General features: G+C 44.8%; 2 protein-coding genes and 1 pseudogene across 3 annotated transcripts in view; all 3 read right to left on the bottom strand.

The window, feature by feature from the left end:
• rbp2 (retinol binding protein 2) overlaps window positions 1-23,528 on the bottom strand; it is a 31,633-nt gene extending 8,105 nt beyond the window's left edge. The window contains exon 1 of the mRNA XM_033031095.1: window positions 23,327-23,528. Within this exon, the coding sequence (XP_032886986.1) occupies window positions 23,327-23,399 (73 nt within the window). The 5' untranslated portion in view covers window positions 23,400-23,528. The remainder of the gene's footprint in view (window positions 1-23,326) is intronic.
• Window positions 23,529-33,591: 10,063 nt separating this feature from the next.
• Window positions 33,592-53,510, bottom strand: rbp1 (retinol binding protein 1). Of its 2 annotated transcripts, XM_033031092.1 has the most exons (4): window positions 53,384-53,510; window positions 51,746-51,924; window positions 43,034-43,135; window positions 33,592-34,261 (listed from the first exon to the last, which is right to left on the bottom strand). In XM_033031092.1, exons 1-4 carry the CDS (start codon window positions 53,454-53,456, stop codon window positions 34,208-34,210), a joined length of 408 nt encoding a protein of 135 aa, XP_032886983.1. In that variant the 5' UTR covers window positions 53,457-53,510; the 3' UTR covers window positions 33,592-34,207. The 2 variants fall into 2 exon arrangements, with proteins under 2 accessions (XP_032886983.1, XP_032886984.1); XM_033031093.1 differs by lacking the exon at window positions 43,034-43,135.
• Window positions 53,511-59,052: 5,542 nt separating this feature from the next.
• On the bottom strand, window positions 59,053-59,217 carry LOC116980217 (annotated as a pseudogene).
• Between the last annotated feature and the right edge of the window lie 12,872 nt (window positions 59,218-72,089).

Raw genomic sequence — 72,089 nt, 5'->3', positions numbered from 1 at the left:
CTCGCGGGGCCGGTCCCACTTCGATCGCCGGAGCCGTATGGAGTTGTGCGGAGCTGGTCCCGACATCGCGCGGGGCTCCGAAAAACTGACAGTTCAAAAATTCCGCGCGGCAACGGCCTGCCGGCCCGCAGCCGCATTGAGGTCGTACGCAGCGTCTCGATGCCGTACGCACCATCTCGACGCCGAACGTCACGCGCGAACTTCCTGCGGACTTCGCTCGAACTTCACGTCACTCACTCGACCTCCGCGCAGCCCCCGCTTCTGGTTTGGTCTCGCTTGCTGCATGCATTCGCATGTTGGTGGGACCGGCCCTGTACGGGGATCACTCGACCCCCCGCGCGGCCCCTACTTCCGGTTCGGTCGCGCTTGCCGCATGCAGTCGCATGTTCATGGGACAGGCCCTTAAGGCAGCAACTCTAATGCTGCACCACCATGGGAGTGGGAGAGCCATGAAACAATGAATATCGTGCAATTCAAACCCAGATCAAAGTTCCTTCTCACTGTTACTCCTTCCCCCTCAGTCAGTATCTTGATGCCCAAATCTATCCCTGTGTAGCTGTGTTTGGAGCATGGAACATAGAACAGTACAGCACAGGAACAGGCCCTTCAGCCCACAATGTTTGTGCTGAACATGATGCCAAGCTTAACTAAACTCGTCAGTTTGCACATGATACATATCGCTCTATTCCCTGCACTTCTACCTATCAAAAAGCCTCTTAAATGCCATTGCCGTATCAGCCCCCACCAACACACCAACCCCGTTATGGCATTCCAGGCCCCCACTACTCTCTGTGTAACAAAAAAAAAACTTGCCTCACACTTCTCCATTGAACTTTCCCCCTTTCACCTCCTAGCTGTGCCCTCTAGCATTGGACAATTCTATCCTGGGGGACAGGACCTCGTCAGATCCCCCGGGACCTTGCTTGTGGCGAGAGAAGGCACTGTGGCGCAGCGGTAGAGTTGCTGCCTTACAGCACCAGAGACCCAGCTTCAATCCTGACTAGGGGTGCTGTCTGTACGCAGTTTGTATGTTCCCCCCGTAACCGCAAAGTTGTTCCACCGGCGTACAAATTTGTAGGTTAATTTGGCATCGTTAAAATGGTAAATTGACCCTCGTGTGTGGGATAGAGCAGGTGTACGAGGATTGTTGTTCGGCGTGGACTGGGCAGGACAAGGATCCTGTTTCTGCGCTGGATCTCTAAACCAAACTAAAGTAAAAGAAGGCACTGATGGACCCCGGTTGTCGGGTTCTGTAGATATAAAGTCCCCCAACCCCACCCCTCCTAAATCTCTCCCAAAAATAGCCATCCAGAGCCATTAAAATTACCACTCCAACTGAGAGAGTTCTTTCCAACCAGATATGCCAGAGTAATCTTCAGCCACACTGCAGTGATAATATATCTCTGCTTCACAACATATTCATTTTAAAGCTTGTTCTCTATCTTCCATTTGTCACCACTAGTGATCAGTTCTGTAAACCAATACATTTACTTCTGACCATGAGATGTTGGGACAATTCCTTAAATTGGTGAAAGAGTGGTGATGATTCAGCACAGTGATGTTCTAATACATCTTGTCACAATGTTGACTGAGGGTTTTAAAAACACAGAAAGAAAATGGGAGCAAAGGCATTGGATAGAAAGATAGAAGCATAGAAACATAGACAATAGGTGCAGGAGTAGGCCATTTGGCCCTTCGAACCAGCGCTGATCATCCTAAATCAGTACCCCGTTCCTGCTTTCTCCCCATCTCTCCTTGATTCCCTTAGCCCTAAGAGCTATATCTAACTCTCTCTTGAAAACATCCCGTAAATTAGCCTCCACTGCCTTCTGTGGCAGAGAATTCCACAGATTCACAACTCTCTGGGTGGAAATGGTTTTCCTCATTTCAGTCCTAAATGGCCGACCCCTTATTCTTAAAGTGTGACCCCTGGTTCTGGACTCCGCCAACATCTGGAATATTGTTCCTCCATCTAGCCTGTCCAATCCATTATGGATTTTATATGTGTCTATAAGATTCCCTCTCATCTGGATTCTGGACTCTGGTCCTGACCACGTGGGGGAAATGGAGGAGGACTGGCCAAATTTTGTGCCTTCCACCACAGTGATGAATGCTGTGGTGGATGTTTGTGTTACAGTTTTATTGTGGTTGTGTGTTCTTTATTATTGTATCGCTGCAGACAACCCAAATTTCCACCAGCCTGGCTGTGTGGCAATAAATTATATCTATCTATCTATCTATCTATCTTAAATTCCAGTGAATATAAGCCCAGTCGATCAAGTTTTAATCTTTCTTCTCCCTACTCCCATAAGGTCACGGTATCCTTGTTGGTGAATGGTTCCACACAGATAGTAAAGGCTTCCTTTATTTTGTCTGTGTAAATACTTTTCAATAATATTTCATAAAAACATAAGAAAAACTCTAAGGCAGTACTGCCTTAAGGGCCTGTCCCACTTGATGATTTTTTCGGCAACTGCCGGCGTCATATCAGGGTCGGCAAAAGATTTTGAACATTTCAAAATCCAGCGGCGACAAAATAAATGTTGCGGCACTTGAGGAAACACCGCGCATCAATACGCCATCACGCCACATCGTGCCGCGTCACGCTGCATCACGCCGCAACTTTTTCAGTGACCTGATACATCAGGCAATTATGCCGGCAGTCGCCGAAAAAATAGCCAAGTGGGACAGGCCCCTATATGGAGCCAGAGACACGGGTTCAATCCTGACCACGGGTGCTGTCTGTATAGAGTTTGCACGTTCTCTCTGTGACCTGCGTGGGTTTTCTCCGGGTGCTCCAACTTCCTTCCACACTCCAAAAATGTACAGGTTTGACGGTTAATTGGCTTTGGTAAAACTGTAATTTGTCCCTAGTGAACAGGATAGTGCCTGTGTATGGGGTGATTGCTGGCCGATAGGCAATAGACAATAGGTGCAGGAGTAGGCCATTTGGCCCTTTGAGCCAGCACCGCCATTCAATGTGATCATGGCTGATCATCCCCAATCAGTACCGCGTTCCTGCCTTCTCCCCATATCCCCTGACTCTGCTATTTTTAAGAGCCCTATCAAGCTCTCACTTGAAAGCATCCAGAGAACCTGCCTCCTCTGAGGCAGAGAATTCCACACTCAACACTCTCTGTGAGAAAAAGTGTTTCCTCGTCTCTGTTCTAAATGGCTTACTCCTTATTCTTAAACTGTGGCCCCTGGTTCTGGACTCCCCCAACATCGGGAACATGTTTCCTGCCTCCAAGCCATTAACAATCTTATATGTTTCAATGAAATCCCGTCTCATCCTTCTAAACTCCAGAGTGTACAAGCCCAGCCGCTCCATTCTCTCAGTATATGACAGTCCCGCCATCCCGGGAATTAACCTTGTAAACCTACGCTGCACTCCCTCAATAGCAAGAATGTCCTTCCTCAAATTAATTGTCTTCCATGATCCAGTCTGGAGAGACAGAAAAGAACCAAAGTTTCCAGTTCAGGGGCTCATGCATAAAAAAATATGATTAATGATGTCTCATGATCAAATCACTCACATTGTCAATGATGTAGAGGCATAGAAAATGGCTGGTACCTATGGAATCACACTCCAGGGAGATTGGTTCTAGCTAACCTGGAGGTCGTAAATTTGCTAGATGGGAATTTAAATCACTATCTTTGAAGTGGATCCAGATTACAATTTTTAAAATCAGATTTATTTAAGCTTTCTCAAACAAGGGTAAATCATTCATAATCCAGTGAATAATATGCTGAAAGACTTGATAGTAGCAGTTCATAAGTTCATAAGTTCATAAGTTATACTCCGCCATTCAATCATAGCTGAACTGGAATGGAATCATTTATTGCCACATGTGTCTAGGCGCAGTGAGATTCTTTGCTTGCATTCCTAATGTATACAAACAGCAGCCATGTACAGCACTGACAAAGTTACAAAGCACGCTGGCTCCTCCTTTTGTTCTCTCCCGCCCCCCCCCTCCCTCCCCAATTGTCCATTGTTCTCCCCCCACCTCGCACATGGTTGTTCCCCCACGCTGGGTCCTCCATTGTTCTTCCCCTCCCCCCTCACAGTGGTCCTCCACGCTCTCATCGGCTGTCGACCCTCGAGGCATTGCGGCCGCTGCCACCACTTCACCACCGCCAAGGCCTCACCGCTGTCGACGCCCCACTTCATGCCCCTTAGGTGCCGACCCGGACCACAGCCGTTGGCCGCTCTGCCGGCCCGGACTCTGACCTGTGAGGCCCCAGCTCCGCGGTCCAACCCGCGAGGCCCCGTCTGGGCCCCGACCTGGGCTTCCACGTGGCGATCCGGAAGGCATCGAGACCGCGGAGCCTCTATAAAGACCTCCAACCGCGATCTCAGTCCACAGCCGTGGCCCATCGGGAAGCCTTCTTGCCCAGCAGTTACTTGATAAAGATGGGACCAGCCATAATGATCTGAATTGTTGAGCTCGAGTGTTGAGACCAGAAGAGTAATACAGGCTAATCTTCTTGGATCACTTAAGGAGAACTCTAAAGCCCCTGTCCCACTTAGGAGAACTAAACAGCAACCGCTGGTGACCTTGCCCGCCACCCATGAGGTCACCGGAGGTTTTGGTCACTCTCCCTAATGGTCGAAAGTGGTTTCCGCGTGGTCTAGGTTGCTGCTATTTTTTCATCATGTTTAAAACCGGCCTCGACTAAAAGTATGTTGCCGCTTTAAAAATCGATTATTTTTTAGTGGCGGGTCTAGTCGAAGTCGGGTTTCTTCATAGTCGAGGAAGGTTTTCAACATGTGCGTGGGAGGTGGTAGGAGGTTGCAGGTCTCCTCGACCTTGATTTTTTTTTGGGTGGCGGGCAAGGTCACTAGAGGTTGCTGTTTAGGTCTCTTAAGTGGGACAGGGGCTCCGAACCCCATTCTCCTGTCTTCTCCACATAACGTGACACCCGTACTAATCAAAAATCCATCTATCTCTGCCTTCAAAATATCCATTGACTTGGCCTCCACTGCTTCTGTAGTACTATTCCTCTGATTTTCAATCTAACTTGATCGAGCATGAGGTGCACCTGAACCTCCTAGATGAAAGACAATACTTTCAAACGACACTGTTGCCCATTCCAACCACACATGCCTTGTGGGATTAGTTTGTACAGCATCAATTCAGCCATGTTGTTCAAGAAGGAACTGCAGATGCTGGAAAATCGAAGGTAGACAAAAGTGCTGGAGAAACTCAGCGGGTGCAGCAGCATCTATGGAACGAAGGAAATAGGCAACGTTTCGGGCCGAAACCCTTCTTCAGATTCAATTCAGTCATGTTTTACTCTCACTTGGCAGTAAGGGATGCCAAATCCTTTCCCTAAGTCATGTCCATGTTTCTTCATCTTCCCATGGGTTTAATTATAAAAGTTTAGTTGGAACATTTCAATTAAACGCAAATCAAGGAAACACAAATACCCCAGCTTCTCTGCAGCTGAAACCTTGATCAAAGATATTACTACCTTTAAGTATTGACTACTCTGGTCAATCTCCCACCTAACACCTTACATGAGGTCAAATCCAAATCCCTGCCAAACCTGCACAGGATTTGTATTCACCATTTATCTCTGCATTCACAGACACACATAGGCCCCAGTCAAGGGATGTCTCCATTTTAAAATTCACATCCTTGTTTGCAAATCTCTTTGTGGCCTCATCTCTTCCCAATTCTGTAATCTTTAACAGACCCTTAAGTCTGCCTGATCTCAGTACTCCGACAGTTCTTACATGTCATTGATATTATTTATCCCATCATTGGCAGTTTCCAAAGCTCTGAGCTCTATAATCCACTTCCCGGAACGTTCATTGTCTACCTTCGATCTCCGCCTGTAAAGGCACTCCTCAAAACCTACCTATTTGCCCACCTTTCATCCTGTGTTCTAATATCTTCCTACAGGGATCAATATCACATTTAACCGACAACACTTCTGTGAAGCAACTTTGGCTGGCTTACTGCGTTAAAAGTAAAAAGTTAAATTCAAGTTGCAATAGTTTTGTTATAAATATAGTGTTTTAGAAATCCAGCATGGAAACAGGACCTTCGGCCCACCGAGTCCACGCTGATTTGCAATCCCCGTACACTAACACTACCCAACACACACCAAGGAAAGGCTACAATTTTACCAAGCCAATTAACCTACAAACCTGTACATGCTTGGAGTGTGGGAGGAAACCGGAGCACCCGGAGAAAACCCATGCAGGTTACGGAGAGAATGTGTAAATTCCGTACAGACAACACCTGTAGTCGGGATAGAACCCGGATCTCTGGCACTGTAAGGCAGCAACTCTACAGCTGTGTCACCATGCCACCTAATATATAAATATATAAATGGTAAATGTCTTTTTCAGCAGAAAATCAGCAGTAGTTGGTAACAAGAGAGAACAAACAGATCAAATTATTCTTGGAACAGCAATGACTCTCGAATTTCAATTGTTAAGACCTACATTGATGTAAACAGCATAATCTATTGAGGGCTAAACAAAATAATACTGTGTCAGCAGTGGGAAGCTAACATTTCCCAATCGACCCAAACTTGTGATTTTGAGAATTTTGATAAGTCTATGTAATATTTTAATCTTGTTGATTCCACTGTGGATTGTACATAAAATATCATATTCAATCTCCCAAGAATTTTAACTTCAAAGGAATGAATGGCTTAAATGTAGATGCTGTAAATTGTCACACAATTGATAAGATATTCTTGGGCGGCACAGTGGCATAGCGAGCAGCCTCACAGCGCCTCACAGCGCCAGAACCCACGCTTTGATCCTGACCTCGGATGCTGTCTGTGTGGAGTTTGCATGTTCTCCCACTCACTGCATGAGCTTCCACCTGGTGCTCTGGTTTCCTTCCACATCCCAAAGACATGCAGGTTTGCAGGTTAAGCGGCCTCTGTAAATTGTCTTGAGTTTGAAGGAAATGGATACAAAAGTGGGATAATATAGAACTGGTGTGAATGGGTGACTGACTGATGGTCAGCATAGACCTGGTCGGCCGAAGGGCCTGTTTCCATGCTGTATCTTTCAATCAATATTCATTAACTCTGCAAAAATACAGTTTACTTTTGACTCCATATCTTGTGAATCATTTTTCAGTTTGCACAACACCAATATTGCAACTGATCCAATTGTGTGAATTTTCAATAATCCACTGACAATGTACAATAATCTTTTGATCCCGAGAATCTTTGGCGGTAACTGAAAATCCGGGAACCGCAGTGGCGCAGCGGTAGAGTTGCTGCCTTACAGCGCCAGAGACTCACGTTCAATCCTGACTATGAGCGCTGTCTGTGTGGAGTTGTACATTCTCCCTGTGACCATGTGGGTTTACTCTGGGTGCTTCACTTTCCTCCCACACTCCAAAGACGTACGGGTTTGTGGGTTAATTGGCTTCTGTAAATTGCAAGTTGCAAGTTGCAAGTAGAAGGATGAGAGGGCATCTCATTGAAACATATAAGATTGTTAAGGGTTTGGACACGCTAGAGGCAGGAAACACATTGAATGGTGGTGCTGGCTCGAAGGGCCAAATGGTCTACTCCTGCACCTATTGTCTATTGTCTATTGCATATTGTCCCTGGTGTGTAGGATAGTGTTAGTGTACGGGGTGATCACTGGTCGGAACGGACTAGGTGGGCCAAAGGGCTGGTTTCCACGCTGTATCTCTAAAGTCTAAAGTGAAAACGGTGTAGTTATGTTCTGCATTTTCTCTCAGTTATTAATACTAGCACAACCACTTCCAAAAGATTTGCTTACATGAATTTCTTTGATTGTAGGCAAATAATGTATGGGTGAAGATTACACTGAAAAGGCATTTCTCTCGGTAGATAGTTTTTATTTTGTATGGCAGTGATGACAGGGATGAAAAGTACCCTCAAGGTTTACACTTAACCTTTTTACACATCACCAAATCTAAGATCTGTCAGGAAACAGCATAATTAGACAATGCTTTAGAATGGCCTTTTTAAAAACTTTTGCTTTTAAATACTCCTTAAGATATTTGAAACAGCTTCATAGTGTTTCATTCATGTGGCTGAAAATGGATGTTGTGCAATAACAATTGTCTTGACATTCATCGAATATTATCCCATGTACAGTAGATGTTTGATACATCTGTGTATGTGTGTGTGTGTATACACACACTTAACTTTTTTTCTCATTTTTTAAATATTGTTTACAGTGTACTATGTTTACATATTCTGTTGTGTTGCTGCAAGTAAAATAATTATTGTTCTATGAATGAATGAATGAATGAATAATGAACGAATAAGTTTATTGGCCAAGTATTCACATACAAGGAATTTACCTTGGTGCTCCGACCAAAATTGACAACATGACATACAGTGACAGTTAGGAATGATACATAAAACATTAAACATTAATAATAAAACATTATTGATTAAACATGTGAATTAAATAAAATACTAGAGGCTACAGATTTTTGGCTGTTGAGTAGAGCTGCTACTCGTGGAAAAAAGCTGTTTTTATGTCTGGCTGTGGCAGCTTTGACAGTCCGGTGTCGCCTTCCAGAGGGAAGTGATTCAAAGAGTTTGTGGCCAGGGTGAGAGGGGTCAGAGATGATCTTGCCCGCTCGCTTCCTGGCCCTTGCAGTGTACAGTTCGTCAATGGAGGGAAGGTTGCAGCCAATAACCTTCTCAGCTGATCGGACGATTCGCTGCAGCCTCTGGATGTCGTGCTTGGTGGCTGAGCCAAACCAGACCATGATGGAGAAGGTGAGAACAGACTCTACGATGGCCGTGTAGAATTGGACCATCATTGCCTGTGGCAGATTGTGCTTCCTCAGCTGCCGCAGGAAGTACATCCTCTGTTGGGCCTTTTTGACTGTGGAGTCGGTGGTAGCCTCCCACTTAAGGTCCTTGGAGATGATGGTTCCCAGGAACTTAAACGACTCCACAGATGTGACTGTGATCAGTCCCATCAGGGTTGTGTCATCTGCAAATTTGAGAAGCTTGACAGAGAAGTCAGTGGAGTTGCAGTTATTGGTCTAGAGAGAGTAGAGGAGAGGAGAGAGTACGCAGCCTTGCGGTGCTCCTATGCTGAGGGTTTGCGGGTCTGAAATGCGCTTTCCCAGCCTCACATGCTGCTTCCTGTCTGTCAGGAAGCTGGTGATCCACTGACAGAGAGGTTTAGGCACAGTCAACTCGAAAAGTTTGGAGTGTAGTATCTCTGGCAAAATGGTGTTGAATGCAGAGCTAAAATCAACAAACAAAATCCTCGTATAGGTCACCTGGTGGTCTAGGTGATGGAGGATGAAGTGCAGGCCCAGTTTGACTGCGTCATCCACAGATCCATTGACCCGATATGTAAACTGCAGAGGGTCCAGTAGGGGGTTTGTGATATTTTTCAGCTTGGCCAGCACAAGCCTTTCAAGGGTCTTCATGACCACAGAGGTCAGTGCAACTGGGACATCTATCTACATGATACTAAAAGTCTCGTCTTGTTTGGACGTCTGTCTGTCTGAGTGAGTGCGTGCGTGCGAGCGATCTCAAGGAACTACGCCAAAATGGTACACAATAGCGTGAACATTTTTGCGCCACCTTACTCACCTGTGTGCCGTGGTTGCTCGTATCAAGTTTCATTCAGATTTTATGTCTTTTTTCACGTTATTGATATTTAAAGGTTTAAAAATGCCAACTTTGAAAATAATAAGTGACTTTTAGAGGAGACTCTTCCAGCAGCTTCCAGTGATGATGTCACAATGGCATCTCACAGTCATCCAATCACAATAGGATCTCACAGTCATCCAATCACAATGGGATCTCACAGTCATCCAATCACAATGGGATCTCACAGTCATCCAATCACAATGGGATCTCACAGTCATCCAATCACAATGGGATCTCACAGTCATCCAATCACAATGGGATCTCATTTACACAAGCTGCCGTGAAGATTCCGGAAACCAAAAATGAGATCACAACGTGATCTCTGCTGCCAATACACAAGCTAGGAGAGTGTTTTTACATTGTTATAAGGAGAGGGACATAGTGGGGGAGATACAGAATAGACAAAGAATGGTGTAGAATGCGCAGCAAAGAATCGAGCTACTTTGAGGACTTTTATACAATTTTTTCTTTAAATTAGTCGGTTCTGCATTTGTTACAGCTTCACACTCTCTTCCAATTCCTAAATTTGGTTAAGTTAACCTCGTATCTCCCTTTGATTTGCATGGCAGGTACTGCTATACAACAGGTTCAACACTACTGTATCAGTCTATAGTGCAAGGCACAACCGCGTTATCTAGCTGTCCTAACAGTAACTTTTCATTCCTTTCTTTCTCCTGTACCCTCCCAGTTACTACAAGGGGGTGATTGTCACCTGTCCATCCTGATGATTCAAATTCCAAAAGACCTGCACTGAATACAGTAACAAAAAAAATAACAAGTTGAAAAAAATAACTCAGGTCAGGCATCTGTGCAAAGGAGAATGTATTAATATTACATTGAGAGGAATAGATCGGGTAGATGCACAGAGCCTCTTGCCCAGACTAGGGGAATCGGGAACCATAGGTTTAGGGTGAAAGGTGAAAGATTTTATAAGAATTTGAGAGGTAACTTTCACAGAAGGGGTGGTGGGTGTATGGAAGGAGCTGCTAGAGGAGTTAGTTGCGGTGGGGACGATCGCAGCGGTTTTGAAGCAATTAGACAAGTGCATGGATAGGACAGGTTTAGAGGGATATTGGCCAAAGGCAGGCAAGCAGGACTCGTATAGATGGGACAGGTTGGTCGGTGTGGGCAAGTTGGGCCAAAGGGCTCGTTTCCACACTGTGTGACTCAATGACTAGCTCATGCCATCGAGCTGCATTAAGTTATTCTAAGCAAAATTAATTCAATAAATTATGGCATGCAAAGGCGGTTTTAATAAGGGTTTGCTGTTGAGCTGCCTCAGTGACAATATTTATCGACAAATGCCACAACATGAATACTCTTCCATCGCGTGTTTTTATAATGTGCGGCTCTAGTTATTTATACAGTTGTCGCTTGAAATGTGCAATTATCCAGGGAAACTCACAGGCCTTATTAAATGACCAAATTGCACGGTTTGCTGCATTAGTCTTGCGAGGACAGGTTTATGGGAAAACCGCTGAGAACTACAGGGCAGAATTGTGTTGACATTGTCAGTTGGAGACTCACATAGGAAAAATCAGAAATAGAGGACTGATTATAAATTCTGATTTAAATTAATTTTGTCCTGCTTTGAAGTTGGGTATTTTTTTCTGGAGCACGTACTTCAGAGCAGTGGGAATCATTCAGCCTAGCAGCAACCCCAGAATAATTTATCAGACCTGCTAACACTGTCTGCTGGGAAAACCTTTATTTCATTTAATAGGCTTGCTGGCCAGACTTAGTAAATCCAACAATTTATTCATCTCTTAAAGTACAATAGCCCAAAAAATCTTACCAAGGGCATGGTCCGAAGTTCTTCCAAGGCACGTTTGCTCGGATGAATCTCACCCAAGGCAAGAGCAAAAGCTCCTCAGGCCAAATGCCATTCGTTCTTTTACAATATCCATATGTGCAGATGGGACTGAATTCTGATAGTTACTTGGATGGAATTAAGGAGTTATGGTCAAAGGTTTCCCATTCCCCAAAGGTTTCCCCCCCCAACCACCCCCTTCCCCCTCTCCCCTACACCCTCCCAACCAAACCCATTCTCTAGAAAAGGCAATATTGAATACTTTTAGCAATTGGGCAGCATCAGCGGAAAGTCAACAGATTCAATGTTGCTGTGTTATGTTGCCGAACTTGCTATTTCTGGCACTTATCTTTTTTCCCCTGATTTCCAACATCTGCAGTTTTTCAATTTTTTTTCCACTTTTTGAGTTTAGAAAGTGGGTAGAGAACATGTATGAAATTCCTTAAATGCAATTGAGGTGCAATTGGGTCTGAAGTTGTTAGATGTGGCCCTTGTGGCTAAAGGGATCAGGGGGTATGGAGAGAAGGCAGGTACAGGATACTGAGTTGGATGATCAGCCATGATCATATTGAATGGCGAATGGTGCAGGCTCGAAGGGCTGAATGGCCTACTCCTGCACCTATTTTCTATGTTTCTATGTTTCTATGAAGTATGGATGTTTTCTGGTTAATGCTTGAACTTTCACCTGGGATTTTAGAAATATAGAAAATAGGTTTTCACACCCTATCACACCCATTTTCACATCCATTGTCTTGGTCTCCAGATGGTAAGAAGATAGGGGAATGAATACTAATGCACAAGGATTTCTAGTATGAATCTCTGGATCACTCCCAGAGAAATAGCCAAGTAGGAGTTAGGTTCTTCTGTGTATTATCTTCAACTTTGGGTTTATTTGTAGCCCAACTGCTAGGACTCCACAATTAAATCGATGTCATCTTAAATAGACTGGAATGCAATGGAATTGCTTTTTAAAATGCCTTTTCTGCACTTCATTGTGTAAATTATGGAGTGGGAGATTGGAAACCTCATGTGGTCCGCCCTGTTTCAACAAATGCAATCACCCTGGCGTGCACAATCAAATAAGATCAAATAGAACAAGTTGTCATGCAACTTTTGGCTGTGCACGCCATCCGCAAGAAGAAGGCTTAAATTATCTTTCTTATCATCTCTTCAGTCAAGCTTTTGCATGTTCTTTCTATATTTTTTTCTTTGTCTCCTTATCAATTTTTATCTGCTTATGTTTCTGTGGATAACCCCAGCACATTTTTCCTGAAATGAGAGGCTTTTTTAGAGGTTAAGTTATAAATGATGGCGTCACAGTGGTTAATAATTAATCTTCAACAGCCCATATTAGACAATAAACAATAGACAATAGGTGCAGGAGTAGGCCATTCAGCCCTTCGAGCCAGCACCACCATTCAATGTAATTATGGCTGATCGTCCCCAATCATTACCCCGTTCCTGCCTTCTCCCCATATCCCCTGACTCTACTATCTTTCAGAGCCCTATCTAGCACTCTCTTGAAAGTATCTAGAGAACCAGCCTCCACCGGCAGAGAATTCCACAGACTCCCAACTCTATGTATGAAAAAGTGTTTCCTCGTCTCCGTTCTAAATGGCTTACCTCTTATTCTTAAACTGTGGCCACTGGTTATGGACTCCCCCAACATCGGGAACATGTTTCCTGCCTCTTGCGTGTCCAAACCCGTAATAATTTTACATGTTTCAATAAGATCCCCTCTCATTCTTCTAAAATAGGGGACCAAATTAGGGGACCAAAACTGCGCACAATACTCCAGGTGTGGTCTCACTAAGGCCACATAAAAGGAGATACTTGCTCATATTACTTAGACTCTTTTGATTGAAAGATAGCCATATCCTAAATATGTAATCGCCAATTCACTTACACTTGAGGCAGGTACCATTGGAATTTTTAAGAAATGAGGCAGGTACTATTGCAACATTTACGAAGCATTCGACAGGTACATGGATAGGACAGGTTTAGAGGGATATGGATCAAATGCAGGTAGGTGGGACTAGTGCCGATGGGACATGTTTGGCCAGTGTGGGCAAGTTGAGCCGAATGGCCTGTTTCCGCACTGTAAGAGTCTATGACTCTATGACCCTAGTTAGAGGCAGCCTATCTGATTCAGTTGGGAAGGCACTAACATGGATGTGCAACATTGCTGTGTTTGGCCACAGGAGACGTGCAAGGACTTAGTTGCTTGCTGAGCACTTGCCAATGTTATTCCTTGCTTGTCTTTGCCCTTTGTGGGCTTTCTCAGTAATTGCAGAAGCCTGTTTTTCGAGAAGTACTTCAGCTCCTCTGCAAACCTCGGTGGATTGGATATTTGAACAAGTGCTCATTCAAATGGCACAAACACTATGAAATGTTGCCCACTCTTCCACTTATTTAACATGGCCTGCTGTGTGCTCATGGGCTTTCTCTGATTTGGCATTAAGGAGGACCTACAATATGTAAATACGATACAGACTACTTGAGCTAGCTTCAGCATTCTAGTCCATCAAAGATAGACACAAAATGCTGGGCGGGACAGGCAGCATCTGTGGATAGAAGGAACGGGTGACGTTTCAGGTCAAAAACCTTCTTCAGACTGGGCCTACTTCAGACCATAGAGAAACATAGAAACATAGAAAATAGGTGCAGGAGGAGGCCATTCGGCCCTTCGAGCCAGCACCGCCATTCATTGTGATCATGGCTGATCGTCCCCTATCAATAACCCGTGCCTGCCTTCTCCCCATATCCCTTGACTCCACTAGCCCCTAGAGCTCTATCTAACTCTCTCTTAAATCCATCCAGTAACTTGGCCTCCACTGCCCTCTGTGGCAGGGAATTCCATAAATTCACAACTCTCTGGGTGAAAAAGTGTTTTCTCACCTCAGTCTTAAATGACCTCCCCTTTATTCTAAGACTGTGGCCCCTGGTTCTGGACTCGCCTGGAAAGTGCATCAGTTCCATAGAGAAAGTCCAAAGTCCGCAATGGGGTGGCGATGAATCAGGCAATAGCCTCGTTCATGGAAAGACTATTCAGAAGTCTGATAACACGGGGGAAGAATCTGTTCCTGAGTCTGGTGGTCTACCTAAAAATATACACAAAGTGTTGGAGTTACTCAGCGGGTCAGGCATGTCTGGAGAAAACGGATGGGTGACATTCCGGGTCGGGACCCATCCAAGTGATGAAGCATTTTCAAGCTAATGTTCAATTGTAAAAACAGGGAACTGCAGATGTGGGTTTATACCAAAGACAGACACAAAGTACAGGAATAACTCAGCAGGTAGGGCAGCATCTCTGGAGACAAAAGATGGGTGATGTTACAGGTCGGGACCCTTCTAAGTGAATAAGGGTCCCGACTCGAAACGTCAGCCATCCTTTTTCTCCAGAGATGCTGAGTTACTCCAGCACTTTGTGTCTTTCTTTAATATCCAATTGTGCCTGCTCTGGATATACAATTGTAGAAGTCACTGTATAATATGGGTTGATTGCTCTACATTTCACTCCTGCAATTCCCCATCATTTTAGGCTGAATGTATTACCCTTTCATACATTTTCCATATTACTAGGACCTAATTTCCCCAGTTTATTTGCATGATTATTATAAATAAAGTTTAAGTAGAAATTCCCCTCTCACTCTAAAAGGATAACGATAGCACCAACTAGGCGGCATGGTGGCGCAGCGGTAAAGTTGCTGCCTAACAGCACTTATGCCCCTGTCCCACTTAGGAAACCTGAACGGAAACCTCTGGAGACTTTGCGCCCCACCCAAGGTTTCCGTGCGGTTCCCAGAGGTTCCTGGAGGTTTTTGTCAGTCTCCCTACCTGCTTCCACTACCTGCAACCTCCGGCAACCACCTGCAACCTCCAGGAACCGCACGGAAGCCTTGGGTGTGGCGCAAAGTCTCAAGAGGTTTCCGTTCAGGTTTCCTAAGTGGGACAGGGGCATAACATCGCCGGTGACCCGGGTTTGATCCTGACTACGGGTGCTGTCTGTATGGCGTTTGTACCTTCTCCTCGTGACCCGGGTTTTCTCCGAGATCTTCGGTTTATTGGTGAATTGGCTTGGTATAAATTGTCTCTAGTGTGTGTAGGATAGTGTTTGTGTGCTGGGATCACTAGTCGGTGTGGGCTCGGTGGGCTGAAGGACAAGTTTCCGCACTATATCTCTAAACTAAACTAAAACTAAACCAAACCTCAACGACTAATTGTTCAAATTTGCCCTTTCATCAATGATTTGGCCACAGTTCATTTTAGCCAGTGCCAGTCTTCCCTGGATGGATAGATTCTCATTTCACAAGTTCTTAGTGGATGAAGTGAGACTGCCTGGTTTTACATTTGATCTGATTCCCTCAACTACTGTTCATGGTGCTACATTTCAAAGTGAAGCATATATGATGTTAATTTTCATATTAATGCAGCTTATATAATGTTAATTTTCATATTAATGAGAAGGCAGAATAATTATTCAATGAGAAATAAGGGAGAATGGCATAAGCGGGAGAAAGAAAAATTAAACGTAATTAATATATTCTTAATATTAGCTCCCAATTGCCCATGCTGCCTTACAGCTATGAGCTACAAAAGTAAAGTGAAGAAATTTCAATCCCTTATTCCAATATTTAGTTTTGATTAGTTTAGAGATACAGCGCGGAAACAGGCCCTTCGGCCCACTGAGTCCGTGCCGACCAACGATCCCCATACACTAGCACTATTCTGCACACACTAGGGACAGTATACAATCTTTTACCAAAGCCAATTAACTTAAAAAAACCTGTACGTCTTTACAGTGTGGTAGGAAATTGGAGCACCCGGAGAAAACCCACGTGGTCACGGGGAGAATGTGCAAACTCTGTACAGACAGCACCTGTAGTCAGGATCGAACAATGGTCTCTGGCACAGTAAGGCAGCAACTCTACCACTGTGCCACCATGCTGCTTTGTCAGGTTTGGCAGGTGAATGTGGTGAAAGATTGGGCTTCAAGGCTGGTCTTTATGTAGGTAACTTGAACTGGGATATTCAACTTATAGACACTCTTTAAATGGGTTGGAAATTAAAAAGCCTCTCATCCCCATGCATTCCCAAGCCCGCGCACCCAACCCAGCTCCAATAAACAAATTAAGGAAATACCCAGACAATTCCAAGCAACTAGAATCAATAAAAGAGCAGCAGATTCTGGAATACAGATATATAAACAGAAAATTATGAAAATACCTGGCACAGCAGAGCAGCCAATAGAGCTGCAGTCTCACCGTACCAGAGACCAGGGATTGGCCCACATGGAAACTTGATGAAAGTCAAAGAAGAGCCATATAGAAAGACAGTCTAGCTTCCCAGCCACTCCCTCTTCACCCCTCTCCCATTGGACAAAAATGATAGAAGTGTTAAAAAGCACACCTCCAGATTCAGTTTTTTTCCCCAGCTGTTATCAGGCAACTGAACCATCCTACCACATCCAGAGAGAGTCCTGAGCTACTATCTGCCTCAATAGACAATAGACAATAGGTGCAGGAGGAGGCTATTCAACCCTTCGAGCCGGCACTGCCATTCAATGTGATCATGGCTGATCATCCCCAATCAGTACCCCGTTCCTGCCTTCTCCCCATATCCCATGACTCCACTATCTTTAAGAGCCCTATCTAGCTCTCTCTTGAAAGTATCCAGAGAACCGGCCTCCACCGCCGTCTGAAACAGAGAATTCCACAGACTCACAATTCTCTGTGTGAAAATGTGATTCCTCATCTCCGTTCTAAATGGCTTACCCCGTATTCTTAAACTGTGGCCCCTGGTTCTGGACTCCCCCAACATCGGGAACATGTTTCCTGCCTCTAGCATGTCCAAATCCTTAATAATTTTATATGTTTCAATAAGATCCCCTTATCCATCTAAACTCCAGAGTAAACAAGCTCAGTCGCTCCATTCTCTCAGCATATGACAGTCCCGCCATCCCGGGAAGTAACCTTATTATGAAGGCCAACATGCCATTCGCTTTCTTCACTGCCTGCTGTACATGCATGCTTACTTTCATTGACTGATGAACAAAGACCCCCATTGGAGACCCTCGGACTGTCTTTGATTGGACTTTACTGGTTTTATCTTGCGCTAAACGTTATTCACCTTCTTCCCTTGATCATGTATCTGGACACTGTGAATGACTCGATTGTAATCATGTATTGTCTTTCCACTGACTGGTTTGCAAGCAGTCGGTACATGTGCCAAGTATGTACACATACAAGGAATTTGCCTTGGTGCTCCGCTCGCAAAAAGCAACACGACATACAGTAAACCAGTAAAACATTAAGAATAAAACATTATAGTTTCCATCTTCTGAGAAGGGACCTTCAACCTGAAATGTTAATTCTGTTTCTCTTTCCATGGACGCTCCCTGTCCTGAATGTTTCAAGCTGGAGCGATCCTTCATGCAGAAGCTGTGATAATCGTCTTTAAATCACTTACATGGTGTTAGATAAAATTGCTACTATGTTACATGATGTAAATGGCATTCCAAACTTCCCAGTAATTCCCTAGTCGCTGCATTAATTATAGTCAGTCCATTGAGATAATAACCTACTTACCAAATAAGAAAATGGCATGAGGTATGAAATCATGAAAATGGGATTCAGTGTTTAATCAAGAATGGACTTTGGGACAATAATGGGCTCATATCTCAAAATGTATAAACGTTGATTACCTAAATATAAGATTTGTCTTGTTACCTGTTTGTAGGCTTTCAGATGGAACACATTTTTCTATTAAAGCATTTCTGAAAATGGTTTATTTAGTCAGTTTCAATCCTTTAAAATCAAGACCAGATGCACCATTCCTCTTCTAAATGATCCATCTGTCTCGCTGCACACAAATTATCACACTTCCCCAGACTTACAATTTTCACTGCATACTTCTGCTGTGAAATAGACAAGCAACCACTGAAGCATCTAAAGTGCTTCTTAACTTGCTCAATGCATTCAATGGGTATTACAGCTGGGGAGAAATGAGCAAGGGGAAAAGGAACTCTTCACGTCCCCTTTCACAAGATGATCTGAAGGACACATTGATTCCACTTCCATTCAGTGTTCATTGTAGACAGTGGAGGAAACAGCACCATTGATTTGCTTTTAAATATAAATTTGATTATGCGATTTATCACCATTAGAGAACATTTGGCAGATTGCGAATAGCTTCTGTATTAAACCGAGACCTCTCGTGTATCAATACAACTTATCTCCCTGTTTGAAATCAGTTATTCAGAACAGATGATCAATGCAAAACTCGATATTTTAATCAATAGAAGCATTTTGTTTGCATTTGAAAAAGGAGACTTTTCTGAAATAAGCACAAGCCACCACTTTCAAATTAACTGTATACTACTTGAACAGAACCAAATAAAAGCAGTATTCTTCACCGTGTGAGAAGCTCATAGAGTTATTCATGTTTGTATTTAGTTTCGTTTAGTTTAGTTTAGAGATACAGTGCGGAAACAGGTCCTTTGGCCCACCGAGTCTGCGCCAACCAGCGATCCCCGCACACTTAAGAGCCTGTCCCACTTGGCGAATTTTCCAGCGGCGTGATGACGCATGGCGTGGTGGTGATGCGTGGCGTTTATTTGTCGCCGCTAGATTTTGAAATGTGCAAAATCTTTTGGAGACACTGATATGAAGCCGGCAACATCGCCAAGTGGGACGGGGCCTTTACACTATCCTACACACACTGGGGACAATTTTGCATTTATACCAAGCCAATTAGCCTACCAACCTGTAAATCTTTGGAGTGTGGGAGGAAACAGGAGATCACAGAGAAAACCCATGCAGGTCACGGGGAGAACGTGCAAACTCCATACAGACAGCACCTATAGTCGGGATCACACCCGGCTCACCGGCGCTGTAAGGCTACAACTCTACCGCTGTGCCACTGAGCTGCCCTCGTCTGAGAGGTTAGGATTTTGCCATTGACTAAATCATCTTGAAGTTGATTGGTTTAGGTCAAGGAGCTGTGATGCAAAGCTAATGAATGCATAGCAGTGGTGCAGAAATACAGACATGGCCCTGAAATGTTGGCAGCTCAAGGCTGGTGCCTCTTCATGCAGAACAATTGTGTTACTGGGGTTTAGTAAACAATCAATACATAACTGTGATGCTGTTGCAAGCAAGAATTTCCTCCTAACCCTAACCCTCGATGTTCACATTACTATAAATTCAACTGGACTTGACTTTATCAAGTCAAGTCAAGTCAAGTTTATTTGTCACATACACATACGAGATGTGCAATGAAATGAAAAGTGGCAATGCTCGCGGACTTTGTGCAAAAACACAAACAAACAAACTACAAACAGAATGGAACAGAATCACATATTCACATGTTACATATTTGTGGGAGTGAAGGAAAAGGAAAAAAACAGCAATTTAAAAAAAGACACCACACACCATTAAAACGGTTCAGTAAAGTTATGTCAGGTTAAGTTAATCGACTACAGGATCGACGGGCAACACAGTGGCGCAGCGGTAGAATTGCTGCCTTACAGCGCCAGAGACCCAGGTTCAATCCTGACTATGGGTGCTCGTCTGTACGGAGTTTGTACGTTCTCCTCGTGACCTGTGTGGGATTTCCGCGAGATCTTCGGTTTTCTGAGGAAGGACATTATTGCCATAGAGGGAGTGCAGGGAAGGTTCACCAGACTGATTCCTGGGATGTCAGGACTGTCTTATGAAGAAAGACTGGATAGACTTGGTTTATACTCTCTAGAATTTAGGAGATTGAGAGGGGATCTTATAGAAACTTACAAAATTCTTAAGGGGTTGGACAGGCTAGATGCAGGAAGATTGCTCCCGATGTTGGGGAAGTCCAGGACAAGGGGTCACAGCTTAAGGATAAGGGGGAAATACTTTAAAACCGAGATGAGAAGAACTTTTTTCACACAGAGAGTGGTGAATCTATGGAACTCTCTGCCACAGAGGGTAGTCGAGGCCAGTTCATTGGCTATATTTAAGAGGGAGTTAGATGTAGCCCTTGTGGCTAAGGGGATCAGAGGGTATGGAGAGAAGGCAGGTACGGGATACTGAATTGGATGATCAGCCATGGTCATATTGAATGGCGGTGCAGGCTCGAAGGGCCGAATGACCTACTCCTGCACCTAATTTCTATGTTTCTATGTTTCTATGTTTCTCCCACACTCTAAAGACCTACAGTTAAATGGCTTGGTATTAAGGTAAAATTGTTCCTAGTGTGCGTGGGATAGTGTTAATGTGCGGGGGTCGCTGGTCGGTACAGACTCGTTGGGCTGAAGGGCCTGTTTCTGCGGTGTGTCTTTCAACTAAATTAGAAATTTAGAAAAAACTACAGTTCAAAGTGAGACATGGATTAATCCTGACTGCAGGTGCTGCCAGTGTGGAGTTTGTACGTTCAACTTGTGACCTCATGGGTTTTCTCCGGGTGCTCCGGTTTCCTCCTACACTCCGAAGATGGAGAGGTTTGTAGGTTAATTGGCTTAGATAAAGATTGTAAATTGTCCCTAGTGTGGAGGATAGCGCTAGAAAGGGGATGATCGCTGGGCGGTACAAAACATGGTGGGCCGAAGGGCCTGTTTCCACTCTGTATCTCTTAAGTCCAAAGTCTAAAGATACAGCATAGAAAGTATCTCAACTGGTTGCATCATAGCTTGGAACGATAATTCCAGCACACAGGAAAGCGAGAGGATACTGAGAGTGATGGACTCAGTCTGGTCCATCATGTCACTGTCCTTTGTAGCATCAGAAACATCTACCTCAAGGTGATGGCATCTATCATGACTGGTAGACTATGCCCACTCTCGCTGCTACCATTGGGTAGGAAGTACAGAAGTCTCAATTCCAACATCACTAGGTACAAGATCAGCAACTTTCCTATCACTATCAGGCTCTTGAACTGACCAGCACCATCCCAATCCTACCTCAGTAATGGAACTCTACAGATCACCTCTAATTAATTGTGAGCATGACATTTGTACCTTCGGCAAATTAAACAGATCATCACCAGCTCAATATTTAGCTCAGCAATATTTTCCTTATCATTCCTTATCCACCATACCCTGAAGTTAACCCACAAGTTTACACTTCAGACCCAATTCTCAAAGATAATGAATCTTATCCACCTATCTAAATTGCCATGGATCCAAATCTTAAAGATAATATGTCTCTAACTTGGTCATAAACACATTAATATGTTCTCTAACCTTTAACGCTTCCAATTTAAATTAATAATCTCCACTCTTTCCATTAGTTTGACCTGGTTCTTATTCTTCCCCTTCAAGATGAAATGGCACAAGGAACTGCAAATGCTAGAATCTTGAGTAAAACACAAAGTGCTGGAATAACTCAGCAGGTCAAGGCAGCATTAGAGGAGGGAATGAATAGATGACGTTTCAGGTTGAGACCTTTCTTCAGACAGAAATTACTTGTAGTTTCAATACAAGCAATAGTGCATAGGGGAGCATATTCCAGCTTCGTCGGGGGCTATGCATGATTGTGGCGGCCAAAATGCTAAGACTTGACTTGTTTTAATTTAGAAAAGAAATTTTTGTGGTGTCGTTCCTTTGAAACATCCCAAATTGTTCTATAGGTTCATCAGGTCAAATGTTATAGGAGCATAATAAGGCCATTTGGCCCATCAAGTCTGCTCCATCATTCAATCATGGCTGATTTATCCCCTCAACCCCATTATTAATTGTGCACCCTTTGCTGACCATCTGTCGCTTTGAAGGCAAACATGAAAAGCAAAGTATCCACAAAACACCAGCAAGCCTCCACAAACAGCAGATGAAATAAATCATCAATAAATGTATTATTTCAAATACGGCTCCATAGCAGAAGTGCCCACGTCGCGGGGCTGTAAACTGGAAGTATCCTGAGCTAATCCTCCTACAGCCATCATCTAGTGCAACAAGTGATGGCTTCCACTGATTGATGCCGGAAGCTTGCGTCCTTTTCAATCCGATGACAGCGGGGTCAACACTTTTAACAAGATGGACACGAAAAGAAGAAGAATCTCAAATACAAATGATTTAATGATTCACAAATAGATGACTAAAACTGCTCATGCCACCCACTCACTTAACCTATCGCTGGAGTTTAGAAGAATGAGGGGGGATCTCATTGAAACTTTCCAAATGGTGAAAGGCTTGGATAGAGTGGATGTGGAGAGGATGTTTCCACTAATGGGACAGTCCAAGACTAGACGTCGTAGCCTCAGAATTAAAGGACGTTCCTTTTGGAAGGAGATGAGGAGAAATTTATTCAGTCAGAGGGTGGTGAATCAATGGAATCTTTGCCACAGAAGGCTGTGGAGCCTGATATTTGATATATTTAAGGCAGAGATAGATAAATTCTTGATTAGTACGGGTGTCAGAGGTTATGGGGAGAAGGCAGGAGAATGGGGTTAGGATGGAGAGATAGATCAGCCATGATTGAATGGCATAGACTTGATGGGCCAAATGGCCTAATTCTACTCCTATTCCTTATGACCTAATGACCTTATGAACCTACCTGATAAAATATATATGCAATGCTCATTTATCACCTTACCAAATCATATATCATCGCACTGCTTTGAGATTCAAAAGTTATTCAACTGCACTATTAGCTTATCCCAATATTAGGCATTTTACCTCAAATGAAACAAGAACTAAGGACACTTTTTATTGAAGACATTAGATAGGTTAGTAGTCAGTCAGCACTTAAAGCCACATGCAGGTCCTGGGTTGTACTTGTGCTATTTTTGAATAGTTTGTAGTTCCCAGTTCGATTATTCTTAAGCAGAATATTTCTTAAACAGAAACTAAAAATATTACCAACTAAATCATGATTGCCTACAAATAATTATAGAACAGTATAAACTTACCCATAGCTTTCATGTAGCCATCAAAATTCTTATTTTCTATCATTTCCCATGTACCATTATAATCTACAGGCATTTTGTTCGGTTCCCAACTACAGATGCAGGTAAAGAGAATATTTTTCTTGCCTGAGGTTCAATTAGTACAGTCTTGTGAGTGCACTTGAACTTATATAGTTCCTGGTTCTATCGTGAAAGTCCATAGTTCAACTGATTAGATAATATTATCATGAAAGAGAACTACAAGACTTTTACCTATTGCACAAGCTCTGTTTGTCTTTGCTTAAATGGCAAATTTAACTAAGCTAGCCCGGAAGGGCTGAGATCTGGATGTTCAATTTGCAGAACTCTTTTGTTTTCAGCATTTGGGGACCTCGGTTGTGCAAAAAACAATCACGAATTGCAATCACATTGCCTTCTCCCCGAAACCTTTGATGCCTTTTTCTAATCAAGAACCTAACACAAGGAATGGGTGACGTGAAGGGCCTCGACCTGAAACGTTACCCATTCCTTATCTCCAGAAATACTGCCTGTCCTGCTGAGTTACTCCAACATTTTGTGCCTATCTTCCAGCATCTGCAGTCCATCTTACATATCTTAATTCCCCCAAGATCCTTCTTCTCACAGTAAAACTCATATTTCTCACGTGAGGGATAAAGTCACATTTATCCACATGTGCATGGAGCAATGGGCACTTAATTTTCAATGTGAGTGGTCTCTGAGTTGCTTAAACTAGAATACTCTCCCCTTCTGCACTGCTGGGCGAGTATGCTGTGCTTGGGGGGAGAAGAAAGAGAAGTAGGTTAAAAACCTGCTAGGACCACACAGCTGTGCCTCACGACGACTCTGACTGTGAAGGTGAAGGTGAAGGTGCCAATTCCTCTCCACATCTTGGGCTCCAGGTCACCTCAGGGCATTGACGGATGACACATCTCGCACTTTGCAGCCCACTATTACAGAGCAAGGTGGTCTCCACAAATGACTACATGCTGAGGGATGAACTGAAGGTTCAGGCATCTTCCACAAGTGGTCTATGGGGAATGGCCATAGTTGAAGGCACTCCCACTATTACACACTAAGGGACTGGAACCCTAATTGAAAACCTCTGAGACATCGTAGATGAAAGGAAAATGGTATCTGGCTGACATAGTGTAACTTTAATAAGCGAATAGAAAGATACGACTTTGAGTGTGACACACAAATCTACTAAATTATATATTGGACATTTTTCGAAAAGAACATTTCTGGAGAGAAAAATAAATTACTGTCCACTGTTGTATTCACAGCTTGGCAGAGGCAGGGAAACTCATGCCCTTTCCTTTAAGCAGTAGACAGCAGGCAACACATGAATTGGCCAAGGTAACAAGCTTCCTTCGAGCTCGGGGAATTGTGGACAACACATGAATTTCGATGAATTCGTAAAGGAAAGCAAGAAACATCAGGAACTTCGTGCATCTTCGAATGCAACACAGGCCTTTCAGCTGAGGTTACCTGTGCATGTGCAATACCTCAGCTACTGCACTGGACCAAAGAGTAGCATTTGGAGGGGAAGATTTATCCACCGAATCCTGGGCTCCTGGAATGTGTAGGAAGGAACTGCAGATGCTGATTTACAACAAAGATAGGCACACGATGCCGGAGTAACTCAATGGGATGAGCAGCATCTCTGGAGAGAAGGAATGGGTGACGTTTCGGGTCAAGACCCTTCTTCAAACTGAGAGCCAGGGGAGAGGGAGACTAGAGATAGGGAAGGGTAAGATGTGAAAACGACAGACGATGATCGAGGAGATGTAGAATGGTTCATTGTTGGCTGAGGGGCAACGAGGCACGCAATCAGTAAATTTAATCAGGAGGATAGGGAAACTAGTCAGAGAACTAGGGTGGGGGAGGGACGGAGAGAGGGATAGCAAGGGTTACTTGAAGTTAGAGAAATCAATATTCATACCGCTGGGTTGTAAGCTGCCCACGTGAAATATGAGGTACTGTTCCTCCAATTTGCGTTGTGCCTCACTCTGACAGTGGAGGAGGTCCAGGACAGAGAGGTCAGTGTGGGAATGGAAGGGGGAGTTTTGACAGGATTGTGCTATTACAAGGAACTGGGGCCAGTTGGAACATTGTGGAAACAATCTTCAGTTTCCTCATGAGGAGATTTGGATGCTCATTTAAGCCTGGGAACATCCAGCACTGCACTCCAGCAGCATAATAGCAATGGAGGGCCCAGCGTGGGGGGGACTACCATGAGGGCGAGGGGGAAGAACGAAGGGGGACCTGGCATGTGGGGACCACCATGAGGGCGAGGGGGAAGAACGAAGGAGGACCAGGCATGTGGGGTCCGCCGGGAGGAGAGGGAAGGAGGGAGACCAAAGGTGCACCTGGCACGGGATACTTTGTAACTTTGTCAGCGTCCTTTATGTGGTGACTATTTGCATACCTTGGGAATGCAAGCAAAGAATTTCATGGTGACTTGTCACATGTGAGAATAATGTATTCATTCATAGTGGCACAGCCGGCAGAGTGGGTTTTGACCAAGTTTACAGTCATTTGCCTGAAAGTCTCCAGAGCTGGCTCATGGCCAGGCTGTGATTATGGGCCTGGAGACACTGAGGCAAATCCTTGCGTGTTTTTACAATGTTGATGGTAGCCCAGGGAGCAAATAGATCTTGTGTGGGAATGTATAGGAACTCCTGTTCTCCAATGCTTTGAATATCCTTGGATGTTCACCAAAACCCTGAGAATATCCTTGGCGAATGTTAAAATGCTGGTGGTACTCTATAAAAGCAAGTAGACCTTGTGTAAGAGTATATGGATAATAATAATAATAATAATAATAATGATGTAAGGCAGCACCTCTACCGTTGGGCCATTGTGCCGCCCTATCTACTGCAGGCACCTCCCATGGAAGCTGAAGACAATGACAATAACCGGTGTAACAGGCCTTGTTGCAAAAGCCTGGCTGGAGGTAAAATGACTCCAAGTTGTCCTTGGATTTAGAAAAACAAAAAATTCTGAGCTCAGCGGGACAGGCAGTATCTCTGGAGAGAAGGAATGGGTGACGTTTCGGGTCGAGACCCTTCTACAGACTGATGTCAGGGGAGTGGGTGGTACAGAGATAAAATGTAGTCTTGTTGCAGAAGACTGGTGGGAGAAGTGGGAAGGGGGAGGGGATGGAGAGAGAGGGAAAGCAAGGGCTACTTGAAGTTGGAGAAGTCAATGTTCACACCGCCGTGGTCTAAGCTACCCAAGTGAAATATGAGGTGTTGTTCATCCAATTTGCGCTGGGCCTCACTCTGACAATGTCCTTGCATGAATCTTGGATAGGAATCTCTGGGTTGTGTACAGCCTCCCATTGCAACTCCGACATTTCTCTCCCTTCTCTCGACAAACGCTGTTGTTCCTGGGTGTTGAGGCTGGTGTTATTCCTCTTGCTTTACACTCTCACCATCACCAAATGTGCTTTCCACTCTCACCATCCAAATGAAAGCGGCTATAATGGCACGTGTAACAAGCTGTTAGAGTTTAGTCACGGAACATAAAGCAGGACATGCCGGGATGAGCAGTCTGGAAGCTGAAACCTGTCCCAGCAGACCATACAGTAGAATTACACACATATCCCTATAGTTCGCTCATCTGCAATTTGAATGGCTCTTTAATTAATCCTTCCAGAGTCTTAGAAATAAGCATAAGCTCAGTCCAAGTGGACTGTGTTAGATTTTGAATTCCTCTCACACTTCAGTGTTGAAGACAACATTGCCCCTGGATTTGAATATATTCATGAGGGCACTGCCTGGTTCTGTTTAGTTTTGTTTAATTTAGTTTAGATATACAGTGCGGAAACAGGCCCTTCAGCCCACCAGCACACTAATACTATCCTGCACACAAATTTACAATTTTACCAAGCCAATTAGCCTACATAGCTGTACATTTTGAGAGTGTGGGAAGAAACCGGAGCTACCGGTGAAAACTCATGCAGGTCACGGTGACAATGTACAAACATCATGCATGGAAACATAGAAAATAGGTGCAGGAGTAGGTCATTCGGCCCTTTGAGCCTGCACCGCCATTCAATATGATCATGGCTGATCATCCAACTCAGCATCCTGTACCTGACTTCTCTCCATACTCCCTGATCCCTTTAGCCACAAGGGCCACACTCCCTCTTAAATATAGCCAATGAACTGGCCCCAACTACTTTCAGTGGCAGAGAATTCCACAGATTCACTACTCTCTGTGTAAAAAAAAAAGGTCTAATCTCGGTCCTAAAATACTTCCCCCTTATCCTTAAACTGTGACCCCCTAGTTCTGGACTTCCCCAACATTGGAAACAATCATCCTGCATCTAGCCTGTCCAACACCTTAAGAATTTTGTACGTTTCTATAAGATCTCCCCTCAATCTTCTAAATTCTAGCGAGTACAAGCCGAGTCTATCCAGTCTTTCTTCATATGAAAGTCCTGACATCCCAGGAATCAGTCTGGTGAACCTTCTCTGTACTCCATCTATGGCAAGAATGTCTTTCCTCAGATTAGGAGACCAAAACTGTACACAATACTCCAGGTGTGGTCTCATCAAGGCCCTGTACAACTGCAGTAGAACCTCCCTGCTCCTAGACTCAAATCCTTTTGCTATGAATGCTAACATACCATTCGCTTTCTTCACTCCCTGCTGCACCTGCATGCCTACTTTCAATGACTGGTGTACCATGACACCCAGGTCTCGTTGCATCTCCCCTTTTCCTAATCGGTACAGACAGCTCCTCTAGTCAGGATCAAACCCGGGTGTCTGGTGCTGTACAATAGCAACTCTACCGCTGCGCCACTGTGCCGCCCTAGGTGTCCCAGTTGGTTAAACAAAGATCCAAGCATAAAATGGAAGTAATCTAGAAAGCTGCTGAAACAAATGCGATGTAGTTTGAAGCACTTTTAGCAACAGACCAACTCCAAGCCTGTTGGTTAGGTCGGGTGAACTCACACCTTTAAAGCTGTCAATATAAAAGGCGATAAATGCATTCACCTTGAGGATGAGAATTGATTTTGATCTCTCACGAGGCACTTTTGTTGTACTTGCATTGAGTCTGCCCTCTTTAATTGGATTTTCACCTTAAGTATTGCTTGAAATACCAGTCTGCAATATTCTATGTTAACCAAAACACTGTACAAAAGTGTTTGATTCCTCCGAGAATCAATACAGCTGGCAGAGATTTTTTTTTTTTAACTGCCTAGGAAGATTTTAAACTATAATAGTTATCTCAAAAGCTGTTGGGAAACATTGGAAATAGTCTGACTGGTGTATAAATTGAAGTTCAATTTGCGGCACTATAACGAACTCGGTTCACCAATTCCATGACCACTCTGGAACGATGAAAGAATTGTGTTTATTTAAACGTCAATTTTCTGCTCATTAAATGCCTTGAACACGTTTGTCGTATTATAGGTACTAAACATGTGGAAACTGTTGGTTTGTTATTTGTGTTCATTGTGTTCCTGTTTTGCTAATATATTGTTGAGCAGTGACAACTGATGCGATTGCTTGAGTCTCCTTGACCATTAAATGACATGGCTGCATGTCTATACAAATCCAACTTTCCCTAAGATCCCCATATCCCTTAATTCAGCAGTGGTTGGCAGAAAAGTAACAAAACCACCGTTCAGTGGCACAAAAACATCCCCCCTCCCCCTCTCCCCCACCACGCTTGTACCCAAAAAAACATTAAAGGGCCTGTCCCACTTACGTGTCGTTGGCACGCAAATTACGTGACCTCGTGGTCGTGTTGAGCCGCGATGGTCCCGCGAAGGTCAGGCGCGATTCCATGCGTACGCACAGCCGTCTGGAGCACGAGACGTCATTTGAAGATGGGCACAAAGCTGGAGTAACTCAGCGGGACCGGCAGCATCTCTGGAGAGAAGCAATGGGTGATGTTTCGTGTCGAGACTCTTCTTCAGTCTGAAAGAAGGGTCTTGACCTGAAACGTCACCCATTGCTTCTCTCCAGAGATGCTGCCGGTCCCGCTGAGTTACTCCAGCTTTGTGTCTATCTTCAATTTTCTTGGCCCCGCTCTGGGAGTAGAAGTGGGGGCGGATCCGGACCGCAACGGCCGTGAGCCCCAGGCTGAGTTCGGCGATCGTTTGCCTGCTTCTGCTGCTGTTGAAGGCGAGACGTTGCGTCGCGCCAGGGTCTTGGGCCTGTCCCACTTTGGCCGTCAGTTCCACGACAGGCCGTTGGCGCGCGAAGATTTTGTTCCCTACAAGAATTTTGGAGCCCCGCGCGATGTCGCACACAACTACATACCCCTTCGCGCTTCTAAGTGGGACCGGCCCCGCGCGGCCTAACGATGCCCGTGTGCCTCAACGCGACCATGAGGTTGTGTAATTTGCGTGCCAAGGACATGCAAGTGGGACAGGCCCCTAAGAGTTCTGAATGTACCCAGTTGATGTATTGGTGGATTGAATGCAAGTAGCAGCATGAAAACAGGTCTGTCGGCCCATCAAACCCATGCCGACCATAGCTCACCATTATCTCACTTTTGCATCCACCTCCTGTACATCAGAGGACAATTAACCTACAAATCCGCACGTCTTTGGGGTGTGGGAGGGAACCGGAGGATCCGGAGGAAACCCATATGTTCACAGGAAGAACTTGCAAACTCTGGGGGCACCTCAAGGTCAGGCTTGATCCTGGGTCTCCAGTGCCAGCTGTGTTGCCCAGTGACATAGCATCATCAACCCTCTCAGGTAGAGCTATCCAAAGATTCACAAGATCCCGAGTTACCAAACTCCTACTCATTTCAGGGCCTGGTTTTACCTGGATATTTCCACTAGTGGGAGACTCTAGGACTAGTCAAGTAACGTTTCATTTTTCATAATTCCAGCAGGTGTAAGCCTAGCCTATCCAATCTTTTACCATGACATAACCATGCATTCTAAGTATCAGTCTAATAAACCTTCTCTAAACTGCTTTGAACATATTCTAATCTAAGGCACCACACTAGCATTAAGGTAGACAAAAGTGCTGGAGAAACTCAGCGGGTGCAGCAGCATCTATGGAGCGAAGGAAATAGGCAACGTTTAGGCAACATCAATGGAGCGAAGGAAATAGGCAACGTTTCGGGCCGAAACCCAAAGGGTTTCGGCCAGAAACGTTGTCTATTTCCTATCGCTCCATAGATGCTGCTGCACCCGCTGAGTTTCTCCAGCACTTTTGTCTACCTTCGATTTTCCAGCATCTGCAGTTCCTTCTTAAACACTACCATAAAGTCTGGTTTGGAGATTTCTGAATGGAAGGTCATTGCTATTTTTTTTTCTTTAATATCGAGAAAGATACAATTAAAAAAAAATATATAAGATTCTTGATTAGGAAGAGTGTCGAAGGTGTTCATAGAAACATAAACGAAGGCAGTTTCAAATGGCTGTTATCTGTATTAATTCGGATTCAGCAAGAATGTAGGAAATGTAGAAATGTGCAGAAAATGTTGTTTTTTTCCTTGGTTTTAATTACTTTGATCATTGCGAGCCAAATGCAGGGAATGTTTACGTGACACCATTGCATGCAGTAGCAGGATGCATACTTGCTTTGCTGCATCTCACTTAGCAAGTGATTAGCTGCAAAATGCCAAAGCCAGTTTCAGTGGTACAAAAATCGCTGCAGTTTATATTACATTTCCATGGACTTTAACCCGAGGAATATTCCATTATGTCCTTAATCCCTGCATAATCACAAGAACAATCTTGCCATAATTCTGAGAGGGCTATTAAAATAAGGGACCCCAGTAAATTAAAATAGCAGTAAGACAATGGCTTTTCATTTGGGGACTCCACGAATCTGTCATATTTGATCAAAATTCATCAAAACACTTAATTAAGTTATTTAATATGGATTATTGTTTTCCAAATGTAATTATCAAGTGGAAATAGGAATCGACTACAGACATCAGGTTTAAGCATAGAATGTCAATGCACTAAATCAGTTGCTGTCATTAAATACGATTCCCAGTTGAGACAGAAAACTTCAATATGCAATTTCATTCAAATAATAAAGCGTTCCCCAATTATTCACATTTTCAAATTCTAATTGGCTGGAACCAGGTCTATCATTCATGCCCATCTGGCAAGATATAATTTTACTCCCACTGATAACAGTAGGAACCCTACATTATTAAAAAATGCATTCCATTCAAAAGGTCCTATGTGGATTTTAGCGTTACTGTAGGATAGTTTCATTCAGATTTAATCTTCCACCAGTTCAATTGCTTCAATGCATTACTAACCATTCTCACCCTGTTGCTTCAGATTGCCTCAGTGTGTAGGGTTTTTTTGCCAGCAATCTTGGAAAGCAAACACTTCCAAACAACTACTAATTCTCTTATGGGAGCTACAGAATAAAGGCCGTACAATATTTCTGCCCTGGGATTACTTTTACTGGAATGAAACTATTCATATGTACAAAATCACGAGAGGAATAGATCGGGTAAACGCACAGAGTCTCTTGAACACAGTTGGCAAATTGAGAAGCTGAGGACATAGGTTTAAGGTGAGGGGGGAAAGATTTAATAGGAACCTGGGGGGTAGGTAACATTTTCACACACAGGTTGGTGGGTTTATGGAACGAGCTGTCGGAGGTAGTTGAGGCAGATACTATCGCAATGTTTAAGAAACATTTAGACAGGTACATGGGTAGGACAGGTTTACAGTTATATGGGTCTAACACAGGCAGGTGGGACTAGTGCAGATGGGACATGTTGGTCGGTGTGGACAAGTTGGGCTGAAGGGCCTGTTTCCATGTTATATGAGTGTAGGACTCTATATACAAAAGAGTAAAGTATGCATATCTTTGAACATTCATTACTATCATTTACTTTAGTGTTGATGATATTTTCATCTCCCTACAGTCCCTTTCACAGCTTCCCTAATATAATACAATAACTGCCGGGGGCGGTGGTTGAGGCAGATATGGTAGTGGAATATACAAGATGTTTTGGGTAGAATAGAGGGCTATGAATTATGTGCAGGCATATCAGAGTTGGTCTTGGCATTAAGGGGTCAAAGCACCATTGGGCAGGGGCGGCAGGGCCGGAGGCTGTGGCTTTAGCTCAGCAGCAGGCCTGACTTGCCCGCCACGGAACTGGGAAATCAGTCTGAAGAGGGAAGCCCCTGCTCGGTCCCAGGGACCAGAGAGAAGGGAGGAGGGAGTCAACGATGGCACATGCAAGGGCTAAAGGACTGGTGAAAGGAACCAGGGTCTTATCATCCATGCCTTCGAGGTCGGCTGCGGGAGACACCCCCTGATCACTAAGGCTGAAGGTGGTTGGGTGAAGAGAAGGATGACGGTTCGCTGAACGAACCGCATCGAGGTGACGGCTACAATGGGCCTTTACGACCAGCTGCAGCTTGGACTTCGAAAATAGTACCAAAGGCTGGCCACTCTCATACATGGTCTCAGTGAGCTATTTCTATACAATTTATACTCAATCTAGGATTGTTAAATTTAGTTTAGTTTAGTTTAGAGAAACAGCGTGGAAACAGGCCCTTCAGCCCAACGAGTCCCTGCCGACCAAATATCCCCGCACACTAGCACTATCCTAGGGACAGTTTACAATTGTCCCAAAGCCAATTAACCTGCAAACCTGTATGTCTTTGGAGTGCGGGAGGAAACTAGAGCACCAGGAGAAAACCCATGTAGGTCATGGGGAGAACGTATAAACCCCGTACACGCAATACCCATGGTCAGGTTCGAACCTGGGTCTCTGGCGCTGTAAGGCACCAACTCTACCGCTGTGCCACCATGCTAATTGTGCTTATGTATATTAATAATTTCCTGAAATGTATGCAAAAATCAGCTTCGGTACGTGTGATCTCGACCTGAAACGTCACCCACTCCTTCTCTCTGGAGATGCCGCCTGTCCCGCTGGGTTGCTACAACTTTTTGTGTCTATCTTTGATAATCAAGAACCATTGAACCGTCGAATGTCCGGCTGAAGGGCCCGTTCACGTGTTGTGCTGCTCTATGTGTTAACTTTACTTCTCAGTTTGGTGGTGGATTACAAGCAATAATGGCATGGAGCATATTTAGCAGTGTCTTTTTTACATCACACAAGGCAAATATAATAAAGGACTTGGAAGAGCTATTTATATATGGATGAAATTTTCCAATTCAATTGCAATCATATGGATCAAGAGTCGTTCTCATATATCAGCCTTTTATAAACAGATAGAAATTCTAAACAAAACATATTAGCTTGAAATGACCAATAAAAGCTGCATTCATGCTATTGAAATATGCTGACCCATAACATATATTTAATTATGATGTGTTATCTTGCAAGGTTCGACGTGGAGAAGTAGGGGAAAGTGCGGCACAGAGGTTAAAGTGCACCAAATTGGCACTGGGGATTGAAGATCATATTTCCCAATAAGGCAGTGTTAGTAAATGATTTCCTGGTTTATATTTACTGGCGAGGAGTGAGGAGAATCCTATTGAGACTGAGGAACAAATACGGAAAGGGAAAGAGAGAAAAGCGGCACAGCAATGGAGAACACGATAAAGGGGAAATTAAAAAAAACACACACAGCATAGAGATAGAGCTGCAAATTGAAACACAGTGAACTGAATGCTGGTTGATGTGCCAATAGTTATAGCGAGACAAAATTAGAACTAAATTGTGTAAGATAATAAGTCACCAATCAAAGAGAAATACAATGGGACAAGTCACTACCAACAAAATTTTCTAAGCGATTTAGACTCAAATGTCTCATTTCCTTGAAACATTTGAAAAGGTGACGAGTTTATCGTTTCCACTGATGTTGTCAGCGGATTTAGTCTTCAATGTTTAGAAGTTGTTGAGGTTCTCTGGCTTTAGTCAACGTCTCTTCTTTCGTTTTGCCTCTGGTCATGTTCTTCACTCCACCTTCTTAAAGACTTGCTTACTTTTGACATCTTCAACCCGTAGTTCCTGCAGAGTGGGAGGGAGAGAGCAGGAGAGATAAATAAAGATGCTGTATTAGCTGATGCAGAGCATATTTAGAATTTCATTGGATTTAGAATATTGCAAATTGTTTTTAATGATATTATTTTGTGCTGTTTCATAATTGCCCTTGAGAACAAATTCATTGCTTGATGTCTAAAGGAGGGGGATTCAGGAATGTTTGCATGGATGTCCGCTGTTGGCTGCAGATTTGGATAAGGAATCCACAAAATGGAAACTGCATGAAATGGGCTTGCACAATGTTACACACTTCGCTTAGAATAAGATAAAAATGGAATAGAATCGCAATAGAATCTGGAATTAATTATCAGTTCAAGTGGGTCATTGCTTTTTCTCAGCTCTCTCCTTAATAATATAATATAGGGCGAAGCCTCGTTTCCCTTGGATGGGGGCGAGGAATGAAAACTTAATGTGGCAGTGCACTTGCATAGAGTCTCCACAGGTGGCACAATGGTGCAGCGGTAGAGTTCCTGCCTTACAGCTCCAGAGACCCAGGTTCAATCCTGACTATAGGTGCTGCCTGTAGGGAGTTTGCACATTCTCCCTGTGAACGTGTGGGTTTCCTCCGGGTGCTCTGTTTTCCTCCCACATTCCAAAGGCACGCAGGTTAATTGTAGGTTAATTGGCTTCTGTGAATTGTCACTGGTGTGCAGGATGCAAAACTGAGAGATGACATACTAGTGTACATTATTGAGAATGTACAAACGTGTCACTTGTTTGACTATTGTCATGCCTAAGATCTTTCCCTTGGATTTACAATATATGAAGATAAAAATGCATATTTGCGGCATTGTGAACTGCTATTATGGTTTATAAAATTGAATTCGAAGTATGCATCCTAAATTCTTGTCTTTGTTTAGGGTTAGGGAATGCAGTAATTCATGCAATCATTTTTCATCTCTGAATGTAAATCCATGAGAATAAAGAGCACACTACTTTGAGAACCGTTTCAACTTTAACCAAACATGGATTCATTTTTTTTTTTAGCTTCTTACTCAATTTTGCAGGAAGCGAAATTTCAATCTGATTTTTCAATAACCTGGCACAGCAGAAATTAGACACAAAATGCTGGAGTAACTCAGCGGGACAGGCAGCATCTCTGGAGAGAAGGAATAGGTGACGTTTCGGGTTGACCTGACTCTCAGTCTGAAGGAATGTCACCCATTCGTTCTATCCAGAGATGCTGCCTGTCCCGCTGAGTTACACCAGCATTTTGTGTCTATCATCGGTGTAAACCAGCATCGGCAGTTCCTGCATATACAGCAGAAATTAGGTTTTGTTGGAAAAGGTCGTGAAGCAAAAGAGTCCGTATGAGGTTTGGCTCCAAAATAAAACGTTATCCGATTCATACATCACCATTCCATGCAAATGGAAAGCGAATAATGGCTTATCCAGAACTGATAACGTTAGTTAATCAGAAGTTAAAGGCAAATTAGCAATTGCTGCTTTGGGTGGTCAATTATTAACTGGGTTGATTACAAAATATTCTGTTAATCAGTTTATTTGTGTTTCCTTGAATCATTTAATACCTCACGTCATCGGTGGCTGTATTAAATGTGTATTTTCTTCTGCACAACATACATTCCAAATAAAGAAATTACTAAAATTTCCATTTCTAGAAACTAAAAGTACTTAGTAACTGCTCGAAAATATTTGCAATTATTTACTGCAAAAGAACTATGAGAATGTTTTCACTTCAAAATATTTTATTACTAGGCCGCAGAATGGCAAATGGCATTTAATTCAAATAAGTACAAGGTGTTCCATTTTGAGAAGTCAAACTAGGGCAAGACTTCAATGGCAGAGTTTGGTGTTTTGTAGAGTAGAGGGGTCATAAGATCATAAGTGATTGGAGTAGTATTATGCCTTTCGGCCCATCAGTTTTTCACTGACTGGAGAATAATCTGATCTATCAGTTATAAGTTAGTGTACTCAACAACCCATCAATTAAAGAAAACATTTTCTCCAGATTTGCCCATTCATTGAATGTATATGTTTTCAATGTTGTCTCTCTCTGCCTCTTTAGTAAATGTAGCACCTTATTCTATCATCTGAATTAATACCAGATGGGATGATTCAACAGCACCAAGTTGAGGACATATCTTTTATATTTAAGATGGACACAAAAAGCTGGAGTAACTCAGCGGGTCTGACAGCTTCTCTGGAGAAAAGGAATCGGTGAAGTTTCCGGAATTAGGCCATTCGGCCCATCAAGTCTACTCCACCATTCAATCATGGCTGATCTGTCGCTCCCTCCTAACCCCATTCTCCTGCCTTCTCCCCATAACCTCTGACACCTGTACTGATCTAGAATCTATCTATCTCTGCCTTAAAAATATCCATTGACTTGGCCTCCACAGCCTTCTGTGGCAAAGAATTCCACAGATTCACCACCCTCTGACTGTAGATCTAGGAGTTCAAGTAAATGGTTCCCTGAATGTGGCATCACAAGTAAATATTGTGATGAAGAAGGCTTTTGTCCTGCTGGCCTTCATCAGTCAGAGTATTGTGCATCAAAGTTGGAAGGCCATGTTACAGTTGGTGAGGCCACACTTGGTGTACTGTGTTCTGTTTCGGTCACCCTGCTTCATGATAGATGCCAAAGATAAAATTAGGTTTTTACTTTAGAAACAAATCTTGTTTTTCTTTTGAAGCCAAAAAAAGACTTGTTGCTGCAACGTTTATGTCTGTGTTGGACTATGGTGATGTTTTATATATGAATGCATCTTCAAAATGCCTACAGTCTTTGGACACGGTCTACCACGGAGCACTGAGATTTGTTACTAATTTTAAAACCCTCACGCACCACTGCTCTTTGTATGCTCAAGTTGGATGGTTTGCCCTGTCCACCCGCAGACTCCATCATTGGCATATCCTTATTTATAAGACTATCCTCGGTGTTCTTCCCTCATACCTGCAGAAGTATGTAATTCGAAAAAGCACAGGAACTTATCAGCTCCGCTCTGAGGACTTGTTCTTACTAACTGTACCTAAAGTCCGTACTGAACTGGGGAAAAGGGCATTTAGTTATGCTGCTCCCTTCGCATGGAACCAGCTGCAGAATGAACTGAAACTTAAGGAGCTGGTTTCTATAAACAGATTTAAATCCCTTCTTAATGATGTTGAAGCGGGCACTTCTGTCTGTACATGCTTTGTTTGATGATGTTCTGACTGTGACTCTATTTATATGTTCTCTGTTGTTTTTAAATTATTGTCTGTAACTGTGGAACTGTGCTGCTGCCTGTCTTGGCCAGGACTCTCTTGTAAAAGAGATTTTTAATCTCAATGAGACTTCTCCTGGTTAAATAAAGGATAAATTAAAAAAAATAAAAAATTGAGTTGGAAAGAGTGCAGGGAAGATTTACGAGGACGTTAAACATAGAAACATAGAAAGTATGTGCGAGAGTAGACCACCAGGTCCGTCGAGCCCGCACCGCCATTCGCTCATGGCTGAACACTAAACAGACACACTTACCCACAAACAGTAGACACAAGACACAGAACACAAGACACTACCCTCCCCTTTATACCGCTATCACCCCTCTCCACCCCAAAAACCTCGTGATCTCCTGGGGGAGGCAAAAAACCGGATAAAAACCCAGGTCCAATTCGGGAAAAAAATCCGGGAAATTCCTCTCCGACCCCAATCTAGGCGATCGACACTTGTCCAGGAGATCACTCAGGTCTTACTATACTAACCATACCTAGGTCCATATCCCTGCCCTCTCCCCGTAGCCCCTTATCCCCTTGGCAGCTAAAAAACATCTATTTTAGTCTTAAATATATTTAAAGTTTCTGCTTCCACTGCTCCCTGGGGCAGTGAATTCCATAAATTAACCACCCTCTGGGTGAAGAAGTTCTTCCTCATCTCAGTTTTAAAAGAGCCCCCCCTTATTCTGCAACTATGTCCCCTAGTTCTAGTTTCCCCGATCATTGGGAACATCCTCGGTGCATCCACCCGATCAAGGCCCCTCACGATCTTATATGTTTCAATGAGATCGCCTCTCATTCTTCTAAACTCCAAGGAGTAGAGTTCCAGCCTACTTAACCTTTCCTCATATGTCAATCCCCTCATTGCAGGAAGTAATCTTGTAAACCTTCGCTGCACTGCCTCCAGGGCTAGTACATCCTTTCTTAAGTATGGACCCCAGAACTGTACACAGTATTCCAAATGTGGTCTCACTAATACTGTGTACAGCTGCAGCAAGACCTCCGTGTTTTTATACTCAATCCCCCTAGCAATAAAGGCCAAAACTCCATTGGCCTTCCTGATTGCTTGCTGCACCTGCATACTAACTTTTAGTGATTCATGTACTAATACCCCTAGATCCCTTTGCGTTGCATTACAACGCAGCTCCTCCTCATTTAGAAAATAACTTGCCCTATCATTTTTTTTCCCAAAGTGAATGACTTCACATTTATTAGTATTAAACTTCATCTGCCAAGTTGTTGCCCACTCACCTAACTTATCTATATCCTTTTGCAGACTCTTCCTATCCTCCTCATCCCCTACTTTTCCTCCCATTTTTGTATCGTCCGCAAATTTTGATATATTACACTTGGTTCCCTCCTCCAAATCATTTATATAAATTGTGAACAACTGGGGTCCCAGCACCGACCCTTGCGGAACCCCGCTAGTTACCGGTTGCCATCCCGAGTATGAACCATTTATCCCCACTCTCTGCTTCCTATTTGTTAGCCAATCCTCTACCCATGCTAATATATTACCCCCAATTCCATAATTTTTTATTTTTAGCAATAGTCTCTTATGTGGCACCTTGTCAAAAGCCTTTTGGAAGTCCAAGTATACCACATCCACCGGTTCCCCTTTATCCACCCGGGTTGTTACTTCCTCAAAGAATTCGAGCAAATTCGTTAAACAGGACTTCCCCTTCACAAAACCATGCTGGTTCTGTCCGATGAAGTCATGTTTATCCAAGTGCCCCGTTAGTGTTTCTTTAATAATTGTTTCTAACATTTTACCCACCACCGATGTTAGACTAACCGGTCTATAGTTACCCGCTTTCTGTTTACTTCCTTTTTTAAATATAGGTGTTACATTGGCCATTTTCCAATCCACTGGGACCGTTCCTGCCTCCAGGGAGTTTTGGAAAATTATCACCAATGCATCCACAATCCCCACCGCTATCTCCCTCAAGACCCTTGGATGTAATCCATCAGGCCCAGGGGATTTATCCTCCTTCAGTCTCATTAATTTCCCTAATACCACCTCCTTGGTGATCTTAATAGTATTTAGCTCCTCCATTCCTACCGCCCCCTGTTTATCCAACGTTGGAATATTTTTTGTGTCTTCTATGGTGAAGACTGATACAAAATACTCGTTTAATGCCTTTGCCATTTCCATGTTCCCCACCAACAACTCTCCAGTCTCACCCTCCAATGGACCAACGTTCACCTTAGCCACCCTTTTTCTTTTTATATAGCTATAAAAACTCTTACTATTAGTTTTTATGTTGTTTGCTAAATTCCTTTCATAGTCTATTTTCCCCGTCTTAATTAATCTCTTAGTTATTTTTTGCTGACCTTTAAATGCTTCCCAATCCTCTACCCTCCCACTATCTCTGGCTACCTTATATGCCCTTGCCTTCAGCCGAATACTATCCTTTATAGTTTTACTGAGCCATGGCTGACTGTTCTTACCCTTACCCCTTTTTTTCTTCATAGGAATAAATTTTTCTTGAAGGTTATACAGTAGACCCTTAAACGTACACCACTGCTCATGTACCGTCTTATTCTTGAGTCTGCTATCCCAGTCAACTTTGATCAGCTCAGTCCTCATACCTTCATAATCCCCCTTATTTAGACTAAGCACCCTAGCCTGAGTTTCAACCTGCTCCCCTTCTATTTGAATATGGAATTCGACCATATTGTGGTCACTTGTTCCCAACGAGTCCCTAACTATGACATTTTTAATTAATCCTGCTTCATTACACAGGACCAGATCCAAGATTGCCTCCCCCCTTGTCGGTTCTGTGACATACTGTTCTAGGAACCCGTCTCTAATACATTCTATAAATTCTTCCTCTAGTCTACCCTGCCCAGTTTGGTTTGCCCAATTAATATGAAAATTGAAGTCCCCCATGATTACAGCAGTTCCCTTTTTACATGCGTCAACTATTTGCAGATTTATGTTCTGACTAACAGCGTCACAGCTATTTGGAGGTCTATAAATTACACCCACTAGTGTTTTTTTCCCCTTGTTATTCTCTATCTGTACCCAAGCTGTTTCACTATCCTGATCCTTCAACGCAATATCCTTCCTCTCTATTGCCGTTATTCCCTCCCTTATTAAAAGGGCCACCCCTCCTCCCTTTCTTTCCTGTCTATCTTTCCTAATTGTCGAGTACCCCTCTATATTTAACTCCCAGTCCTGATCCCCTTGCAGCCATGTCTCCGTAATGGCCACGATATCATAACTATATATACTTAATTGCACCGTTAATTCATTTATCTTATTACGAATACTCCGTGCATTTAGATAAAGCACTTTCAGATGATTTTTACTACCCTTCCTTTCCGTTTTTGCCCCTTTTACATCTAGAGCTTTATCTTCACCCATTCTGTCTCCTGTCACATTTTGACTTTCCGCTTCCCCACTGATACCCTGCTCTATTTCCTCTACCCCTGCCGTTATTACCCCCCTTGATACCTCCCCCCCGCTACTTAGTTTAAAGACCTCTCTACTGCCCTAGTTATATGATTTGCCAGGACCCCAGTCCCAGCACCGTTCAGGTGAAGTCCGTCCTTACAGAACAGATCCCCCCTGTCCCAGTACTGGTGCCAGTGGCCCAAGAAACCAAACCCATTATTCCCACACCAGTCTTTGAGCCACGCATTCAGCTTTTTAATTTTACGTACCCTCGCCGATTTGGCCCGTGGCTCAGGTAGCAATCCGGAGATCAGTACCCTCGAGGTTCTGCTTTTTAATTTATTCCCTAACTGCTCAAACTCCTTCAGCAGATCCTCCTTCCTCGTCCTTCCTATGTCATTGGTCCCCACATGGACCACGACCACTGGATCCTCCCCCTCCCACTGCAAATTTCTCTCCAGCATCGCAGAGATATCCTTAACCCTAGCACCGGATAGGCAACACAGCCTTCGGGACATGTTCTGCTGGCCGCAGAGAACCTTATCTACCCCCCGAATAATACTATCCCCTATCACTACGGCATTTCTTCTAACTCCCCCCTCTTGAATGGCCTCCTGATCCACGGTGCTGCAGCCAGGTTGCTCATCCCTCCCACAGCCCCTGATCCCGTCCTTACATTGAGTAAGAGCCTCGGTCATGCTCGTCAGGGACAAGGGCTGTGGCTCCTGCCGCATCTCCTCCTGGTTCCCCCTACCTGCCTCGCTTATGGCCACACCTTCCTTTCCTTGCTCACTGCCTACTGAATTAGTTAAACTGGTCGGTGTGACCATCCCCTGGCACAAAACATCCAGGTAATACTCCCCCTCCCTGATGTACCGCAGCGTATGAAGTTGGGTCTCCAGCTCATCAATGCGGAGCTGGAGTTCCTCTAGCCTCAAACACTTACTGCAGCTGTAGGGATCTTCTACATCAATGGTGTCGACAAATTCCCACATCTCGCAGTATTGGCACATCTCCTGACCGCCCATCTTATATAAATAATTAACTGGTCCTATTTAAGAATCCCCTACTGTATTGATACACCCCTTATTTATATAATCCTACCTCCTATAAATGGGAAAGTACTCACCCCAGCCGTAAATTACCTACTGGTTTGGCTGTCTAGTGGTAATTCCGTCCGCTCTTCCTGTCTGGTCCACTGCTCCCTTGCAGTGCGTGGCAAACCTCTTTGCCTCTGTTTTATATCTACAGTGCGTGGCAAACCTCTTTGCCAACCTCTTTGCCTCTGTTTTATATCTACAGTGCGTGGCAAACCTCTTTGCCAACCTCTTTGCCTCTGTTTTATATCTACAGTGCGTGGCAAACCTCTTTGCCTCTGTTAGTCTCTGTTAGTCTCTCGAGTCTCTCGAGCCGCGGCTCCGTCCGTCCTCCCTCGGCGACAGCACCTCTACTTGTTTTCCTGCAGACAGGCCAGGAGAAGCCAAAGATCAGCAGCACAAACAGCACCTGCCCGAAACCACAGATCTCTGGACTGAGCTGGGTCCACAATCAAAGGACGTTACCAGGAGTTGAGAGCCTAAGGTATGGGGAGGGATTGGGCAGGCTAGGATTTTAGTCCTTGGAGTACAGGAGGCTGAAGGGTGATCGCATAGAGATGTATAAAATTAGGAGAGGAATTGATAGGGTGAATGTACCCAAGGTTGGGGAATTAAGTACGAGAGAGCATTGGATTAAGGTGAGAGGAGAAATATTTAATTGGAATCTGAGGGGTAACTTTTTCACACTGCGGGTGGTGGGTGTATGGAACAAGCTGCCCGAGGTTCCAGAGGCAGTAGTTGAGGCGGGGACGAGAAACATATTTAAAAGGCATTCGCAGAGGTACATGGATAGGAAAGGTTTAGAGGGTCAAGTACGGGCAAATGGGACTAGTTTAGAAGGTGCATCTTGATTGTCATGGACAAGTTGGGCCGAAGGACATGTTTTTCCTTGCTGTGTGACTCTCAGACTCCACAGCTGCTTATATTAATGAGGTCAATTCATATATAATGTGTGTTAAATTTATAATTGTAAAATTATAATTTTGTAATCATTTTGAAAATACAGTCTACAAATATCATGAACTTGCCTACCAGGTGTAGCTCATCCCCCTCAATCCAGTGAGTCCAACCGCGACCTCGTTTTTCTCCATTTTGTACACACACAAGTCTGTCCCCATCCCAATTCACCGTAGTCTAAGACAGAAACAAAAATCAAACACATGGAATAACCATAAAGCTCAAGGTATGTTTCACATTGAGATGATTTAATAGCTGATCATAATAGAGTCATTTTCTCTCGTACTAATTTATTCCAAGAACACCCATAACAGACTCTGCATGCATTAATATCACTCATTACAAAATCATGAACCACTCTCTCATAATCAGCTGCAAAATACCAATATTTTATTTCAGCTAATAATCAAGCAACATTTCCACAATGTCAAGATTGCTATAGTATATACACACACACACACACACAAATGAATTAAGGGCCTGTCCCACGAGCATGCGACTCCATGCGGCAAGCGCGAACTAACGTGGTCGCTTGAGCCGTACGGCATCGCGGGGCCGGTCCCGCTTCGATCGCCGGAGCCCTATGGAGTTGTGCGGAGCTGGTCCCGACATCACGCGGTGCTCCGAAAAACTGACCGTGTTCAAAAATTCCGAGCGGCAACGGCCTGCCGGCCCGCAGTCGCCTCGACGCCGTACGCACCGCCTCGACGGGCGTGCGCAGTGTCTCGATGCCGTACGCACGTCTTGACGCCGTACGTCACGCGCGAACATCCCGCGGACTTCGCTCGAACTTCACATCACTGACTCCACGCGGCCCCCGCTTCTGGTTTGGTCGAACTCGCCGCATGCAGGTCACATGCTCGTGGGACAGGCCCTTTAGGTATTTTAATACTCCCTCTGTTGCAAGAAGTTGTATGTAAATATTTTCAATATTTATTTTAAATATTTGCTGAGGTTTTCAATTGTTTTAGTTTCAGCATGGAAACAGGCTCTTCAGCCCACTGTGTCCGTCTCCGACCAGCGAATCCTGCACGGTAACACGATCCTGCACACACTAGGGCCAATTTAACATTTTACCAAAGCCAATTAACCTGTAAACCTTGGAGTGTGGGTGGAAACGGTGCGCCCGTGGAAAACTTACACAGGTTTACACCTGCACCACCTACATCAACCGACTCCAACTGGTCCAGAACGCAGCCGCCCGACTCATCACCCACACCAAATCCTGGCATCACATCACTCCAGTCCTCAAACAACTTCACTGGCTTCCCATCTCCCACCGGATCAACTACAAAATCCTGATCCTCACCTACAAAGCCCTCCACCATCTGGCCCCCCCATATCTCACTGACCTCCTCTCCCCCTACCAACCCTCACGGTCCCTCAGATCCACATCAGCCGGTCTCCTCTCCATCCACAAGTCCAACCTCCGCAGTTTTGGGGACAGAGCCTTCTCCAGGGCAGCTCCCAGGCTCTGGAACTCCCTCCCCCAACTGATCCGCAATTCCGTGTCCCTCACCATCTTCCAGTCCTGCTTCAAGACCCATCTCTTCACCTCTGCCTATCCTTAGCCCCACGTCCCCCTCCCTTTTCATCTGTGCATTAATTGCTTCATATTGTGTTTTGTATTGAATTCTGTCTTTACTTTGTGTACTAGTCATGTCTCTACTATTTATTTCATTTCCCTTACATGTTTTTCCTCTACCTGCTAAATTTTTGTACGGTGTCCTTGAGACTCTTGAAAGGCGCCCATAAATAAAATTTATTATTATTATACCGAAGATAGACACAAAATGCTGGAGTAACTCAGCGGGTCAGGCAGCATCTCTGGAGAAAAGGAATAGATGATGTTTCGGGTCGGAACCCTTCTTCGGACTGAAAGATAGTCAAGGCCAGAACAAAACAGGGCCGGCAACAGAATTATCTCAGAAAGGGTGGAGTGCATAATGGCCCATTGTTGGCTGGGGACGGTGTGCAAACGTCAAGGATACAAGGATGCGAACAGTGGAACTAGTTGGATGACTAGGGTGGGGAGGAGGCGGGGGGGGGGGGGTGGGGGTGTGGGGGGTGGTGGGTGGGGGGGGGGTGGGGGTGGTGGGTGGGGGGGGGGGGTGGGGGTGTGGGGGGGGGGGGGGGGGGTAGAGAGGAAAAGAGATGCTGGAGTTACTTGAAATTAGAGAAATCAATGCTGGGTTGAAAGATGAGAAGATTCACTCATCTTGTCTATAAGTGAAATATTACGAGGTTCAAAAGAGGGATTTGGTGGATGCAATGAACAAAAGTAATCTCCTCACAACCCATGACTGCGCAAGCCTCCCTCAGGTAATCCAACCACAGGTCACCAACCTGAAATGTTACCTCTGTTTCTCTCTTCACAGACTCCTTCCAGATATTGATTATCTTAGAAATGTTCTGTGCTTAATATTTCTACCCTCCTTTGATATTAGAGCTCAGCCCAGACTTTCAAGTCACTTTTGATTGCTTAAGAAGAGCCTAATGGGAGGGAGGGAGATATGTGCTTTTTTTTCTCTCGTGCAAATTCAAATATCAAAAGAGTTCAAAATCAAAAACTAAATGGATATCCTCCCAAGACACAATGAGGAATAATGCAAGAATAGATCATTAAAGCAGGAGCTGTAAAGAGATATTCTTCAATTATGTAGTACGGTTCTATGGAGGATTTCTTCTATACACAGCCTGCAACTGTACGTCTATTTCAGCACAGACTCACAGAACCTGTTGCCGATTGACTTCTGGAAACAAAAAGAGTAGGAAGGAAAACTATCCAAAAGTGTGATAGATTAGCATTGTTTGTGTATCGAATTTGGCTCCCAAAATCCGTTACAATCAATGGCACCAAATTTCAGTTCTAGAGCACATCACGTATGCATTACTATGCTGCACATTCATCACATATTGAGGGCAAGTTACAGCCCCGGGTTGTTTGCCTGCCCGACATCCTTCAGCTTAATGAGAACCAGCATTACCACAGAATACAAATCAATTGTCGAATACAAGCTCATTTACAGGCATTATGCTGCACTTTCACCGATAGCAACGCCAACAGCAGTAACTGATATCAGTTGGACACAAAAATGCTGGAGCAACTCAGCGGGTCAGGCAGCATACCTGGGGTGGCACGATGGCGTAGCAGTGGAGTTGCTGCCTTATGCCCCTGTCCCACTTAGGAAACCTGAATGGAAACCTCGGGAGACTTTGCGCCCCACCCAAGGTTTCCGTGCGGTTCCCGGAGGTTGCAGGTGGTTGTCGGAGGTTGCAAGTAGTGGAAGCAGGTAGGGAGACTGACAAAAACCTCCAGGAACCTCCGGGAACCGCACAAAAACCTTGGGTGGGGCGCAAAATCTCCAGAGGTTTCCGTTCAGGTTTCCTAAGTGGGACAGGGGCATAACAGCACAAAAGACCCAGGTTCGATCCTGACTACGGGTGCTGTCTGTACGGAGTTTGTACATTCTCCCCGTGATCTGCAAGGGGTTTTCCCCGGGAGCTCCGTTTTTCTTCTTTACACTCCAAAGGCGTACAGGTTTGTAAGTTAATTGGTTACATTGTAAATTGTCCCTAGTGTGTGTAGGATAGTGTTAATTTGCAGGGGTCGCAGCAGTGGGGCCGTAGGGCCTGTTTCCACGCTGTATCTCTAAGCTAAACTAAACCAAAAAGGAATAGGTGACACTGATTTGGTTTCAGATGCCAAAAATACCACCTCCGTTAGTTCAGCACACACACACACACACAGGAGTGTTGGAAGACACTATGAGCTGCAGCTCTGGAATCAGACCCACCTTCCTTCTGTTCAAAACAATTTCATACAAATTCATGTCTGAATGATTTCTGATAACAGCACACTATGGGAAAGAGGGCATTTAATACCTGAAGGTGTGCAACAAAACCTGAGTGGTCAATAAATAATCAGGTTAAGAATAAACAGCTGAAGAACTGAGAACTCTGAACTGAAGGCATGAATGCAATGTCAAATGAGAAAATAAAGAGAGGGAAATATATTAAAAGGTGAACAAATTAGAGAAAAAAATGATACATGCAAGTTTCTTTTTAAAGTTTGACATTTCTAAAATAACACTTTGCAAACCAAATGACTGAAATTCAATAATCTAATTAGAGTGCCAAAGCTGTAGATTGGCATGGATTAACGTGGCATTAATAAGTGTATATAAAGATGCCAATACTAATCCTAGATTATTTTGCTGGAGTTTATACGCATCTATCATGCATTTTAAATAGTCATGTCATTCCAAACATGCCTCTAATGAGCAAGAGTGCTAAATTGCTAACAGCATAATGGCGTAAACAATGTTGATTTTATTTTGGATGTTGCTATTTAACTGGGCACCTGCCCCTTGTCTGAAATCTCAGTACTATTCGTACCTAACGATAAATGCTGCAAATCTGAATTAAAAACAAAACTAAAAAAATGCTGGAAAAACTCAACACCTGTGAAAAGATGATGAGCTAATGCTTCCTCAATATGTAACATACTTTGACTTTCCAAATTTGAAAGAATAAAACCCCTGTTGGTTGTAATCTTATTTTCTAACTCTTGGACACCAGAATCCATCATGGTAATCTATGTTTAATTAGGAAGGAAATGCAGATGCTGGTTTATACTGAAGATAGACACAACATGCTGGAGTAACTCAACGGGTCAGGCAACATCTCTGGAGAAAAGGAATAGGTGACATTTCGGGTCGGAGCCCTTCTTCAGACTGGGGAAGGTTTCCAACCCGAAACTTTACCCATTCCCTTACTCCAGAGATGATAATCTGTGGTTCTTTCTTCAATGTATCTTTTCTGTAATGTGATGTCTTGTATTCAAATTCCTTTTACATTAGCCTTTTTTTAAATTAATTTTGTACTTTTCTGTGACATTTCATGATCATGCAGCTTGTTCCTTGCCTTTTTTTGAACAGGCATTGTATTCAGTTTTTCACTGGCTAGAGAACATAGAAACATAGAAAATAGGTGCAGGAGTAGAGGCCATTCGGCCCTTCGAGCCTGCACCACCATTCAATATGATCATGGCTGATCATCCAACTCAGTATCCTGTACCTGCCTTCTCTCCATACCCCCTGATCCCTTTAGCCACAAGGGCCACATCTAACTCCCTCTTAAATATAGCCAATGAACTGGCCTCAACTACCTTCTGTGGCAGAGAATTCCACAGATTCACCACTCTCTGTGTGAAAAATGTTTTCCTCATCTCAGTCCTAAAAGATTTCCCCCTTATCCTTAAACTGTGACCCCTTGTTCTGGACTTCCCCAACATCGGGAACAATCTTCCTGCATCTGGCCTGTCCAACCCCTTAAGAATTTTGTAACTTAGCGGGTCAGACAGCATCTCTGGAGAAAAGGAATAGAGGTTCCTGGTCGAGACTCTTCTTCAGATTTTCTTTTCAGTGAGGGCGTGGAGGCCAGGAAAATGGAAGTAATTGAAGAGATGGAGGGTGTGTGAGGCGTCTTGGACATAGGTAGCGAAGGATTGGACTCGGGGGGGATAGGATGGATTTGAGGTATGCGGAAATTATTTCAGTGAGACTGGAGCAATATATTTACTCTTTACTTCATGTGCTCAGCTGATAATTTAGAAACATAGAAACATAGAAAATAGGTGCAGGAGGAGGCCATTCGGCCCTTCACCGCCATTCATTGTGATCCTGATTCATTGTGATTTGTCCTAAATTTCAAATACAAGCTTGAGTCTTATTGACATCAAATTCCTTCTGGAAGTCTATAAAAATAACACCCATGAACATAGCTTCCGATCTTGGTTACTTCTGTGAAATAATTCTGACTAAGCATGATTTCCCTCTGATCAGACGAGATTTGCCCTTAATCGCAGGCTCACTTATTATCCCAACAGCAGATGTTAAGCCAAAGATTCATAGTTCCTTTGTTTATCTTCTATCATCTTTCTTAAATAAGAGAGAGACATGTGCAATTTTCCAAACTATGGGCCTGGTTACTGAATTGAGACAACATTTAATGATGTGGAAAAGACATCTGCAATGTTCAAATCCACTGCCTTTGAAATCTTGGAAAGAAAACTATCTGGTCCCAGTGGAATGTCTTTTACTAGATGTTTTATTTTCTTTGTTACTATTATTGGGTTAGATTATTATGAGTCCCCTTTTATTCCTGATTCAATATTAATTTTTTTGGGAACTCAAGTACGATATCCTTTTCTTCAGACTTTAGACTTTTAAGGTCAAGGTTTCAAGGTCAGTTTATTGTCACATGTAGCAATTAAGGTACAGTGAAATTTGAATTACCATACAGCTATACTAAAAAACAGCAACAAGACACACAGCTACATAAACGTTAACATAAATCCATTAGAGCGGATTCCCCACGTTCCTCACTGTGATGGAAGGCATTAACGTCCAATCTCATTCCTCTTTATTCTCCCGCAGTCGGGGTAGTCGAAACATCCGCGGTCGGGGTGATCGAAACTCCTGAGTCGGGGCGATCGAAACTCCTGCGTTTGGTGTCCCCGACGTCAGTCTCTATCCAGAAACCGCAGGATGACCCCCGACAGGGATCGCGAACTCCGTGATGGTGATTCCGCATGCTCCCGCGAGGGAGCTCCCGATCGATCTCCAGCAAAGGCCGCCAACTCCACGACGTTAGGCCGTAGTTCAGACGGAGATACGATACGGAAATAATCGCATCTCCATCGAGGTAAGAGATGAGGAAAAGTTCCCACAACTCCCCCCTCCACATTAAACAAGCTATAGAACACTAAAAAACATACATTTAACACATACAAAACTGACACAAAGAAAGAAAGAGCCGATAGACTTTTGGTGAGGCAGCCATTGCTGGCGCCACCTGGTGGACTAGAGATACAGTGTGGAGAAAGGCCCTTCGGGCCTGCCGAGTCTACACCGACCAGGGCAATTTCACAGTTTTACCTAAACCAATTAACCTTCAAATCTGTAAGCTTTTGGAGTGTGGGAGGAAACCAAAGTACCTGGGGAAAGCCCACGTAGTCACAGGGTGACTGTGCAGACTCTGTACAGGCAGCACATATGGAACCTAGATCTCTGGCGCTGTCAGGCAGCAACTTTACCACTGTGCCACCCACCAAAAAAATAATGCAATGTTACTCAACATGTTGTCTGCTTGCTTATTTTTATTATAATATTGTCATGTTATTTGCAACTTACATGCTTTTAATTAGTTTTATGTTAACATGTATGAGTGTTTCCATGTAAGTCAACGTTCTACTCCTCACTAATGTAGTTTGGTTCACTACTACATATAATTCTTTCAATAACTCCCACTGATCGTCTGTCAAATTACTCATCTACAATTGTTCCAAGATTACGGTGAGTCATCTCTGACTAAAACTCATATTAGCTGCTCTTAAGCCATTTTCCCTTCAAATGCAATATGGAATTTGATTATTTTGCCCTTTGATGCATACTTTTGTTTTATTACGCTGATAATAGTATTTGGCTCATTTTTCCCCCCGTTAAATCAACTGTTGCCCGTGACTACCTGTTTTTAGTTCAGTTTAGTTTATTGTCAGTGAAAAGTTTTAGTTGTGTTCTATCCAGTCAGCAGAGAGACAATGCATGATTTAAGGGCCTGTCCCACCAGCATGCGACTCCATGCGGCAAGTGTGACCTAACGTGGTCGCTTGAGCCGTACGGCCTCGCGGGGCCGGTCCCACTTCGATCGCCGGAGCCGTATGGAGTTGTGCGGAGCTGGTCCCGACATCGCGCGGGGCTCCGAAAAACTGACCGTGTTTAAAAATTCCACGCGGCAACGGCCTGCCGGCCCGCAGCCGCCTCGACGCGTACGCACCGCCTCGATGGGCATACGCAGCCTCCTCGACGTCGTGTCACTCACTCGACCTCCTCGCGGCTCCCGTTTCTAGTTTGGTCGCGCTTGCCGCATGTAGGCGCATGCTGGTGGGACCGGCCCTTTAGGTTGCCCTTGCTGCATGCAGGCGCATGCTGGTGGGACAGGCCCATTACTTTTTCTCCAGACATGCTGTCTGACCCACTATACTCCAGCTTTATGTGTCTATCTAATGTTGAACATGTGGCACCTCAGGCTTAAGTTACCCAGCACAAACCAATTCACGTGAAGGTTACAGTCTCAAACTATAACCACTCTAGAGTTTGTGATATCCTCCTCTAACTTTTACTTTTATACATTCTGCCAGGCCGGGGGGTGGGCGGGGGGGGGGGGGGGGGGGGGGGGGGGGGGTGTTCAGCTCACTCATACAATAGTTGGTGCCACCCTTTCTAAGCTCTAGGGACTTGACTTTCATCTTAATCTGCAATTCTGTTGGCACAGAGCTTGCACATTCTTTCCATTACAGCGGGGGTTTCACTCAGCTGATCTGGTTTCTCCCCTCATCCTTAACTAATGCATGTAGGCTATTATGCTGCTCAATGTAACCCCTCGGTGTAGATTAATGATAAAATGAATCAAAGCGGAGTTGATGCGCAGTTTTGAGTGAGCACAAGAGGAAGGGGTACAGGCAGAGAGGAGACAGAATCACATTAATGGGATTACTCCTCTGGGCACCTTCATAGACCCAATGGCCCAAAGCTTCTCACATGTTCGTTCAAGATCTTTTAGTTTTCCCTTTACCTCCAGAGATTCGAACAAGACATCATTGTTGCCATGCTACTAATTGGCCAGGGCTTAATCCTGCCAACCTTTCTAAAGTTCATTCACAATAATTATAGGCAAAGCTTCACTGAATCCTCTTAGACCATGTGATCTGATGACAATGCTTACCATACACTTGCGATCGTCTATTCCAGATAAGTCCTCAGGAAACTCTTTGCCAATATCGAATTCCATGATGTAATTACGGAGGCTGCTGATGGTTTTAATGATCATGTGGTTGCCCTTATGAGTAATGTCTTTGTCCGCTTTCAACAGGACTGCAATTTTCCGCAGAGCAATGTTTACATCTGAGTAAAAAAAAAAAAAAAAATAAAACAACATTTACTTTAAACCAGATCAAGATGAAACAAAGAGTTTCAGCTCCGCATGTTATTCATAGTGCAAGGTGAAAACCAAATTATTAATTAATTCTCAACAAAGTTACAAGATTATTCTCACATACATATCTACTGTATTTTATGTGTAGGAAGGAACTGCAGATGCTGGTTTAAACTGCAGTCGCTATCGCAGTCGCTGCCTCAAAAAGACTGGCAGTATCATCAAAGACCCACACCATCCTGGCCACACATTCATCTCCCTGCTACCTTCAGGTAGAAGGTACAGGAGCCTGAAGACTGCAACAACCAGGTTCAGGAATAGCTACTTCCCCACAGCCATCAGGCTATTAAACCTGGCTCGGACAAAACTCTCAACATTAATAACCCATTATCTGTTATTTGCACTTTATCAGTTTATTTATTCATGTATGTATATATTTATATTACGGTATATGGACACACTGATCTGTTTTGTAGTAAATGCCTACTATATTCTGTTGTGCTGAAGCAAAGCAAGAATTTCATTGTCCTATCAGGGACACATGACAATAAACTCACTTGAACTTGAACTTGAAGATAGACACAAAAAGCTGGAGTAACTCAACGGGTCAGACAGCATCTCTGTAGATGTTTTGGGTCGAGACCCTTCATCAGACTTGGACTTCGTGCAATTGTACCCATTAATTTTACACCATATCTCACCAGCAGTTTAACAATGACAGTCAGAGCTCACACAAATGTCAAGATCCAAGTTCATGCTTTAAACTACAAACTTAATCTTCTGTAATGGTTTGATAGTGGTCACCCTTGATTAAGTGCTTGCTTTAACATTGTCCTCCCAATACTTTGGCAAGGTTTAAAACTGTGCAACAAAGAAGTTATTTTTCAGATATTTAATAACGCTTTTTACTAAATATCATCAAAACATTCCTTTTAGACAATAGACAATAGACAATAGGTGCAGGAGTAGGCCATTCGGCCCTTCGAGCCAACACCGCCATTCTATGTGATCATGGCAGATCATCCCCAATCAGTACCCCATTCCTGCCTTCTTCCCATATCCCCTGACTCCGCTATTTTTAAGAGCCCTATCTAGCTCTCTCTTGAAAGCATCCAGAGTACCGGCCTCCACCGCCCTCTGAGGCAGAGAATTCCACAGATTCACCACTCTGTGAGAAAAAATGTTTCCTCGTCTCCGTTCTAAATGGCTTACCCCTTATTCTTAAACTGTGGCCCCTGGTTCTGGACTCCCCCAACATCGGGAACATTTAAAAAGTAAACCTACTTAGGTTGGCCTTTCTTTAAAAGTACACACCTAAAATTTGAAAAAAAAATAGTGATGATTCAAATTATTAATTCTTAAGGATAGGTTTTGATTACTGAGTACAAAACTACACATTTCTGGCTTACATAGTTCTACAGGTTTTACCTAGTGCTTTCAAGTATTCTTCAAAGTTCTCATTGATCATCATTTTCCAGTATCCGCTGAAATCAATTGGCATTTCTAAGTCTTCAGCTGCAGAGACAAAACTGAGTTGGACCTCACTTTGCAGGACCTGTTTTCACTGAGTTTAAAATCCTGCTGCAACTGTTGTCCACTGACCTATATTGGCCTGTGTACCATTTGATCCGATTATTTTTGAGAATGCTGCAAATCCCCTTCAGTTGTAATCAATTGCATCTATTGTACAACTGCTTATGACGGTCCTCAATTTGTCCGAACTGGCTGAGTTTATGTGTTTAAGAAGGATCTGCAGATGCTGGAAAATCGAAGGTACACAAAAATGCTGGGGAAACTCAGCGGGTGCAGCAGCATCTATGGAGCGAAGGAAATAGGCAACGTTTCGGCACGGAACATTGCCTATTTCCTTCGCTCCATAGATTTTTTTAATTTCAAAATATACTTTATTCAATTGGTAAATATATACAATTCCTGAACCATTCAAACAAAATTCATCCGACATTTTCGGAGACTATACAAATTTTTTCCAGTACAATTCTTTTTTTTCACATTTGTCAAATGTCACCAAACAGTCCCCCACCCGTGCCACTCATGTGGCCCCCTGGCGTGGGATACCTTCCCTTAATTTAATTTGAGGGGCGTCTCCACCATACCGTGCCCCCCATGTCCAGCAGCGGAAGGACCCTAGACTGTGGCCCTCCCCCACCGAGCCTTGGCGTTGGCTGCACCAAGCTTCAGCGAGTCCCTTAGCACGTACTCCTGCAGTCTGCAGTGGGCCAGTCGGCAACATTCCCTGACGGACATCTCGCTCTGCTGGGTGGTGAGCAACGCTCGGGCAGACCAAAGAGCGTCTTTCCCCGAGTTGATGACCCTCCAGCAGCACTCGATGTCAGTCTCTGAATGTGTCCCTGGGAACAGTCCGTAAATCACAGAGTCCTCTGTGACGGAGCTGTTCGGGATAAATCGTTCCAGGGACCCTTTCATACCTCTCCAGACTCGTTTTGCAAACCCACACTCTGCAAAGAGGTGGGCAACCGTCTCCTCTCCATAGCAACCGTCCCGGAGGCAGCGTGCGCTGGCAGTGAGGTTTCCGACGGTGCAGGAAGGATCTAACTGGGAGGGCTCCCCTCACCGCCAGCCAAGCCAGGTCTTGGTGCTTGTTGGTCAGTTCTGGCGATGAGGCATTTTGCCAGACAAGCTGGGCAGTCTGCTCTGGGAACCACGCCACCGGATCCATCGAGTCCTTTCCCTGCAGTGCCTGCAGGACATTCCGTGCTGACCACTGCCCGATGGACTTGTGGTCAAAGGTGTTGGTCCGGAAGAACCTTTCAACAGACGCCAGATGGGGCGGCAATGTCCAGCTGACTGGCACATTGCGTGGCATCTGCACCAGGCCCATCCTTCGCAACACCGGGGACAGGTAGAACCTCAGCAGGTAGTGGCACTTAGTGCCCACGTGCCTTGGCTCTACACTCCGCCTGATGCAGCCACACACAAAGGTGGCCATCAGGATGAGGGCGACGTTGGGCACGCTTTTACCCCCGTTGTCTGCCGACTTGTACATTGTGGCCCGTCGCACCCGGTCCATCCTCGACCCCCAGATGAACTGGAAGACGGCCCGGGTGATCCCCGTGGCGTAGGAGGGAGGGACAGGCCACACTTGTGCCAAGTACAGCAGACCCGAGAGCACCTCACACCTGATGACCAAATTTTTCCCGGTTATGGAGAGGGAGCGTTGCCTCCACAGCTCCAGCTTCCTCCCCACCTTGGCTATCCGCTCCAGCCAATTCTTGTTACTCGACTCAGCCCCCCCGAACCAGATCCCCAGCACCTTCAAGAAGTCAGGCTTGATGGTGAAGGGGATGGAAGATCGGTCGGGCCAGTTGCCAAAGAGCATGGCCTCGCTCTTCCTGCGGTTCACCCTGGCTCCCGTGGCCGACTCAAACTGGTCACAGATGCTGATCAATCTGCGGACCGACCTTGGATCCGAGCAGAAGACGGCGACATCGTCCATGTACAGGGAGGTCTTGACCTGAATGCCCCCACTGCCTGGCAATGTCACTCCTCTTATGCTCGCATCCTTCCTGATGGACTCGGCAAAAGGTTCAATACAGCAGACAAACAAGACAGGAGAGAGAGGGCAACCCTGCCTGACTCCAGACCTTACAGGGAAACTGTCTGATTCCCACCCATTGATTTGGACTGCACTACGGATGTCGGTGTAGAGCAGTTTGATCCAATTTCGGATTCCCTCCCCAAAACCCATTTTGGAGAGCACGTCCCTCATGTACGTGTGCGATATCCTGTCGAAGGCCTTCTCCTGGTCCAAGCTGACTAGGCAGGCATCCACCCGTCTGTCCTGCACGTAGGCGATGGTATCTCTCAGCAGCGCTAGGCTGTCTGAGATTTTCCTGCCAGGTACAGCACAGGTTTGGTCCGGGTGGATCACCCGCCCCAGAGCAGACTTGACCCGGTTGGCGATGGCCTTAGACAGGATCTTGTAATCTACATTCAACAATGTTATGGGTCTCCAATTCTTTATATCCTTCATCTCCCCCTTCTGCTTGTAGATTAGGGTGATGCTGCCCTTCCTCATGGAGTCTGACATGCTGCCGGCTAGAAGCATGTCGTTGTACACTTCCAGCAGGTCCGGGCCCACCCAGTCCCACAGAGCCGAATACAACTCGGCCGGTAAGCCATCGCTTCCGGGAGTTTTACTCGAGTCAAAGGAGCGGATGGAGCCAGTCAGCTCTTCTAGGGTCAGTGGTTGGTCCAGACTCTCCTGCTTGCTGTCCTCCAAGACCTCCGTGATAGAGGACAGGAAGTTCTGGGAGGCGGTGCTGTCTGTGGCCTTTTGGTCATACAATTCCGAGTAAAAGGATTTGCAGACCCTCATCATGTCTGTCTGTGAGGATTCTACCGAGCCGTCCTCCTCCCTAAGGCTGTTGATCACAGAGCTCCCCCTGTGAACCTTATGGAAGAAGAAACGTGAGCACGTCTCTCCTGCTCCACATGGCGGACCCTGGATCGGAAGATGATCTTGGAGGATTCAGAGATAAAGAGCCGAGCTTGCCGGTCCTTCACCTCTCTAAGTTCCTCCCTCACATCCACCCCCCCTCGACTGCAGAAGGAGCAGTTGCTGCGAATCTGTCTGGAGTTGGCACAATTCCCTCTGTCTCTGTCTTGCTCTCTGAACCCCTTTGGCTATGAAGAACCTCTTAATGTTCTCCTTGGTTGCTTCCCACCAGAGTGTCGGGGAGTCAAAGAGGGGCCTCACCGTTCTCCAACGTGCGTAGTCCCTCTTTAGCTCCTCAACGTTCTCTGGGGTCAACAGCTTCACGTTTAACTTCCACGTCCCTCTGCCTGCCTTCCGGTCCTCCTGTAGGTGACAGGAAGCCTGAAGGAGGCAGTGGTCAGAGAAGAACACCGGCGTGAGGTCGGTGTGTCTCACCGTGACGGCCTTCGTGGTGAAGACGAAGTCTATCCGGGATCGGGCCAAACCGTCCGATCTCGACCAGGTGAACCGCGGCTGGGACCCGCCTGCAGGGTCGCTGAAGGCGTCGTGCAGCTTTGCGTCTTTTACCGTCTCCATCAGGAACTTGGACGTGCTGTCCAGTCTGTTGTCGGCACTGCCGGATCGTCCAGCCGCATCAATGATGCAGTTGATGTCACCGGCCAGAACGAGCTGCCGGGACGTGGCCAACAGCACTGGGAGCTGCTGGAGAACGGCCTGCCGCTCGCTCCGCACGGGTGGGGCATACACATTAATCAGCCGGAGCGGAGAACCACGGTACATAACATCCACCACGAGGAGACTCCCCGCAACCACCTCCCTGACCTCAGTGATGGCGAAGTTCCCTCCCCGCAGCAAGATCCCCAGGCCGGAAGCACGACAGTCATTGCCCCCGACCACACAGACAGTCCGTGGGGCCACCATCGCGACCACCTCCGATAACAGCGGAGGTGTGGCAACCCGCACTCCTGTAGAAAAGTCACATCTGCCTTGGCCAGGTACTGTAAGGCATTTACACATCGTGCAGTGCTCTTCACACTGCGCACGTTTAAGGATGCCAGTTTGAGCTCCATTGTCCTTTAGAGTCACTGGCCATTTTCCTGTTCCCTCATGCCCACCGCTTCGGTGAATTGCCTCACCTTTCCTGGGCTCAGGTACCCGGCCTCCTCAACGGGTTGGGTTTCCCGTGTTGTAACCCGAGGTGTCGTTGGGGGGGGGGGGGGCTGCTCGTTTTACCCCCTTCTGGGTGCGCCGCTTCCCCCGTCTCTCGTGGCTGGGGCTCAGTGACAGACTTACTGCTCCCGGAAACTCGGAGCTGGGGCCCATCGGCCGCTACGATGCTCCCGGTTGCCCGGAGCTGGGGCCCAACTGCCACTGCACTGCTGTCGATGCCCTGGGGCTGAAGCCCCTCGACTGCTGCACTGCTCCCGATGTCCTGGGGCCAGTCTCCTTGTGCAGGTGTACAATCGGCCTGGACCTTCTCCTTTCCTCCCCGGTTTTCTTCTTGTGGGGTTTCCCGTTCGCCTCATCCTCCCACGAGGAGAGGTTGCTGCCTTCTGTCAGGGAGAGAGACCATTTTTTGGGGGGTTTTTTGGGCTTGCCATCCCCTTCTGGCCTCTGCTCCGTGTGCTGACCCTTCTGGTGTTTTTTATACTTCACCGTCGTCCAAATCTGCTCTCCCCCCTCCTCCATCGACTCTCCCTCCTGGGCTTGGTGCTGGAGTTCTCCTGGCACTTGGGGGCTCGAGGTGGTTGAGGTGGTTGGGCTGTCCTCATCCCTGTTTCCCCTTTCTGCTGGGGACTTGGCAGTGGTAGTGGGTGTCTCACCTACCCTGGGGGTGCTGGAAGCCGCCCCTCTTGTTGCCTGTGCATATGTACAGGCTCTTTTTGGGCAGTCCCTGTAAAGGTGGCCTCCCTCCCCACACAGGTTGCTAGTTCTTGCTGGCTTGACAGTCCTTTTGTCTCGTGGCCCTCCGTTTTGCAGTTTTTGCAGACCACTGCATTGCATTGGGCCATCACATGTCCAGGCTTGTTACATTTTCTGCAAACTCTGGGCTGCCCCACGTAAATTAAATATCCTCGGTTTCCTCCAATTGCGAACACCGATGGAGGGTGGAGGAGAGTTCCTTCCTTGTCCACCCTCAACTTCACCTTGACCTGCCGCTTGCTCGTCCAAATCCCATGCAGATCCTTCACGTCCACGCTGTTCCCTGCTCCGTCGACGTAGCGAGCAAGGAAGGTGAGGACATCCACTACGGGCACATGTGGGTTAAACATATGCACCGTGATCGTCCTTTCTTTTTGGTTTGGGAGGGTGAAGAGCGGCTGCACCTTCAGCAACGACAGCGGAGCTTCATTCCCCTTCTCCTGGAAATCCTTCATCAGCTTTTGCCATCCTGTCGGAAGCACAAATGTAACGTCGAAATAACCGTTACCCGGGAAGTCCTGGAGGCAGTAGATATCCCTGGGCTCGAACTTGCAGGTCTCCAGCAAGACCTTCTTTACAAAGGTATCTCGACTGAAGGGCATCCCCTCGCTGAGATCCTTGACACTAATCCTGAGGGTATTGCGGGTACCCTGTCCTCTAGCTCCCATTGCAGCTGCCATTGCTACGATTTTACACCGTAATCTGCAGCTCTTGTCCTTAATGGACCGCCAGGACTGTTCTAACAAGAACAAATAGCCCCTTTCCCTGTTCTAACAAGAACAGGCGCTCTCTTTTAGCACTCTTTCACCACTGATAAGAACAGATACTACACTTGATCTTAGCCAAAAGGCCGAGAACCTCCTCGGTGATCAAGGTATCTCCCCTACCAGTCCTTCGCTCCATAGATTTTTTTTTTTTTCAAAATATACTTTATTCAATTGGAAAATATATACAATTTCTGAACCATTCAAACAAAATTCATCCGACATTTTCGGAGACTATACAAAATTTTTCCAGCACAATTTTTTTACATTTGTCAAATTTCACCAAACAGTCCCCCACCAGTGCCACTCTGTGGCCCCTCGTGCCGAATCGTTGCCTATTTCCTTCGCTCCATAGATGCTGCTGCACCCGCTGAGTTTCTCCAGCATTTTTGTGTACCTGGCTGAGTTTATGTTTTGATGGCCTGCTCCCACTCGCCTTAAAGGTAGAAAGTTCACAGTGTTATTTAACTAAGAATTTTAGGTGGTCCACAAAATCCTAAAAGGTGCTGTGCCACAACTCCAAAACAAGAGGAGAGCCAGGCTCAGATGTTTCTGATGAGGATGACAGACTCCACCACCAACTTTCATCTATTTTGTTTAATTTACATGCTAATTTCTGATGGTAATGCTCTTCGACCAAAGGGGATTTGAACATTTTGTCCTATTTGCTCACAGTTCTCAGTCAAATGTAACAAACTTGAAAATGAGCCCAGATTGTATATTAGCAAATTATAAAAGTGCTGCCCAATTTGCATACTATGGTTGATGGTTGTTTTTCTAGTAAAGTATGCAAATTATGGCAATATTACAGAAACAGTTTTTGCCTTGTTTAACTTATGAAAATCCTTCCGCATTTTAAAACCTTTAATATATCTCTTGATATTGCCTGTCAGACAGAAAATATTGTTCATGGCTTAACGACTAAAGTCTGATTAATGTAATCACCTTCGTAAATGTTCCCTGATTCTCTATGCATTGTTGCCTGCACAGAAGCTAACCATAGGCAGAGCTGCACAAACTTTGGAAATGCAAGGAACTGCAGATGCCGCAAACCTGAGCAAAAAAAAACAAAACACAAAGTGCTGGAGGACCTCTGCGAGTCAGGCAGCATCTGGGGAGTTTTGGACAGGTGACGTTTCGGGTCGAGATCCTTCTTCAAAATTGGAAGCAGTTAATCTACTCATTGAGCTCGCCATGCCTTTCAAATTGATCATAAACGATCTGTACTTGCCCAATATAGGGAAATCTTGTCCAGAGTAGGGGACTCAAGGACCAGACGACATAGGTTTGTATTGTATTGTATATCTTTATTGTTATTTTCCTGAGTACTCACATACCCAGAGGAAACAAAAAAACGTTACTCAAACCAGTGTCCATTCAGTGTGCAGTAAAAAATAAATAGAAATAAAAATACATATATCATGAACAAGTTTAACACTACTCTCAACTAAACATCAACAGGCGTTCCGATCGGCAGCGGCACGACAGTGGCTCTGTCCAGGTTGGTGGTTGGTGCGCAATACTTTGGCAGGGGGCAAAGTCCGTTTAACAGTCTTATAGCCTGCGGGAAGAAGCTGAGGAGCATCCTGCTGGTTTTGCAGCTAATGCTCCTGTACCTCTTCCCAGATGGCAGGATGGAGAATATGTGATGCGATGGGTGGTGGGGGACTTTGATGATGGAGATGGCTCTGTTGATACATCTCTTCCTGTATAAGGTGAGGGGAAAACGATTTAATAGGAAATTGAGGGGTGACTTTTTCACACAAAGGGTGGTGGGTGTATGGAACAAGCTGCCAGAGGAGGTAGTTGAGGCAGGGACTATCGTTTAAGAAACAGTTAGACAGGTACATGGATAAGACAGGTTTGGAGGGATATGGGCCAAATGCTGGCTGGTGAGACTAGTGTAGCTGCAACATGTTGGCCAGTGTGGGCAAGTTAGGCCAAACGGCCTGTTTCCATGCTTTTTCACTCTATTTATGTGCAGTATTGCCATCTATCCATAATGCTAAATAACATACATAATCTAACATTTACAATGTTAATATTTTCATGATAACATTTTGCATCACACTCAGTAATGCATATAGAGAGTTGTATCTTGTTTCAATACAGATTCATAGTGGCAGCTAATCAGAAGAACTTGGGACCTTGATTGATCTTGTCATTGTTAAAAACATATTTATATACTCAGGACTCCAACTGGGCTGCAAGATGACCAGCAAGAGGGGTAAAACAGAGGGGAGCGGATCTGGGACGCCAGGTGTTGCTGTTGAACCCTCTGGAGGTGTCATGGACCTATCAACGAAACATCAAGGAGGGAGGGTGCCCACCTGATGACCACAATGAAGTCTTTACCCTTACCCCCACTCAAGATAGTAAGAAGGTGCTGATTATAGCAGGGATTGTAATATCAAGTCCTATAAACTCAACTGATAAGATGGAGAAATGCAGTGACTGCTGTGAAAGTGCCGCTGATAGCAGAATCATAAGTTGTACATTCCTCTATGTAATCATATACATCAGAAGAGACAAAGCTTATTAATGTCTAGAGTCCGTCAGGTGCATCATTGCCACACTCATCAAAGAAGTTATTTAGTATACAAAGCCAGTGCTTCCAATTCTTTGCAGTAGCAGGTGAGGTGGGATCCAGATCCAAGCGTTGTGGTTTCAATAGTTTCTCCAGCCCAATGTCGGACTGTTTGACTTCTAAGATAAGTTGTTTAAATTACGAACAGTGTAAAGTTTCTTTGCCTCACAACAACTCGGCAAAGACCATGTGACGGTGTGGAAAGACAGCTGACAGGAGGAAAAGAGCCCAACGGGGCTGTCATGGACTAGCTAGCTATCCATGAGGGCAGGCTCCGTCACTGTGATTTGTGAATAGGAGACACCCCTCATGGCTATGAAAAATTCTAAGAGGAAAATACCCCCTGAGTCTGCTAGAGTGGGGGGCGGAAGATGACTTATCGGATGATAACCCGGTCACCGGCCCTGGCATGAGCGCGACGACGAAGAATATAATCGGCACGTACAACATCAGTTGCTGGACAAGAACGCCAAGTGTGTAGCTGTGGCTGGCCCAAGGTTAACATCCATCAGGGGCCTAAAAATACATCAAGGGGGATGAAGTGCTTGAAGGAGGTAAGGCCGGGACCTCGCATTGATCCGTATCTCCTGAGAGAAAGATCAAATCAGTGGAGTGAAGCTCAGCGGCAGGATACAAGCCACCGTCCAGCGAGCATCAAGTGGCCAAGGAGAGTAATTGAAGTACAACATCTGAGAACACGGACTCCAGCCAGATGCAGCCTGCTTTGGAGAAGATGATGCAAGGCCACAGACATCATGTGAGGTGGCCAAGGTCCAGCAGCAAGAAAGACTGGGCAACAATCGATTCAGACCTGAGTAAGATCCCAGACGGACTTCAAGGAACAGTGGAGAAGAAACTGGAGCAAATGAGTGATCTGATCTACTCCTACGGGGCAGAAAGGTTCAGAACCAAAAAGAAGGAAACACCAACCAAGCTCAGAAGGCAGCGAGAAATCGGGCGCCTAATCAAAGAGAGAAGGGACCTGAGGAAACGGTGGAGGAAATCCTCACTGGAGCAAAGAGTGGGCATCAACCTCCTGCAAGCAGATCTAGAGGGACGCCTGGGAAGACTGCGGAGAGCAGTAACCCCTCAGAACTCGACGCAAGAAGAAGGAGTGGGCAAGAACATCCTTCTACAAGGATCCCTTCAGATTTGTGAAAGGACTCTTCACAAAGGAAAAGAACAGGTCACTTAAGGTGTCAAAGAGGGAATTGGAAGACCACCTGGAATCAAAGCTTTGAGTAGAGGGGATACCTCCAGACATGCCACCCATTCCTCAACCAGAACACCAGTTGGACGACAGCCTCCCAAGGTGGAGCGAAGGTGAGATAGCCGTAAGGAAGGCAAGGGCAGCTTCAGCTCCAACACCAAATGGAGTTCCATACCGGCTGCACAAAAATGCTCCAAATATTCTACAGTTCTTATGGAGGCAAATGAAGATAGCATGGAGACAGCAAACCATCCCACAAGCATGGCGAAGAGCAGGGGGAGTGGTGATCCCCATGGAAAAAGATGCCTCAAACATCGACCAATTCCAGCAACTCAATCTCTTGGATGTTGAAGGGAAGATCTTCATTAGCATTGTTGCTCAAAGGATGATAACCTACCTGAAACAGAACTACCTGATTGATACGTTGGTATAGAAAGCTGGTATACCAGGCTTCTCTGGATGCCTAGAACACACAAGCATGATATGGCATCAAATCCAGTCTTCAAGAATGGAAAGAAGAGATCTACACGTCTTATTGCTGGACCTGTTCCCCATTCTCTCCTCTAGACAGCCTTCAAGTTCTTCCATGTGCCAAAGACCATTACAAACCTGGTCAGACACTACTTCCAAGACTTGCAATTCTGCATTATTCTGTAACAGAATACACAACATAATGGCAATGACTGGAAGTGGGAATAATGGAAGGTTGCACCATCTCCCCGCTAGCCTTCACCAAGTGTTGCTGTTGAGCCCTCTGGAGGTGTTGTGGGCCTATCAACGAAACACCAAGTAAGGAGGGTGCCCAACTGATGACCCCAATGAAGTCTTTACCCCGACCCCCACTCAAGATATTAAGAAGGTACCAATTATAGTAGGGATTGTAATATCGTCCTATAAGCTCAACTTTACTGCCCACTGCTTTGATCTATAATTTTGCTTATGTCTTTACATCTATTAGCTAGCGATCTTCATTCACTGCAATACATATTTATCTCAACAAATGGAGATAACTTCTCCATGCAGTTTAAAGGGATCTTTCCTGAGGGATCAAAAGCCGACATAGATGGTTCACCATTAACCATAAATCCTTCTGCATTTGGAAGTTCTCCATGAACGCAGGGTACTTATCTAGAACAAGGAACTGCAGATGCTGGCTTACAATAAAAATATACTAAATGCTGGAGTAACTCAGCGGGTCAGATAGCATCCCTAGAGAACATGGATACTTAGTTTTATGCTCTTCAGTCTGAAGAAGGATCCGACCCTATCCATGTTCTCCAGAGACGCTGCCTGACCCGCTGAGTTACTCCAGCACTTCACATCTTTATTTGCAGGGTGCTTATTGTTGCGTACAGGCGGGAAGTTTAGTAGTGCAACTGACAAAGGATGACATATCTCTGAAGCTCATGGTCGAATCTTTATTGCAAGTAACTTTATGTAGTTTCCCAAATGCAGAGCTTGTTGAAGTCTAAGATTTAGACAACCCTAGGACTAGTTGTATGAACACTTGCTTCATTGCTATATTTTCTCTTCAGCCGTCTGCAATCTGTATTTAGAAAATACCCACTAATTGGACCCAATGGATTTTAATTGATTTTCCTGGTGAAAACAGAGTTAAAGTGCAACATAGTTCTTCAACACCTTCATGACATTTTAGGCAGCTGTAATTTTATTATGAATTACAATGTATTTGTTGACCCCACAAATTAAATTATTTTATGATAATTATCTCTTTCATCATTTAGCATTTGCTATCATGTTGCGCTGGGATTTTAGTAGCTGTAAGAATTAATTAATATTCCACTTGTTTTCAGTGGAATAAATATTGTGCTGTTCAATGTAGTCGATGACATTTTCTAGGAGCAGATATTTCACACTCCTTCCTCTGTGCAAAGCATGGTGTGTGTGTGGATGGCATTTATATCATTCAGCACCCACTCCCTCACTATGTACATGTGGTGCTAATATTTAAAGAGGTTACCAGATTCACAGTTAACTCTCTGTAAAATCTACATCCTTGCGGGCTGGTACTAACGAGACCAAACTTCTCCAGTGCGTTCACCCTTCCGCAGATTAGGAACATGAAGTGTTCTCAGAAAGTCCGCTCCTCAAAGCAATTTTAACCTTGGTGTGACTACATGGAGATAAACACAAAACTCAACCATCTACCAATGTGTCAAATATGCGAGATACAAATCTTCTACCTGGAAGCCAATCTGTTTAAGACTGATAAGCAGAATGGGCTTCAGCAGATTCTATTATAACATAATATACAATCCAGCTCTGTGGAACAAATGAAAATAATGACTAACATATGTGGTTAATGTATTCTGGGAGCGCATAAGTCACACTGTTCTCTATGTGTCAGAAATTATTCCATTCCCTAAGAGATTAGCTAACGAAGAACATGGTGTGTTTTTTTGAGTGGGTTACTTAGCTTGTGGAGTGGGCCAAATCTGCAGAAGTCTCTCTATCTCTCTCTCTATCTCTCTCGCTCTCTCTCTCTCTCGTCGACCTGTTTCCCTCAGCTACTTTTAGAATTTTCCATCAAATAGAATGGAGATTAAAAAACAACCCATATCTTGCCTGACGCAATGCAAATAAAACAAATAAACCATTCGACCTATCTTTCATCATTTGCCCCAGAAAATTATTTACGGCATGGAATTCTTCATCATCTGCAGCACTCAGCATGACTGAGGACTACAGTGAGGCCTCTGAAGTTTTAATGGGCGAGAAACCTTTAGAGGAACAATGACTGGAATCACCTTGGGAACTTATTAGTTTTCCATCCTTCCGAAAGAATCTTGGCCAGCCAGCCAGCGGACGAGTTGCACGCCATGACCTTGGCCAGCCAGCCAGCGGACGAGTTGCACACCACGGCACACTGCAGCACACCCCCACTCCCTCAGATCCCAGTCCCACAGATATTACACTGGCTCACAATCAGGTGGGAGTTGGTGGAGTTCTTGCAACGTGAAGATTTCCACAGAAAATACGCTCTAGTGCTTAATTGAGGTAGAGAGGCCAAAGGTGCCAGTCAGTGTTGGATAACTCAGCTAGATGCAGGAGTCAATTTAGCCTATTCAGCCTGTGCCATCATCTGAGGAGGTCCTATGTGACTTCCTATCTTGCTTTACATACTTGCCTTTGAGCCATATCCCCAAACAGCAGATTAATAGGGGGCGACACGATGGTACAATGGTAACGTTGCTGCTTTACAGAGTTGCTGCCTTACAGAGTTGCTGCCTTACAGTGCCAGTAACCTGGGTTCGACCCTAACTACGGGTGTTGTCTGTATGGAGTTTGTTCGTTCTCCCTGTGACCACATGGATTTACAAGTTTGTAGGTTAATGGTTTTGGTAAAGATTGTAAAGATTGTAAATTGTCCCTAGTGTGTAGGATAGTGACAGTGTACATGGATTGCTGGTCAGCACTGACTCAGTGGCCGAAGGGCCTGTTTCCCACTCTGTAACACAAAAATAATTGAATTGAACTAAACTAAACTAAACTAGTTCTGCCCGTGCTTCATCAACAAAACCTTGGAAATCATTGCAAAATACTCAACAAGAAACAAACGTTGCTGACCTCAGAGTTTTCTAAACATAGAAACATAGAAAATAGGTGCAGGAGTAGGCCATTCGGCCCTTCGAGCCTGCACCACCATTCAATATGATCATGGCTGATCATCCAACTCAGTATCCTGTACCTGCCTTCTCTCCATACCCCCTGATCCCTTTAGCCACAAGGGCCACATCTAACTCCCTCTTAAATATAGCCAATGAACTGTGGCCTCAACTACTTTCTGGGGCAGAGAATTCCACAGATTCACCACTCTCTCTGTGTGAAAAAAAAATTCTCATCTCGGTCCTAAAAGGCTTCCCCCTTATCCTTAAACTGTGACCCCTAGTTCTGGACTTCCCCAACATCGGGAACAATCTTCCTGCATCTAGCCTGTCCAACCCCTTAAGAATTTTGTAAGTTTCTATAAGATCCCCCCTCAATCTTCTAAATTCTAGCGAGTACAAGCCGAGTCTGTCCAGTCTTTCTTCATATGAAAGTCCTACCATCCCAGGAATCAATTCCTGCAATTATTTCCCTCCTTTTGAAAAACATTCCCAATCCTCCTAACTTAGCAAGGATTAACATTCAGAAAAACGAGTGATTAAACATTCATACTATTCTCTTTGCCTCCTGTGTATCATTTTAAAGAACAAACTCATTCTATCAAAATATTCGCAGAAACAATTATTTTATGTGAATGCTAACCAGGAAAGCAAACTTTTCATTCATGGTTCAGCTGAAAGTAGAAAAGAAAATTGTACAAGAAATACTGGACAGAAACTGTTCTTCAGCCAATGTAGACAAAAGCGCTGGAGAAACTCAGCGGGTACAGCAGCATCTATTGAGCGAAGGAAATAGGCAACGTTTCGGGCCGAAACACGGAAGGAAATAGGCAACGTTTCGGGCCGAAACTCGGAAGGGTTTCGGCCCGAAACGTTGCCTATTTCCTTCGCTCCATAGATGCTGCCGCACCCGCTGAGTTTCTCCAGCGCTTTTGTCTACCTTCGATCTTCCAGCATCTGCAGTTCCTTCTTCAGCCAAGTCAGTTTACATTAGTATTCATGCCGCAAGGGCCTGTCCCAGTTGCATGCGATTGCATGCGTTTGGCGCGACCAAACGGAAGCGGAGTTCACGCAAATTTTGCGCTAAGTACGCGCTAAGTTCGGGCGTGACGTCATTTGCATCATGCTTACCAATCAGCTGAGCAGGAGGCGGGCCGACTGAATTTGGGCGTCGCACGGCGTCGGGCGGTGACGTCATCACGCAACGCCACGCCGGGCGGTGACGTCATCGCGCAACACCACGCGCTAGGCGTACGCCATCAAGACGCTGCATACGCCGTCAAGACGCTGCATACGACCGACAGACCGTTGGCGCGCAAAGATTTCGGACACGGTCAGATTTTCGGAGCCCCGCGCAATGTCGGGACCAGCCCCGCACAACTCCGCGCTTCTAAGTGGGACCAGCCCAGTGTGGCCATACGGTGCCCGTACGCCTCAAGCAACCACGAGGTCGCGTAATTTGCGCGCGAAGGTCGCGTAAGTGGGACAGGCCCTTCAAGGTTCCTCCTGTCTTTTTTCTTTACATTTATTTTTGTGATTGAATTGACTGGAAGATACAGCAAGGAAACGGGCTCTTCAGCTGAACGGAGGTACACAAAATTGCTGGAGGAACTCAGCGGGTGCAGCAGCATCTATGGAGCTGAACGCATACACAGCCACCATCTATCACCCACTCACACCAGTCCAATATTATCTCACATTCTCATGCACTCCAAACACATTTGGGACCAATTCTACAGAGGCCGATTAACCTACAAACCCTCGCATCATTGGGATGTGTGGGCAATCGGGACAACGAGGAGGAACCCTATGCAGACACAGGGAGAACATGCAAACTCCACACAGACAGAAGAGACTGGGTCTCTGGCGCTTTGAGGCAGCAGCTCTGCCCGCCACGCCACTGTGACACCACAAAATGTGAAGTCTGAAGAAGGGTCTCGACCCGAAACGTGACCTATTTCCTTCGCTCCATAGATGCTACATCACCCGCTGAGTTTCTTCAGCATTTTTGTCTACCTCCAAAATTTGACAAGGTCATTTTCTCATTTAGTCTCATGTTTTACTTATCCAACCTCCCATCAAATGTACCTGTGCTCTTCACCACAACATCTACCTGTACGGCTGCAAAATTAAACCACTCATTTCACAAGGGGATTTTGTACAAATGGCATCTGTGTGTGTATTGGGGTTGACGGGACAATGTGCCCAGTATAACACAAGCAGACATATTCATCTCCCAGGATGCTATACACCAGGATATTGAATCAGTATGATGATCTTTACATCCTGTGTATTAAGTATTCATGCCCTTTATGTCTTTTTGATAAAATGTCAGTATATAGCACACACACACTTTCAAGAGAGAGTTATGGGCCTGTCCCACTTAGGCAATTTTTTAGTCGACTACAAGCGACTAGGCCACATGGTCACCGGGGTGTCGCCTGTATGGTCGTGAGTCGTCTCCTCAGTCGCCTAAAGAATCGTAGCGTTTTTCTGGTCGCTGCTGTATTTTGAAATGTTCAAAACATTTTGGTGACAGTCGGTGACTTTGCTTGACGCCAATGAGCGTAGCTTGACTTCTCCTGACGTAGGTGCTGTCATAGGCTGTCGCCAGGATGACGTAGGTTGTCACCGGTGCTGACTTTGGTGAATTCCATTGGCAACTACCTACGTCAACCTACGTCAACCGGCGACAGGTCCCGGCGAGTGAATTGTCTTCAGTTGTCGCCGACAGGGTCGTACCTTGTTGTAGCTTGTCGAGGGTGGACGTACGTTGGCGTAGGTGTGGTCGTAGGTGGACGTCCTAATGGGTCGCCGGTTGTTGGTAACTTGCCGTAACTTGACGTCGATAGGTGGTAGGTTGTTGTAGACATTGTCATGGGGGGGGTCCAGTCGCTGTTTTATCGGCGACTTGCTATGACAGTCGCCGTTAGTCGCCGAAAAAAATCGCCTAATTGAGACAGGCCCATTAGAGTTTTAGCTCTTAGGGCTAATCAAGGGATATGGGGAAAATCATATTTAGTGGCGGTGCTGGCTCGAAGGGCCGAATGGCCTACTCCTGCACCTATTGTCTATGTTTCTGTGCTATGTGATGGATGAGGCAGGGAATGAAACTTAGAAAATTTATCAATGCCTTCTATTATGTCAAATGTCTCTAAAACATCATTTTCTGCATTAATTTTTTTATTTTCAAGAGAAAAGTATCCCTACCTGTTTATTCTTCTGGAGTCATAGTCATAGAGTATTATAGTCATAGAGTGTGGAAACAGGCCATTCGGCCCAGCTTGCCCACACGGACCAACATGTCCCAGCTAAACTAGTCCAACCTACCAGCATTTGATCAATATCCCTCCAAACCTGTCCTATCCATCTCAAAAATGATAACCCCGCATTGCCGTTAAATCGTCTTTGTATCCTCTCCAATGAATTGAAGGAACTAAATCATATTGTTACTTAGGAACTGCTTGGTGAAGAATTTATTGAGAGTTTCCACACTGAAATTTCCAACAGGAGGAATGTTCACAGCATGTCCAATATATAAATAATTTTTGAGAAATATTTTCTCTCCCTTCTATTCATAATTATAATAATTGATGACGGACATCGGCCAAGGAAATGGGACTATTTTGCCGTGCAGCATTATAGTGGATCAATAACCCAATGTGGCTCTTAACAAATGCCCCATAAAAGTGAACTTAAAGCAACATTTGTTTGAAAAGCACATTATCTTGACTTAATCGTGTCTCAACACAATTTACAAAATAAATGATGTTTCGAGTGCAACATTTATTGATGAGTACACATTCTGCACAGACAATACAAATGTAAGATTAAAAAGCAGTTTCAGAAGGAGAATGTTGCAGGGCCAAAATCTATCCAGTGTAGAACAGTATAGGACAGGAACAGACCCAGAGTCTGTGCCAAATATAATGCCAAGATGAACTAATCTAAATCCCCCCATCAGCTGCATATCTATGTGCCCATCCATACGCTTCTTAAATGCCACCATCTTATCTACCTCCGCCATTATCCCTGGCATCGTGTTCCAGGCACCCACCACTCTATGTAAAAAAACCATGCGCCACACATCACACTTTTCCCTTCTGACCTTAATGCCCCTGTCCCACTTAGGAAACCTGAACGGAAACCTCTGGAGAATTTGCGCCCCACCCAAGGTTTCCGTGCGGTTCCCGGAAGTTGCAGGTGGTTGCCGGAGGTTGCAGGTAGTGGAAGCAGGTAGGGAGACTGACAAAAACCTCCGGGAACCGCACGGAAACCTTGGGTGGGGCGCAAAGTATCCAGAGGTTTCCGTTCAGGTTTCCTAAGTGGGACAGGGCCATAAGGCTATGCCCTCCAGTCTTTGACACTTCCAATTTGGGAAAATGTATTGATTGTCTACCCTATCCATGCCTCTCATCATTTTATATACTTGCTTCAAGCTTCCCCTGAACTCTCCGATACTCTGGAGAAAACAATCCAAGTTTGTCCAACTTGTGGTTAATATCATCTAATCTGGGCAGCATTCAGATAATCCTCTTCTTCAGCTTCTCCAATATATCCCCAATCGATCCCTTTAGGCCCTGAGTGGATATCTTCATTAGACCACGTTTACAATATCACGAATTTCTGCTTGAATCAGTCGATGAAACATATTTCCTCTGGATTTAAAAACCCATCAAAAGGTGAACGCACTACAGCCATGATTGAATGGCGGAGTAGACTTGATGGGCCGAATGGCCAAGCTAGAAACTTTCAGTGTCAGGCAGCATCTGATGAGGGGTCTCAGACCTGAAATATTAATTCTGATCTCTTTCCACTGAAGCTGTTTGGCCTGTCAGGTATGTTGACCTTTTCTGTTTTTATTTCAAATTTCCCGCAACTGCTGTTGTTTCTGCTTTTGTTCTAGATCCAAGTCCTTCTTTCAGATATTGGCGATGGAGTGGAGGAGAATCCTACCTAATTAATTTCTCCAGAGGGGAGGAAAAGGAACATGAGAGCAGGTAACTGGACTCATCCTGAAGAAATCCAATGAAGGAGATTAAGAACCTCGTAACCTGGTGCAAAGACAACAATTCAACCTCTCCCTCGTTGCTTTGTTGTTACCTTCTCCGAGCTAACAATGATCTAATCTACATTAATCCCCTTAATCATGTTTTCACAACTTACTTTACCTTATCTCCCTCTCCCCACATCTAAATATACAGGGTCTTGGTGAGACCACACCTGGGGTATTGCGTACAGTTTTGGTCTCTTAATCTGAGGAAGGACATTCTTGCCATAGAGGGAGTACAGAGAAGGTTCACCAGGCTCATTCCTGGGATGCCAGGACTTTCATATGAAGAAAGACTGGATAGACTCGGCTTGTACTCGCTAGAATTTAGAAGATCGAGGGGGGATCTTATAGAAACTTACAAAATTCTTAAGGACTAGATGCAGGAAGATTGTTCCCGATGTTGGGAAAGTCCAGAACAAGGGGTCACAGTTTAAGGATAAAGGGGAAATATTTTAGGACTGAGATGAGAAAAACATTTTTTACACAGAGAGTGG

Source organism: Amblyraja radiata, chromosome 13, assembly GCF_010909765.2.
Source record: "Amblyraja radiata isolate CabotCenter1 chromosome 13, sAmbRad1.1.pri, whole genome shotgun sequence".
NCBI classification, from domain to species: Eukaryota; Metazoa; Chordata; class Chondrichthyes; order Rajiformes; family Rajidae; genus Amblyraja; species Amblyraja radiata.
Note: the sequence above shows the minus strand (reverse complement) of the source record. Positions and strands in the feature narration are given on the sequence as shown.

Coding starts and splice junctions, on each gene's coding strand:
- rbp1 (XM_033031092.1), bottom strand. CDS start 53,456: ATGCCAATTGATTTCAGCGGATACTGGAAAATGATGATCAATGAGAAC. Junction 51,925..53,383: donor AGAATACTTGAAAGCACTAG/GTAAAACCTGTA, acceptor TTTTTTACTCAG/ATGTAAACATTGCTCTGCGG. Junction 34,262..43,033: donor AGGGGGATGAGCTACACCTG/GTAGGCAAGTTC, acceptor CCCACTCTGCAG/GAACTACGGGTTGAAGATGT.